Raw genomic sequence first — 61,349 nt, forward strand, 5'->3', positions numbered from 1 at the left:
TGCAGCAGAGGCTGACCCTTCTGTCACAACAGACCCACACATCCGTGTGACCACCTGAAAACCATCTGCTCGCCCACGTTCCGAGGGCGAACTTTACAGACGGTGAATTCTGTCTCAATCAGAAATAAAACAGGGCCGGCGCTGTGGTGCAGCGGGTAAAGCCGCTGCCTGCAGTGCTGGCATCCCATATGGACGCCAGTTCGAGTCCCAGCTGCTCCACTTCTGATCCAGCTTTCTGCTATGGCCTGAGAAAGCAGTGGAAGATGGCCCAAGTGCCTGGGCCCCTGCACCTGCATGGGAGACCCGAAGAAGCTCCTGGCTCCTGGCTTTGGATCGACATGGCTTTGGGTTGGCACAGCTCCAGCCATTGCTGCCAATTGGGGAGTGAACCAGTGGATGAAAGACCTCTCTCTCTGTCTCTCTCTGCCTCTCCTCTCTGTGTGTAACCCTGACTTCCAAATAAATACATAAATCTTTAAAAAAAAAGAAACACATGAGCGGCCAGTGGGGACCAGACAAGAGCCAGAGCTTGGTGCATTGGATGAGCTGGGCCTGCGGCTGCCCACAGGTATGGGAGCAAACCAGCCGCAGGAAACACATGCAGCACCCACAGCCCAACACCCGGAGAGACACAGCCCCGTCCCAGTGTTTGACTGAGGCCTGTGGGGTGGGTGATGACCTCGGCTACAAACCTCGTTAGGAGTGGGCATTGCGGTACACCAGGTTGGGCTGCTGCTTGCGACACCTACGTCCCATATCAGACAGCGATCCAGTCCCGGCCGCTCCACTTCCAATCCAGCGCCTTGCTAGTGCACACTGGGAAGCAGCTGATGATGGCTCAAGTGCTTGGGCTCCTTCCACTCACGTGGGAGAGCGAGATGGAGTTCCTGGCTCCCAACTGCAGGCTGACCAGCCCAGCTGTTGTAGGTACTGGGGAGTGAACCGGTGGATAGAACTCTCTTGGGGTTGACATTGTGGCTCAGCGGGTTAAACTGCCACCCTTGACACTGGCATCCCAGATGAGCACTAGTTCAAGTCCCGGCTGCTCCGTTTCTGGCCCAGTTCCCTGCCAGTGTGCCTGGGAAAGCTGCGGAAGTTGCCCCGAGTCCTTGAGCCCCTGCCACCTGGAACCCAAGCACTTCGGCCAGCACCACAGCGCCCTAGGATCTGTGTCAGCAGGAAGCTGGAGTCAGCAGCCCGAGTCGGGGCAGAGCTGGGCCAACCAGCTCCCATCCCCTTCACCTTTGACTGGTGACCTGCACATAATGTGTACATGTTAGGAAACTGGTGCAGTTGTAGCCAGGTGGCCACATGGCCCAGCTACCTGAGCCAGGCTCCACCCCCATCCTAATGGGATTCGCTGCTCCTGCTTCCCTGCCCACCCTCAGGCAAAGTTTTAAAAGGGCCTGTTCCTGAACATGCGATCTCTCGGTCCTTCTCTCCTGCTCTCTCTCTGTTCCTCTCCCTAGCCTCCTCCTCTGGGCTCTGGGGTCTCTTGCCCCTTCTCTCCTGCTCTCTCTCTGTTCCTCTCTCTAGCCTCCTCCTCTGGGCTCTGGGCTCTCTTGGCCCTTCTCTCCTGCTCTCTCTCAGCTCTGCTCCCTGCTCTCTCTTGGCCCTTCTCTCCTGCTCTCTCTCTGTTCCTCTCCCTAGCCTCCTCCTCTGGGCTCTGGAGTCTCTTGCCCCTTCTCTCCTGCTCTCTCTCTGTTCCTCTCTCTAGCCTCCTCCTCTGGGCTCTGGGCTCTCTTGGCCCTTCTCTCCTGCTCTCTCTCAGCTCTGCTCCCTGCTCTCTCTTGGCCCTTCTCTCCTGCTCTCTCTCTCAGTTCCTCTCTCTGGTCTCTTGACTCTGCTCTCCTCTCTCCTCTTCTCTGCTCTCTCTTCTCTCCTTGCTAGCTCCTCTCTCTGTCTCTCTCTCTTACAGTCTCCCTCCCTTTTTCCTTCACCGCCCCTTCACTCCGGTCTGTAGGGTGTTCCCCAATAAACCCTTTCCCTTACTCCGGTGTCCGGTGTGCTTTGCGACGGCTAACATTAAGATATAACAGTACATGCCCAGGAGTCCATGGGAGAGAACCTCCAAGAAGCTGGGTTGGACCAGGGGCTCACCCAGTGATTTAGCAAAAGAAAGAGGGCTGGCTTCAAGGGATGATGAGCTGGGGACAAGTGACTCGGAAGATAGGGCGTCGCCTTAGCAAAGTTTGTGCAGACTCATCTGTGCCAGCCTTCTGCCTGCGGTGATAAGAGCGGCTCTCCTCTCTGGCATGGGGGACACGGGCACTTTCACCAGGGCACTTCTCGCTCTGCTTCTCGTGGGATAAGCAGACTGCAGAAAACACTTCCTGCCTTTCTGGACCACACATGCCTTCAGCTCAAAATAACCCCTGTGCCAAGGGGTGGCACATCCTGGTTCTCCACAGCTTAAGCTGTGTGTGCATGTGCGCACACACACACACACACACATGCACGCACAGATGTCATATTTCCCCCTGCATGTCATGGGCCAAGCCTGGCAGGTTGACACCTCACTGGCAAACCAGTGATGTCTGTCTGGGCCTCGCCTGAGGGTGGGGCAGGTTGATTTCAGCCACTACCCCAGATTCTTCCCTACCCAAGTAGGCCATGGGCAGTGAGGTGTGGGTGAGGGTGAGGCACCCTCACCCCGCCCTGCCTCCTGGTTCCTACAGAACTTGGGACACAACTCTGTAGCTATAAAACAGGAGACCCCGACCCTCTCCTGGAGCACCTGTGGCCACACCCACAAAGGGTGACCTCAAAGCCGTGTCCAGGGCCAGACCCCAGGGCCTTAGGCAGGTGTGGAAGACTGGGAGGGTTGGAGGGCGGGAAGAGGGAGGAGACCAAGAGGTAGCTATGGCCTGCAGCTCCCAGGTCGCTCACAGCTGAGCTGCCCTCAGTCAGCGCAGGCCTGGACTTGTCTTAGGGGCTATTTATAGCTCCGTGGTTGGCAGCTGCCTGCAGTGCCAGCAGCCGGGTCTCCGCACACCATGACTCAATGCAGCTCAGTCTCGCACGGCATTTACACAGAACAGGCCCTCAGCCAGGTGCCGTACCCACAGCAAATGCTCGCTAAAGGCACTTGTATGTTTCCTAAACATTTTATTGTGTGCAGACACACATGACAGAAATGTACCATCCTGACCAGGTTTAGGTGTCCAATTGCACAGGGTCAGGCTGTGCACCCAGTCAGCCACGGGGCTGTGTGCCCAGTCAGCCACCCACGGGGCTGTGCACCAAGTCTCCATGGCTCCTTTCCTCCCGCCAAATAGAATCACAGTCCCCATTAAACAGTGGCTCCTCGTGTTCCAACCCCCAGCACCTGGCAACTGCTTTTCCACTTTCTTTATGAATCTGACTACTCTAGGTAGACTCATACCACGTCTGCTCTTTTTTAAAAAAAAATATTTTATATATTTATTTGAAAGGCAGAGTTACAGAGAGGAAGAGGCAGAGAGAGAGAGCTCTTCCATTCGCTGGTTCACTCTCCAGATGGCCACAATAGCCAGAGCTGGGCCAGGCCAGGAGCTTCTTCTGGATCTCCCACTTGGGTGCAGGGGCCCAAGGACTTGAGCCATCTTCCACTGTTTTTCCAGGCCACAGCAGAGAGCTGGATCAGAAGTGGAGCAGCTGGGACTTGAACCAGTGCCCATATGGGATGATGGCACTGCAGGCAGCAGCTTTACCTGCTATACCACAGCGCCAGCCCCAACCATGTCTGCTCTTAAAAAAAAAAAATGGATTTGCTGCTTGCACTGTGGCTTAGTGGCAAAGCCACCACCTGCGGCACCAGCATCCCATATGGGTGTCTGGCTGCTCCACTTCTGATCCAGCTCCTGCTGATGCACCTGGGAAAGCAGTGAAGGACGGCCCAAGTGCTTGGGCTCCTGCACCCCGTGGGAGACATGGAGGAAACACCTGACTCCTGGCTTCGGATCTGCCCAGCTCTGGCCATCCTTTCTCTCCCTCTCTGTCATTCTGCCTTTCAAATACATAATTTAAAATAAAAACCAAAAAAAACCTCACTGCTGTTGTCTGTAGATGATGTGAACACAATAGTTTAAAAAAAATTATGATTGATTTGAAAGACAATGTTAGAGAAGGAGAAACAGAGAGAGGTCTTCCACCTGCTGGTTCACTCCCAAATGGCTGCAAAGGCCAGAGGTGGCCAGGCCAAAGCCAGGAGCCAGGAGACTCCTCTGAGTCTCCCACATGAGTGGCAGGAGCCCAAGGACTTGGGCCATCTTCCAGGGCTTTCCGTCTTCCACTGCTTTCCTAGGCACATTAGCAGGGAGCTGGATTGGAAGTGGAGCAGCTGGGACTCGAACTGGTGCCCATATGGGATGCCAGCATCATAGACGGTGTCTTTACCGGCTGTGCCACAGTGCTGGCCCAGTCTGCTTGAGACTGAGTGACTCCAGTCATCAGCGTAACATCTACAGGGCTCGTCTCTGTTGGAGCCTGGGCAGCATTTCCTTTCGTTTTCCAGCTGAATGAGATCCGGCGTGTGGAAGGCCCACCGTGGATGTAACCCTTCTTCCTCAGTGGGCACCGGGGTAGTTCCACGCCTGGGTGTTGTGAGCAGCGCTGCTGTGGACATGGTGCACAGATGTCTCTTTGAGATCTTGCTTTCAAGAGAAAATCACTTCCATAAAGAAGTTTTTAAAAAGATTTATTTTGTTTATTTGAAAGCAGAGTTAGAGAGAGATCTTCCATCTCTCTTTAAAAAAAAAAAGCTCTTAAAAAAATTGATTTGCAGCTCGTGCTGTGGCTGTGGCTTCGTGGGTAAAACCACCACCTGCAGCACCAGCATCCCTGGTGCCTGGCTGCCCCACTTCCAATCCAACGCCCTGCTAATGCACCTGGGAAGGCCGTGGAGGATGGCCCAATGGCCGCAATGGCCAGGGCTGGGCCAGGCCACAGGAAGGGGCCAGGAGCCAGGGGAACTCTCCGGGTGTGTTTTGGGGCACAGCAAGGACCTGTCCTTCCTTCTCCCCCTGTTTTGGATTGAACTGTGTCCTCCCCAAGTCCGCAGGGTGAGGTCCTGGCTCTCTGGAGCGCAGAGAGATTGGGCCTTTCAAGAGGAAGTGAGGTCAGAGGAGGCCCTGCGGGTGGGCCCCAGTGCAAGGCGGATGGCATCCTTGTAAGAAGGGAATCTGGAGCGATCAGGTCTTTTGCAGTGGAGGAGAGGACCTCCCCAGAAACCAGCCCTGGGGTGGGCTCAGCCGCACTTGCAGCCCCGCACCCTGTATCAGGGCCTCAGATGGAGCCTCACCTCCGCTTCTGATCTACCTGCCTGCTAACGCACACCCTGGAAGGCAGCAGATGGTGGCTCAAGTACCGGAGTTCCGGCTACCCACAGTGAGACTCCAGCCGGGTTCCTGGCTCCTGGCTTTGACCTGGTCCAGTCCTGGTTGTTGTGGTCATTTACACCATTCATTGGAGTCAACCAATGGATGGAACATTCCTGTCTCTGTCACTGTGCCTTTCAAATGAATAATCTTAGTGAAAGAAAGCCAGCCTGCTGATCCCGGGAGCTCAGCGCCGCAGCTTCCACCACAGCTCCGGCAAGGAGCTCATTCTCTTGCTTCCTCCCCCAGTTTGCCGGCCCCCCAGGCTCACACTCTGCCCTTGGCCTGTTCTCTGATTTTACAAAGAACACCCTGGACTGGACTCCTCTTGAGATCTGTTTGTTTCAAAGACAAGTTCAGTAACAACAAAGTATCGCCTCTGAGTCTCCTGCCTCCTCCTACACACCTCAGTCTCCGCTTTCCACAGGGGTCCTGACACTTTTCTATCTTATGCCCCACCCTTTCCCAAGGAGCCCCTCCCCCAGCCTGAGCCCACCTTCCAGCTCACCCCTCCCCGCAATGGACCCACTTCAAACCCAGCTTTCTGGGCCATGTCTGCCCCCAAGGATTTTTTTTTTTTTAGATTTATTTATTTGAGTGATAGAGTTACAGTGAGAGGGAGAGACAGAGAGAAAGGTCTTCCATCCACCGGTTCGCTCCCCAAATGACTGCAACAGCTGGAGCTGCGCCAACCTGAAGCCAGGAGCCAGGAGCTTCTTCCAGGTCTCCCACGTGGGTGCAGGGGCCCAAGCGCCTGGGCCATCTTCTACTGCTTTCCCAGGCCATAGCAGAGAGCTGGATTGGAAGGGGAGCAGCTGGGACTAGGATCTGGCGTCCATATGGGATGCCAGTGCTGCAGGTAGAGACTTAACCCACTGCGCCACAGTATGGCAGGGGAGTGGGGGCAGGATCTTCCATCCACTGGTTCACTCCCCAAATGACCACAACAGCCAGGGCTGAGCCACGCCAAAACCAGGAGACAGGAACTCCATCCAGGTTTCCCATGAGGGTGGCAGGAGCCCAAGCACCTGGGCCATTCTCTGCTGCTTTCCCAGGCCATTAGCAGGGACTTGAGTCAGTGCTTCATCATGGGGCTCTCACCAGGGCTGGCATGGCACAGCACACAGACCGGGTGGCATCAAAGACGCAAGCCAGTTTTCTCAGACTCTGGAGACCGGAGGTTGGAGATCAATGGTCGCAGAGCTGGCTTCTTCTGAGGCCTCTCTCCTCAGCTGGTAGATGGCTGTGATCGGCACACAACCCTCTCGCTGTGTGTACACATTTTCCTCTTAGGGCCCACCCATAGGACCCCATTTTGACTTAATTTCCTCTTTAAAAACATCATCTCCAGGGCAGACGCTGTGGCACAGCGGACTGGACCACGGCTTGGGCAGCCTGCGTCCTGTATCCGTGCCTAAGGCTGAGTGCTGCTCCACTTCTGATCAGCTCCCTGCTGATGTGCCCAGGAGGCGGGAGAGACGGCTCAAGGGCTTTGGTCTCCTGGTATCAGCCAGGTCCAGCCCCAGCTGCTGCAGCATTTGGAGGGTGAACCAGCAAATGGGAGATTTTTCTCTCTGTCGCACCTTCTTTCTCTTTCACACTATCTTTCAAGTAAACTAGTTAATTTACAAAAAAATCAACAAACGAAATGACCACGGGGCAGACACTGTGGTACAGTGGGTTAAGATACCATTGCTGCACCCCCAGCCCGCGCTGTGGCACAGTGGGATAAAGCTTCAGCCGGGGGCTGCTGGTGTCCCATATGACCACCGGCTGGAGTCCTAGCTGCTCCACTTCCTATCCAACTCCCTGCTAATGCGCCTGGGAAAGCCCTGTGCCAAGCACCATTCCAGAATCAGGAGGGGAAAGGAGAAGTGGCGGGAGGTAAGCCCCAGTCTAAGTGCACCCTGGGCACACACCTCTCGGCCTGTCAGGTCCCTATCTCATTATACTTCCCCGGCTTGCTTTAGCTTATCTCCACCTCACATGTGAGATTCTTTCCTCACCGAGGGTGGGGGTACTAACGCTGCCAGCCTGCCCGGTCTCTGCCAGGGCTCCGGCCACAGCACCGGCAGCAGGTCCTGGGGCCATCAGGCATGGGCCAGCCTCAGGGCTCCCACACCTGCTGCTTTCTGGGCTGTCTGAGCGCGCTGTTCCCTTGGGCCTCTGTTCCATACCATCTTAGAAAGGCCTTCCTCCACCACCTTAGACTGGATGAATGACTTCACTGACCCCTTCAGCCCATGAGCCTGTGGCCCGTTTAGTCTTTTTTTTATATAAGATTATTTATTTATTTATTGTCTTTATTTGAAAGAGACAGAGAGCGGTCTCCCATCCCCTGGTTCACTCCCCAGAAGCCCTCAACAGCTGGGGTTCAGGGCTGGGCCAGGCTGCGGGGAGGAAGCTGGGAACATGGTCCAGGTACCCCAAGGGAGGCAGGGACTCTCACTTGATCCCAGGGTGCACAGGAGCCGGGAGCTGGAATCCCAAGCAGAGCCCGCAGATACGAGATGCAGGCTTCCCAAGTGACGTCTTTGCCGGTATCTTCAACGCCTGCTCTGGCTTTTTCTTTTTAAAGCAACCCTGTCTTTTCCCCAAATAAGGCTGGGGAATTCTGAAATTGACTCTCCGCACCCACTTCTTGGTTTCCATGGAGATCAGGCTGCCCGCTCCCGCCTCTCCTTCCTGGAAAGTGTGGCAGGGGAGCGCTGGAGCAGGTTCGTTCTAAGAGCTGACGCACACACTGACACGCAGGCGTCGCAGGCTTCCTCTCACGTGGCGGAGCAGCACACACACAGCGCGTGCAGAGTTTGTGAGGAGTTAGATGGGATGAGAGGCAGTGAGGCCAGGTCCCAGCTGCACCGAGAAAGGGGAGTGTCCCTAAGAGTAGACCACAAGCTTGCTTCTCCCTGGAAGCTGTCTTTAGAAAGGCCAAGCGCTGATCCCACCCCTCTGAGGTTCTTGTTTTACCCTGAGAACAGCAAGACAAAATGACCAATCCCACCCTAGGATGGGTTTTTTGTTTTATTGGAGCAGGTGACAGGATTGCAATTCTGGCCCAGTTCTGGATTTTGGCCCCGCCTTCTTATTGATTGTTAGTTATTCCCCTCCCCCAGTGGTGCATCAAAGAGCCCGCACTGGTAAGTTTCTGGGGTATTCCTTCCTCCCTTGGAGCCCCCCTGCCGTCTGCTGCCGCAGGAGGCTTCTCAAATAAATCTTGCTTTACTCGGTAACCTGTGGAAATTCTAGAGATTAGAGCTGAGGTCACCTACATCGTTATGCGTAACCGTTTCATTTGTAAACTTTTTAAAAAAGAGCTTTTATTTGTTTGAAAAGCAGAGTTACAAAGGGAGAGGAGAGAGAGGGAGAGACAGACATTCCATTCACTGGTTCTCTTCCCAAAGGCCGCATCAGGGCTGGATCCAGCAGAAACCAGGAGCCTGGAACTCCACCAGGGCCTCCCACGTGGTTGGCAGGGGCCCTAGTACTTGAGCCAGCATTGCTGCTTTCCCAGGTGCATTAGCAGGGAGCAGGATCAGCAGTGGAGCAGCCAGGACTGGATCCAGGCACTCATATGGCTTAACCCACTGCAGCACAAGACTGGCCCCTCATTTGTAGCTTTCACACCACACACAGACACACGTTATTGGAAATGGCTGATCAGTGTGTTAGGGCTGATGAGAGATTCCTGTCTTCCTGCAAGAAAAAATTCAGACATGGGGTAGAGGAGCGGTGATGAGCACTTACCTGCTAGGCCAGGCAGGTGTCTCAGGCTGGAGTGGTTCTGCAGATAGGCATAGAACACACACACACACACACACACACACACACCCCGCCTCAGTTTCTCTTCTCCCTTCTGGTTCTGGAACTTTGCTGGATGGAGGCTTCCAGGGTGTGAATTTCTGAAATTCCTCCCAGAACTCCAACAGCACAGCCACCCCCCCCCCCCACTCCCTACCTCCTGAGGGGCAGGGCGGGGCAGATTCCCCTAAGCTGCCTCTGGGAAGGGATGGGACCACCTAACAACGTTCAAGACTTTGGATGTGCAAATGTTGGTATGTTTCCCAGGCTGGCTCCCACACAGTTTCTCCCAAAGCTGAGGCTGAAGCCAATACAGGTATTTTCTTTCTTTCTTTCTTTCTTTCTTTCTTTCTTTCTTTCTTTCTTTCTTTCTTTCTTTCTTTCTTTCTTTCTTTCTTTCTTTTTAGATTTACGTATTTGTTTGAAAGGCAGAGTTACAGAGAGGGAAAGACTAAGGCAGAGACAGAGAGAGAAGTCTTTCAACCATTGGTTCACTCCCCAAAAGGCTGCAACAGCCAGGGCCGGGTCAGGCCGAAGCCTGGAGCTTCTTCTGGGTTTCCCTCGCAAGTGTAGGGGCCCAATCACTTGGGCCATCCTCCACTGCTTTCCCAAATGTATTAGCAGGGAGTGGGATTGGAAATGGAGCAGCCGGGATTTGAACCAGCGCCCACGTGGAAAACCCGCTGCACCACAGTTTGTTAACCACAATGTCTTGGCATTACAGAGGACCTCTGTTGGCTCCTCTCTAAAATCTAATCCATCTTTTTCCGGTCCCTAGGTAGCCCCAGCTCACTTTGCTCATTTTCATGCTTCAGGAGACTGATGCGGGAGTTGATCCCCCGCATTCTGTAGCTGGGCCCGAAGTGTGAGACGGCAGCTTCAGCATTCTGTGGTCCCTCCCTGAGCGAGAGCTGCTTGGTCAGCAAAAACCCTGTGCAAGGGAAGTTCTACCTCAAAACCTTCTCTTCTCTTCTTTAAAACCAAAGTTCCCAACACTTTTGGGGGAGGAGTGGGTTGCTTGGAGCCAGGGTTAGGCCCCCACAAATCCAGCTTCATCCTCAAAAAGCTTTCCTTAATTTTAATGAATTTATTTTTAAGACAGAGAGAGAGAGTGCCGGGGTGAGTGCCCATTGGCCGGTTCACTCCCCAAAAGCCTCAATCCCCATCTTCCACTGGTGGCAGAAGATCCCCCTAAACTGCCCCCGATGGCATTGGTACATGCCACCTTGATGGGATTGAATTGGAATCCCCTGGTATGTTTCTAACTCTACCGTTTGAGGTAAGTCAGCTTGAGCATGTCCCATATTGCACATCTCTTCCCTCTCTTATTCCCACTCTTATATTTAACAGCAATCACTTTTCAGTTAAGTTTCAACACTTGAGAATAACTGTGTATTGATTACAGTATTCAACCAAAAGTATTAAGTAGAACAAACAAAAAAAAATACTAAGAGGGATAACGTATTAAGTTGTTCATCAACAGTCAGGGGAAGGGCTGACCAAGTCACCGTTTCTCATAGTGTTCATTTCACTTTAACAGGTTTCCTTTTTGGTGCTCAGTTAGTTGTCACCGATCAGGGAGAACATACGGTATTTGTCCCTTTGGGACTGGCTTATTTCACTCAGCATAATGCTTTCCAAATTCCTGACAGGGATCACTTTTCAGTTAAAATTTAAACACCTAAGAATAATTGTGTGTTAATTACAGAGTTCAACCAATAGTACTAGAACAAAAAAAAATACTAAAATGGATAAAGTATTACATGTACATCAACAGTCAGTGCCCCCGAGAGAGGGCTGGGACTCACCCAAGGTTCTCCAAGCAGGCAAGACTTTGATATGCAAATACTGGTCTACTTCCTAGGTTTGCTTCTGCTTTTTTTTTTTTTTTCATTCAACCACACAAAAAGTTCTCATTAAAAAAAGATTTATTTATTTATTTGAAAGTCAGAGTTGAGAGAGAGAGAGAGAGGTCTTCCATCCTCTGCTTCATTCCCCAAGTAGTTGCAAAGGCCAGCAGCCAGGAGCTGGGAGCCTCCTCCAGGTCTCCCACGTGGGTGGCAGAGCCCTTAGCCTGGAGCTGGAGCAGTGGAGTTGAACCGCATTGGCATTGCAGGTGGTGGTTTCACCTACTATGCCACAGTGCTAGCTGCACAATTCCCATTTTCTTTGACCTCCTAATGTCTACCTTACTAACATAAAGAGAACATTCTCAAACAGCTAACAATTTAATGCATGAAAAGTAAATTTATATACTTAAAATATGTGCTTATTTGAAAAGCAGAGTTACAGAGAAAGGGAGAGATCAAGACAGAGGGACTTTTCCATCCATTAGTCTACTCTCCAGATGCCCCCAAAGGGCAGAACCCAGGAGCCTAGTTCTCCAGGTGGGTCTCCCACGTGGGTGCAGGGGCCCACGTGTGAGGAGTCAGACGGGCTGATAGGCAGTCAGGTTGGTCCCAGTGGAAATGTAGGGTGTAAAATGCTTTCTTTCCCCAAAAGTTATCTTTAGCAAGGTCAGAAGCGCCGGCCCACGCCTTGGGGGCTACCATTCTTATCCAGAGAATAGCAGGGGAGTGGTGACTCCACCCTCCCGAGCCGGCCAGACCAGTGAAAAGATTACAAATCAGGTTTTTTGATGGGTTGTCCCCGCCTTGTACTGATTGACAGTTTTTTTTTTTTTTTTTTTCAAAAATTGCGCTTAAAAGCCCAGTACCACCGGCCCCTCGGGATTTGCAACTCTGGCAATTCCAGCCAGCTGTGGGGTCGTCTCCCTGGACCGGTGAGTACGGAGACTGCTCTCGCTTCTGTTTTTTGGGGAGATTCACTCTCCTCCTTAGCAACTCTCATTTTCTCAAAAACACCATAAACCCTGAAAGCCAGGTAGGAGCGGTTAGTTCGGGGCTGCGCTGTGGCTCAGTGGGCTAAGCTTTCGTCTGTGGCACCAGCATCCCGCATGGGCGCCAGTTTATGTCCGGGCTGCTTCTGGTGGCCGGACCCCGACATCCAGAACGGTTTTGGGCCGGGAAACGCACTTTCCTGCAGGGAGCCAGTCCCCTGCCCTCTGGAGTCCTCGCAAGCTGTAAAGCCGGAGGCTCCCCTCCTTGCTTCTCAGCTCGGGGAATGTTGGTCCAGTCCGACACAGCTTCCTTCCCGGGGGTCGGCCCGCCTGGGAGGAGGCTTGGAGTAACTTTGCAGTTCAGGCCAGGGCTGCTCTCTGGCCTTTTTCAAGGACTCCTTGACTGGACACCTAACGGGCTGTTGGGCTGAAAACTCCTGTGATTCCGTGGAGTCGGTGAGACGGGGCCCAGCGTGGAGCGAGGCTCTGGGCTCCGAGCTCCACACCCTGGTGAGTTCTTCCTTTCACCCCCGACCCTGACAAGACCACCGTCTCTCTAAATGCTTTACGAACCTCGGCGGGTCTTCCTCACCCACCCCCACTTCCTGGCCGCTCCAGCAGGAGCTCCAGCTTGACTAAATCCTGCTTCCTCTCTGCCTCGTCCACACGATAATTCTTTTGTGTGAGACAAAGAGCCAATGTCGTCTCTTCACCCATAACGCTGGTACCGCAGGGTCCCTAAGAAATATTTACCAAGTGAAAAAAATGCATGAATTGTCCTTTTGCGGAATTTTTACCCCAGCAAACCAAAAAATGGAGATGTCTTTTTGTTTAGTTTATTTTTTCCTTATACTGCAAACACTGACTGCGGTTTGGCATGGATGGGAAGCCAAAGCTCGGTAACTGTAACAGCAGGGAACTCTCATTCATGACTCACTATTGAGCACCTGCTATATGGCAGGCGGAAACAGAAAGCAGGTGTACCAAGAGGTAAGATAACTCGCTGAAAAATAGATTGCCAGAAGTGGCAGATAACCAAGGCAAACAGGATGAGCTAACTAACGCTTACAGGCCTTGGTTAGGTGAGTGCTACTCTCTTGGGTTTAGAGGTTAAATACTGGGGCAGAGTCACCTCCCTGGTAGGAGGAAGAGAAGAGAACGTTTGTTAAGTGTTTACAGTGTACCAGGCACCTCACTCAGTCCTCCAGCAACCTGGTAACTTAAAACAGACAGACTCTCCATTTATTTGGGAATGGGATGGACCACGTGTTACGGGTGAAACAGTGGCAGAGAAAGACTACCTCAGTTCTTTGTCTCACATGAAAATTTCCATGTGGACAAGGCAGAGAGAAAAGCAAGATTCAAGTAAGAATCCCACCGAAGCACCCGGGGGAGAGGAGGACTCCGAGAGAGGCTGGTGAAGTGGAGTTTTTAAGCACAATTTTGAGAAAAAGAACAGCAACAATCAGTAGGAAGTCGGGGACGAAATGCTTCAAGAGTCAGGGACTTGTAATCTTATCTGCCCATCTTGGTTGCTCAAGATAAGACAAAAGCTGGAGACTCCGCACTCTTGCTATTCTCATGGTAAAACTGGAAGCCTCCGAGAGTGCACTTTTGTCTTGCTAAGGGCAGCTTTTGAGGGAGAAACATGCATTTTGCATCATCTCTGAGACTTCCCCCTTCCTCTCTAACACTGGGACCAACCAACACCGGGACCCACCCGTCGGATTCCTCACTGGGAACGTTCACCGTGCTAGGTGCACATTCAAGGGGGTTGAGGCAAGGTGGGAGTTTTAGAACAAAGATGAGGATTACGCGGGCTCTTTTGAAGTCATCCTTAGCTACCCTGACCTGGTGCCGGTCAAGGCTGCGGGATTGCTGGCCCGGGCTCCTCCCAGAAGTGCTTTCAGCGTGGTGGCTCTGTGACAGGGCATCCGGTGCTACTGTTACGGGTGTGGAGATGGTGCCTCTGTGAGCAGTTAATGGGTAATAGGCAGTCAGGGTGTCCCTGGGAGAAAGCTGGAATAGCGAGGTGCCTGCTCTCCCCGGAAGGTTATCTTCAGTAGATCAGAGTGTCCCGCTTCCTTAGGAATCTCCAAATTTACAAATTGACCATGAGAATAGCAGCGGAGTGGGGATTTCTCTCCTGCCCTTTGGATGATTTTTTTTTTTATCCTTTTTTAATTTTTTTTTTTAAGCCAGGCAGGATGGAGAGTTAGTTGTACACCAGGTCTTTGAGTTTATCTCCACCTCGTTGATTGACAGTTTGGTCTCCAAGATTGTACTTGAAAACCGGAATGCTATGGGGCCTTTTGGGTTTTTGAATCTCTTGGAGTCCCCCCCCCCCCCCCCCGTGCCGCTCTGGCTGTAGGTCTTCGACTCTGGTCTATGTAAACCTCTGCTGTCCACTTGGAAATTCCGTTTGAGACAACCGAGGTGACAATTTCTCCACTTGGTCACGTGGAAGAATTTCCAAGCAGACAGGGTAGAGAGAAGACCAAGATTTAAGACAAGCCTCCGCCAGGGTGGCCTGGAGGGGCCTCTGAGAGGCACAAGCCGAAGGGGCTGGTGGTCGTGAATTTCCCGTGCAGACTTGGGAACACAGTGCACTGCCCGCCCACGCTGCTCTCCCTTGCTGGAAGCTCCCGAGGAGCAGGGCAGGCACTTCTGACCTTGCTAAAGGTAACTGGGGGAGGCGAGCGCTTTGCACCCTCAGTTTCCACGGGGGCCAGCGTGACAGCCTCTTAACCCATCTGAGTCCTCACACAGGCATTCATGACATCCGCCCCTCCACGCAGTGGCGGCTCCCTTTCGGCTGTCACCGGCCCGAGGTGCGTGGCGGCCGCTCCCGTCATCACTTAGGGGGCGACGAGCCCGCAAGCCCTGGCCGGTGTCCACCCGCGCCCCGCGCCCCCGCCCCGCCGCGCCCCGGCGCACCTGGCCGGCCCCGCCCCGCCGCCCGCCCGCCAATCAGCGGCGCGGGGGCGGGCCGCGCGCGCGCGCTCCGGCCCGCGGCGAGAGCGGCGAGAGCGCTCGGAGACGCGACGCGGGGCCGGCGGCGGCGCCTCAGCCTCCGTCCCCTCCCGGCGCCGCGCCTCGCCGCCTCGGCCTCCCGCAGCCGGACCGGAACTATGTGACCCCGGAAGTTCCGGGGCCACTGCTGTGTGGGATAAACAGTAATGGCGGAGGCTGCGGCTCCCGGAACAACAGCCACACCAGCGGGAGCAGGAGCGGCAGCGGCCTCCCCCGCCCCTCTCCTCACGGGCGCCGCCCCGGGCCCGGGGGCGGGAGGAGGGGGCGGCGGCAGCGACGGCGGCGGCGGCGGCGGCTGGACCAAGCAGGTCACCTGCAGGTGAGGGGGACGTTGCGGGGCCGGGCGACCCCCGGCGGCCCGCTCGCGGCTGCGTCAACCCCCGGCGGGCCGGGCCGCGCGCCCTGGCCGGAGCCGGCGGCCAGCGCCATTCGGGGAGGCGGGGGACTCGGGCCGGGCGCGGCCCTCCGCTCGTGGAACGTCTCCCTGCCGCCGCCGCCGCCCCTCCCGGCTTTTGTGTCCCTGCTTTGGTGCGTGCGTGCGGAGGTTGGCGGTTCCGAGCTTTGTCTTGGGGCGGGGGGCAGGGCGCCGGGGTCGTCCCCTCCGCCCTGGGGCCCTGGGGGTTGGTGGGCTGCCATTGTGACCCTGGTCCCGGCGCGGGGTGGGGGTGGGGTCCTGAAATTCACGCGCCCCGCCCCCGCCGGGGACCCCGGGGGACTGGTCGGGTTTGGGGTTCGGACGGAGATAATAGCGAGGTTGGGGGCGAGTGGCTGGCGGTTACGCATGTGCGCTGGTCGGGTGTTTCGGGGTGCTCGGCAGGGCCTGCCAGCCTTTCTCTGCCTGTGGGAAGGCCGGATTCCACCTGGACGCTGTGCAGAAGTCGCTGCCGTGGTAGGGACGGCGAGGTGGTGATAACGTTTGGACCCTCTGTCTCAGCGTGGTGACGTGAGAGGCGGGCTCCTTTCTTCCTATAAGGGGATGCTGAGCCATCCCAGGTGTCGCCCTGTACATCCTCCTGGGAGCAGGAGCTGTCGCCCTGGGAGGGAGGGAGGGAGGGAGGTTCCTGCTCCGTCTTTGTGTGTGTGCTCTGCAGTGCCGCGTCCCGGGGTGGCCGGTCCGGTCGGCCCGTGACGACGGGAGCTCTCCGCTTTTCTGCCCACCCTACGTTGGCAGCCCCGCACACAGTGCATTGTTACTTTGCTCTCTGCCTGCAGGTGCTGCTCCTTGGTGGTCCCGTTCCCTAGCTCGCACCACTGTCATGAGAAACCTTAGCCCCGTGTGCAGACCCATCGTTCCTCTTCGCTTCCTTTGGGAACTTGGGGTGGGCCCTGGACCAGTGGGGGTTCTTTGGCCAAGACCCAGTGCGATTGCCTGTGATTTTACCTAGGGGCACGATGGGTTCAGCAGCAGCCCGTATGCAGCCTTCCCGCTGTAAAATACTGAATTGATAAGGTCTTACCTAAAATGACTTCAGAATGAACTTGCAAGGTTCCTCTGATCTTCAAAAAGTGGGGTCATGGGGTGGGCATGGTGTGGTGATGGGATGTCTGGAATCAACTCTGCCTCCAGCACCCTGGGAGGCCTCAGGTTCGGAGTCCTAGTCACTCTCCTTGGAGACCTGAGTGGAGTTCTTAGCCCTCGCTTTGGCCTGGCCCTGCCCTGGCTGTTGTGGGCATCTGGGGACTAAAGCAGCAAATGAAAGATAATGTGTCCCTCTTTAGCTGTGCCTTTTCAGGTAAACAAAAATGAATAAAGCATTTAAAAAAACAGTAGCAAAAGCAAGACTGGTCCCCCAAAAAATCCCCCAAACTTACAGATTTGCAGACAAAGGACTGAATTGTGTACCTTTGAGTAAATCACCCTTGAGCACCAGTTATGGGGGAGACAGTCCTACATGTGAGTACATATGAGTACATATTTCCAGCATGTTTGGTAGCCAGAGAGAATTCAAGGTCGCATGTTTGTGTTAAATTGTTGGGAAGCATCTACTTCCTGTTGGTTTCTGTTTTCTCAATGTTACTCTGGCAATGTGTTTTAGTTTGCAGCCCCGGAGAAACCTGACTGCCTTTCCTAGCAACTGTATCATGCTGCCACCAGCAGGCTGCTTGCTTTCATATTTTTTATTAGGAGGATGCTGTGGCAAACTTGTTTGCTTGAGTATGTAGGATTGGAAACAGTTAATAATTTAGGTACAGTTATAATCTGCAAATTGTAAATTTCAGTTTAGGCAATGCTTTATTAGAGCTTTTGTAGTGACAGAAGAGTTCTGGCACTTGAAGTAATACACAGTCAAGCATTTTTTTAAAAAATTTGAAGTGTTTAACATAGCTTAAAAATAAAGAATCTTTCTAGGAATTTTTTTTTTTTTTTGACAGAGTGGACAGTGAGAGAGAGACAGAGAAAGGTCTTCCTTTTCCATTGGTTCACCCCCTCAATGGTTGCTGCGGCCAGCATATGGCGCTGATCAGAAGCCAGGAGCCAGGTGCTTCCTCCTGGTCTCCCATGTGGGTGCAGGGCCCAAGGACCTGGGCCATCTTCCACTGCACTCCTGGGCCACAGCAGAGAGCTGGACTAGAAGAGGTGCAGCCGGGACAGAATCTGGTGCCCTGACTGGGACTGGAACCTGGTGTGCCGGCGCCGCAGGTGGAGGATTAGCCTGTTGAGCTGCGGCGCTGGCCAGGAATTCTTTATTTAAGATTTATTTTATTTATTTGAAAGACAGTTACAGAGAGAGGTAGAGACAGAGAGAGAGGTCTTCCATCCGCTGGTTCACTCCCCGGATAGCTGCAACAGCCGGAGCTGCGTCGATCTGAAGCCAGGAGCCAGGAGCTTCTTCCTGGTCTCCCATGCGGGTGCAGGGCCCAAGCTGGGCCATCTTCTGCTGCTTTCCCAGGCCACAGCAGAGAGCTGGATTGGAAGAGGAGCAGCTGGGACTAGAACCGGTGCCCATATGGGATGCCAGCGTTAACCCGCTGCACCACAGCGCCGGCCCCTCTGGGGGTTCTTTACAAGTGCTGTGGTGTCTAGTGAAATGTATTTGCATGGGAAATGGAGCCATGTACATTGAGGGGGCCTGAGAAGCGTACAGTTGAGAGAGTTGACTCTGCAGGTGCTGTGTTACGATTCACCGTCACCTGGCTGTTTCCTCTCATTTGTGTTACAAGTACCCCAGTACCGCGGGAGCTCAGCACCACAGGAGGAAGGCGTTCTGGTGCAGTGGGCTGGGCACTGTTGATGCTGCATCCCACATCCGAAAGCTGGGTTACCCCAGTCGCTTCCCACTTGTGGTCCAGCTTCCTGCTCTAATAAGCCTGGGAGGCAGCAGATGGTGGCTCAAGTGCTTGGCTCTGCCACCCACAGGAGACCCAGATAGATCTCCTGACGCCTAGTTGGGCCTGGCCTGACACCAGCCGCTGAGCACATCTGGGGAATGAACCAGCAGGTGGAAGAGTCTGTGTCTCCCCTCTGTCACTCTGCTTCCAAATAAAATAAATCCTTCTCAAAGGTAAACCGTGTTTTTTTAATCCACCAGGAATATATAATCTTTGAGAAACAGGATACACACACTTATCAAATTAAACAGCAAAGAAATGTCACAGCAGAGGAAGACATTGAGTCCCACAGCAGAGGTAGAGTTTGGCCTGGGGTGAAGGTGCCTGCCTCCCCTATCCGACAGAGCACCTGAGTTCAGTACCTGCTGCATTCCTGACTGGTTTCCTGCTAATGTGGTGACAGCTCGGGGAGGTGAGCCTGAGCTCCTGGCCCCTGTGGGCGTTTGGGTAGTGAACCAGCGGGTGGAAGCTCACCTTTGTTCACTCTGCCGCTCAAATACGATTAAAAACATCGTTTTAATGCCACATTAGTCGATAAGCTATAATTCTTAGCAATCCCCAGAGAGTGTTATGCTGCCTTGAGGTACTGTGGGGTGGCGTGTGCTTCTCCTGCCCTCACAGCCCACTCCCTGGGGGTTCTTATTCTGACTGCATGGCCATGTTCAGGTTCCTGCAGGTCCGGCAGCTGAGGGGTCTGGGGCCGTATTTGTCTTTACTGCTGGACGGTGTCTGCATGGGGTCAGAACCTCACACTGGAAGGAACTCTACGGTTCAGCCTTTCATCCAAGGCAAGCTCCTCGGGCCGGGACCCTGAGCTGAGTTGGGGTGGATTTTTTGGTAGTAGCACTTAAAAGACAAAAGTACTTATTTCTGTTGGTATTGTTTTGGGAAGGAATTCTTAGAAATTGGTCGCCATTTTTCCTCTTATCTGTTGCACAGTCCTCCTAATCTCTGAGACCTGTACTGATGGTTCAGAAGGAGGCCTTTGGGAAGATCTGCTAACTCTGGGCATCCTCAGTGTGTCACTGAAGGCACAAGGCAGAGACCAGACGACCCCGTGAAACAGCTCGGGCGCGTGCAGGGCGCCACGTGGGGCTGGTCATCTACTGCAGCGGTGTTGCTGGTTCCGTACCTCAGGAGGGTATAGGACGGCGCGGAAGCTGACTGATTGCTCAGTGCTTGCTACTGAGCCGGATCTTCATGCCGCATCCCACACATTCATTCCCTTCGCAAAGGTTATTCCTTTGTTTTCTGGCTACTTAGCGTCTTGACATGATATCTAGGCTCCTGCCCACTTGGTTGCCTGAGTTTTTCCCTTTAAAGATGTACTTACTGATTTGAAAGGCAGAGTTACGGACAGGCAGAGAGAGAGGTCTTCCATCTGCTGGTTCACTCCTGAAATGTCCATAACAGCTGGAGCCGGGACTAACAGGAGCCAGGAGCTTCCTTAGGTGCATTGTCAAAAACATGTTCAAGAAATGGTCTGAGAGGACAGAGAGCTGTGCAAGGAAGGTGGGGACAGTGAAGACATGCAAGTTGGGTCACACACGCACGGCTAGTGAGTGACAAAGCTGTCCGAAGCAGCAGCTTCTGATTTGAACTGTGCTTCTCGCCGCCGCTCAGCCGTGAGTGCTCTCTGCTGATTCAGCCTGCTGCAGTGCTGTGGTAGGCTTGCGTGGAAGCGGTCCAGACAGGTCTCCAGGAAGGTGGCTGAATGTGATGGTGTTGGGAAAGTTAAACCCGGCTCCAGTGCACCCTGCTGTGGATCCTTCAGTGGTGGTTACTGTGCGCAGTGTCACCCCACACACCCCGTGTTCGTTCTTAACTCTTCCTGTCATCACTCCAGGACCTTTGCACATGCTGACCCTCTGCCTGGAATGTTCTTTCCCTTGTTGTAGGTTAGCAGGGGTTTATTTCACCACCCAGTCTCCAGGCAAACTTCAGTTTGTGGGGCCGGCACTGTGGCGCAGTAGGTTAAAGCCCTGGCCTGAAGTGCCAGCATCCCATGTGGGCGCTGGTTCTGGTCCCAGCTGCTCCTCTCTCCCCATCCAGCTCTCTGCTGTGGCCTGGGAAAGCAGTAGAAGATGGCTCAGGTCCTTGGGCCCTGCACTCACGTGGGAGACCCAGAAGAAGCACCTGGCTCCTGGCTTCAGACTGGCGCAGCTCCGGCCTTTGCGGCCATCTGGGGAGTGGACCAAAGTTTCCTTTGTAGCCCCTGTTACAGTTGCAGTTGCACACTTGTTGGTAGGATGATTTTGGCTGCTGTCCTGCCTCCTACTGGACACTCCGGCTCTTTGCAATCAGGAACCATGTCTGGTTCACTCCCTGTCATGTCCTTATTGCCTGCTGCACAGTGTTGGATGGATAGTGAGGGCTCATTTTGCTGAATGATGGATTAGGATGACTTGGGTTGTAAAATTGATTGACATCTCTTGAGGTTTGGCCTCCACTTTCCTTTTTTGTAAGATGGGAGTGTAGGCTTTGTTTAGCATTGTTTTGTATGGGATTAACTCAATCCATAATTTCTCAGATATTTTTATATGAAAATATGCAAAAAGTAGAGCACTGGTCTGTGGTTTGAGCCAGCAAGAACAAACCTGTTGTGCTGCTCTGTCCTAGACCAGCTGGTCTGTGTTGGCTCCTTGTCACTTACCATTTTGATGATAAAGAACAGTTTTCCTCCATGCTGGATGTCAGAAGTAGTGTAGGTGCTGCAAACATGAAGGAAGGGTCACGCTCTGGCTGTTCTGCCGTAAAGGGGGTTGAGTATTTGAAGAAAACAAGGATAGAGATCAGCAACTATGGGATGGTGATTAGTGGAAGACTTTGACCTAATTGAGCACCCTAGAACCTTAAGTGCAGTGAATGAATGAATGGAGAGCCTGGCATGGCAAACCAGGGTTTGAGTACAAATCTGAAGTTTCTGCTCTCTGGGTAGATACTTCATCGAGTCTTAAAACTGTGTCTCTCCGTATCCCTGATCCCTGATCCCTGATCTCACACTGACAGCCCAAACCACCCTGACCATTAAGTGGGTGGGCATCTTTGTGGAATGTGAGAGGTGTGGCTTCGGCTGAGTAACCTGTCTGCAGCTGTGGATACATTCACGGATACTTTGAAGGGGGATTACAATGTGACCATCCATCACAATGTAGTTTTTTTTTTTTTAAGAATGATTTATTTGAAAGTCAGAGTTACACAGAGAGAGAAGGAGAGGCAGAGAGAGTCTTCCATCAGCTGGTTCTCTCCCCAGTTGGCCACAACTGGCCAGAGCTGTGCTGATCTGAAGCCAGGAACTTCCGGGTCTTCCCATGAGGGTGCAGGGGCCCAAGGACTTGGGCCATTTTCTCCTGCTTTCCCAGGTCATAGCAGAGAGCTGGATTGGAAGTAGAGCAGCCAGGTCTTGAACTAGTGCCCATATGGGATGCCGGCACTGCAGGCGGCAGCTTTACTCACTACGCCACAACGTTAGCCCCCACAATGTAGTTATTGACTTGTTCATTTATTTTTTTTTAAGCCTTTTAATCCCTTCATTTATGCAGTCAAGAATTATCTGGTACAAGTTTAACACAAATTTTATTCTTTCCCAAGCCAAACTATCTAACTTTATTAAACGCTTTTCTTAATATAGAGCTCAGACGCTTCGAAAGGGTGCAGGAAGTAGCACTGAGTTAGTTCAGATCTGGTGAGGTTAAGTTCAGCTGAGGGAAGGTGAGTAGGCTCACCATCTGAGGGTGTGACTGTACTGTGTTTCTTGTTAGACTGCCACCCTAGGGAACTTATGTCCTTGACCATTATAAATGCTCCCATCACATGGTCACATTTCACGTCATCTGCTGTTGCACAGAGCATCTCCAAATAGAACCTTTCACATTCAGATGCTTCAAGAGCCCTTAGCTACCTGCGCCTCAGTTTTCTGGAGTGCTCTGTTCGTGGGCAAGTGGAACATGTGATCCACTGCTCTTTGTACATCCCCAGACAGCTGCCACATTTCCACCTCGTTGCTTTGCCTTACTCCGTGCCACCAAGACCTCATCATTCCCTGAGTCCACATGGTTACGCGGAGACATGCAGGTTGTTGGGCCCCAGGTTGGGTCTCAGGATTGGCCTTTCTGTCAGATTCCCCCAGTGGTGCTGATGGTGGGAGCCCACTGACTGTATTCTCATGCTTGGTTTCTGGAAACTGCCAATTGTGCATACACAATCCTTTAAGGCAGCTGGCAAGAGTGATTCCCTTTTTCTTTTACTTTGGCAGCTGGTTTTCCTTATATTTTCCTTGTGGGTTTTCAGGAATTACAATGATTTCTAAGAAACAGGAAGGCACCTTCCTCCTAGGACTGTTAAATGAGGGCCGAGCTCAGTGTTGAGCTGAAGGGGCGTGCCAGTCCATGGGCTGCTCACTTGCAGTCCTGGTGCGTCGTTTGCTGGAGAAGCAGTCTAGTTCTACCTAATCTTGTGTTCATTTCATGTTTGAATCCTGGGGATTGTTTTTGCTCTAAGTCCAGTTTTGTGGTCCTTTGTCTCGCAGGTATTTTCTGCATGGGGTTTGTAAGGAAGGAGATAACTGTCGCTACTCGCATGACCTCTCTGACAGTCCGTATGGTGTAGTGTGCAAGTATTTTCAGCGAGGGTACTGTATTTACGGAGACCGCTGCAGGTAAGAATTTACTTATTTTTTTCAGGGGTGGAGGTTGGGGGAAAAAATCCTTGGAAGAAAATATGCATTGGAAATGTTGATACACTGGTAGAAACCTCTTGGAGGGAGCATATTACATTGTTGAAAAAATGAGTTTGTAGGGCCAGCACCTGCGCAGCAGGTAAAGCCACTGCCTGCTGTGTCTGTGTCCCATATGGGCCTGGGTTCAAGTCCCAGTTGCTCCACTTCTGATCCAGCTCCCTGCCTGGGAAGGCAGCCGAGGATAACCCAATTTCTTGGATCCCTGCACCCTCGTGAGAAACCCAGAAGGAAGCTCTTAGCTCCTGCTTCAGATAGGCCTAGCTCTGGCCATTGAGGCCGTTTGGGGAGTGAGCCAGCAGATGAAGGACCTCTGTTTCTTTTTATACTGCCTTTCAAATAAAAAAATTAAGAAACCCCAGATCTTTAAAAGAAAGAGCTTGTAATATAGTCTTGAATTTAATTCATGCCCAAAGAGCAACTTTTTTTTTTTTTTTTTTTTGACAGGCAGAGTGGACAGTGTGAGAGAGAGAGACAGAGAGAAAGGTCTTCCTTTGCCGTTGGTTCACCCTCCAATGGCCGCTGCGGCCGGCGCACCGCGCTGATCCGATGGCAGGAGCCAGGAGCCAGGTGCTTTTCCTGGTCTCCCATGGGGTGCAGGGCCCAAGCACCTGGGCCATCCTCCACTGCACTCCCTGGCCACAGCAGAGAGCTGGCCTGGAAGAGGGGCAACCGGGACAGAATCCGGCGCCCTGACCGGGCGGAGGATTAGCCTAGTGAGCCATGACGCCGGCCCCAAAGAGCAACTTTTTTAAACTGAGGCCTAGAACAAGGTTAAACTATGTTTGATTAGAGCGTTGACTTTTCGAGGCCAAGGATTAGGTGCATCTTTGACCAAACTGGACAACTGTGAATTAGAGCGAGCTGGATCGTAGACGTTTGGATTGCTAGTTAAGAGGGTTGTCAGGCTGTCTACACTGGGCTCAGGGAACCAGTTGTGAGGTTCAGGGCAGCTTCAGGCATCCCCCTGTGAACCTCAGAGGTAGAGCCAAGAGGGGTTAGTTACTAGGTAATCTCTGCCGTGATTGATTGAATTTGTGCCAGGTAGTGCATTCTGTCTAGAAACTGAATAGAACCGTTCTGTCTTACCAGTTCAGAAAATGTCCAGGTGTGTTGGTTATCTGTTGGTGTTAATAAATGGCTCCCAGATTTAGGAGGCTAAACCAGGGAGCACTGATTACCTCACATGGTTTCTGGGAGTCTTGGGTCTGAGTGGCTTGACCAGGTGGCCGAGGGCTCACGGGGGCTGGAGGGTCACTTTAGGGTGATTCACTCTGGCTGTTGACTGGAGACCTTAGTTACTTGCCACAGGCAAACATCCTGTGAGGGTTCTTTAGCTTTACCCGGAGCCAGCAACTCCAGCAAGGAGCAAGGAGAAGCCATAATGCCTTCTATGACCTAGTCACAGAAGGCACTGTCACTTCTGCTGAATTCCAGACTAAGTCACGAAGTCCAGCCTACATTCGAGAGAGATTAATGGGCTCCACCTTTTAAAGGGAGACGTGTCAAAGAATACACTCCGCACTGGTAAGACTTCGGCAGTGTCAACCAATTTTAGTGAAATTGTCGTAACTCTTGACTTCAAAAGAATATGAAACTATTGATTGGTGCGATGTTAATGATAAGTCATTCTAAGTATGTTTGAAACTTTAGTAAGGATGGAGAGGAAAACCTTTCATGTAAGCTCGGAAATGGGACCCGATACCTGAGTTTAGTAGTGTTTTGTTCTCTGCTAATTCTTTGTTCAATATTACTGTAAAGGGAAGAAAATGACATTCCAAAAAAAAGACCAGCTGTGGGGGCCGGTATTGGCCCCGCTCAGTACGTTAAGCCACCGCCTGAGGTTCCACATGAGCACCCACTTCGGTGCCAGCTGCTCTGCTTCCTGTCTGGGGCCAGCTCCCTGCTGATGCGCCTGGGAAAGCAGCAGCAGATGGCCCACGTGCTTGGGCCCTGCCACCCAGTGAGGGAGACCCAGGTGGAGTTCTGTGCTCCATGCTTCAGCCTGACTCTTGATTGGTGGGCCATTTGGGGAGTGAGTCATAGTATATAAAGTTTTTTAAAATACTAGACATGTCTTCTGTAGTCAATAGTAAAGGGAGAAAAAGCTGTCAGAACTCCATCCCACATTAAATACCCTGGGTTCCAGAGGGTGATCCTACTTTGAGCTGATAGGCTAAAGTGAAAGGGATTAGGGAGAACTGTCTGACTACCTGAAAGCCTGAGAATTGTTTAGGACTGGGAGATAATAGGCGATTATTAAAAAGCTTGATTTAGACTAGCTAAATTAAGTATTCTATTTCTTTTGAAAGGCAGAGTTACAAAGGTAGACAGACAAATGAATAGAGAGATCCATCCTCTGGTTCACTCCCCAAATTGTTTCAATGGCTGGAGCTGGGACAGGCTGAAGCCAGGAGCCAGGAGCTTCTTCCAGGTCTCCCATGTGGGTGCAGGGGCCCAAGCGCTTGAGCCACCCTCCACTGCTTTCCCAGGCACATTAACAGGGAGTTGGATGGGAACCTGAGCACCCAAGGGATGCCAGCACTGCAGGTGACGGTTACAGTGCCAGCCCCAGGAGGAATCTTTCAGAGGGGCTTGCTCCAGGACTGCTTGTTTGGCCTAGCAAGTAACAGGCATCCTCTGTCAGGGCTGAGTCCTGGCTCTGCTCCCCGTTCCAGCTTCCTGCTGATGTGCACCCTAGGAGTAGTTGGGTCCCTGCCACCCACATGGGAGACCTGGAGTAAGCTCCCAGCCCAGGAATTGGAGAGTAAACCAGCTGATGAGAGCCCTCTTTGTATATCTCTCTCAAAAAAAAAAATACAACCATAGACTTTGGGCTTAAGCCTACTTCTCTTACTTTGTAAGGATCCTTTTATGCAACTTGTCCAATGTCCAGGGAATAATTTAACAGCTCATAGAGGGAGGAGATAGTTAATAATGAAAGGTGACATCATAGTTGCACTGTTCAGAAGTGCTACTGCATCAGTATTTGGTCATGGTGGTGCTGTTATCTTGTGAGACCAGCCCTTTGCCCCACCTCTAGGAGTTCTGGCCAGTGGAACTCCCAGTCTTTGTTTCTGGACACCTCAGGGTAAAGGGGTGATACTGCCATGGTTGACTTGTTTGCTTTGGAGATTTGACCGAGATCTACAGAAGGACTCCAGAAATAAAAATGATTGAAGGCAAGTATTGGCCCATTGACGCAATGGCGCTAGTGCATTGTGAGCAAGCCAGAGGGAAATCTTTTTTCTTCTTTTTTTTTTTTTTAAGATTTTATTTATTTGAAAGGCAGAGTTACAGAGAGGCAGAGGCAGAGATTTTCCATCTACTGGTTCACTACCCCAATGGCCGTGATTGGTGGAGCTGGGCTGATCTGAAGCCAGGAGCTTATTCCAGGTCTCCCATGCAGGTCATCTTCTGCCTTCCCAGGCCACAGCAGAGAGCTGAATAGGAAGTGGAGCAGCTGGGTCTCGAACCGGCACCATGTGGTTTTACCTGCTATGCCGCATCATTGGCCTCATCTCCTGTTTCTTACATAGCAGTTTATACTATCAAGTTATTTTTTTTGAAGCTTTATTTATTTATTTGAAAGGTAGTGTGAAAGAGACAGATCTTCCATTTGCCAATTCACCTCTCAAATTTCTGCATCAGCTGGATCTGGGCCAGGCTGAAGCCAGGTTCCCAGGAGCCAGGAACTCGGTCCAGATCTCCCTCGTGGTGGGGTCCTAGCACCTCACCTTCTGCCTCCATCCAGGGTGCCCATTAGCAGGCAGCTGCAGCTGGGAGCAGAGGCAGGGATTCCAATCAAGGCAGTCCCGGGGGGACCCAGGCATTACAAGCAGCCACTGCTGTACCAAATGCCTGCCCTTATTATTTTATTTGAAAGGCAGTTAGAGATCCTCAATCCGCTGGCTCACTCCCCAGATGGCCTCAACAGCCAGGGCTGGGCCAGGCTGAAGCCAGAGCCAGGAGGTTCTCCGGGTCTCCCACATGGGTGCAGGGGCCCGAGAGTGGGGACGTTCTCCGCTGCTTTCCCGAATCAGCAGCAGGGTGCGGAGTCAGAAGTGAGGCAGCTGGGGCTCAGGTTAGCGCCCTTGTAGGGTGCTGGCGCTGCAGGTGGGCTTAGCAGCTTGTACCACAGCACTGACTCGTGTGTACAGAAATATATTGCATATTTATTCATTTATTTGAAAGGTAGAATTAGAGAGACGTTTCCCTCTGCTGGTTTGCTCCTCACATGGCTGCAGTAGCTGGAGCCTGGAACTCCATCCAGGCCTCCCACATGGGTGTAGAGGCCCAGGCACTTGGTCCATCTTGTGCTGCCTTCCCAGGTGCATTAGCAGGGTGCTGGATTGGAAGTGAGCAGCTGGGACTCTCAAAAGGCATTAATAGGGGTTGCTGGTGTCAGCGGCTGTGGCTTACCCTGTTTTGCCACAATGCCAGCCCCTGGTAGGTGTTGATTCCTTGATTTTACTGTAGAGCCAAAATGGACTCCTTCAAAACTTTGCAGTATTTTCAGTTTAATAATTAGAGAACCTGGAACATTCGAGTCCTGTCTGGTAAGTAATGTTTTGAATCATTAACCCTGCAGTTGGTTAAGTGGATAAGCAAAGGAAAAGAGAAAGGGCACTAAAATGGGTGTTATCTATGGGTTAGACACCTTATGAATCCTATCATTTAAGCTGTGTTAAGGTGGCGCTGGCATTTTTAGATCAATTCTGTCTTCATTCTAAAGCCCAGGTTTTCCTAATTTAAAGGCTGTGAAAATAACATTTTCTGGAATTCTTGTTCAAACCAGGGGCTGGGTTATCTGAAAAGTGAGGCTCTTGGGGTCCTTGCAGCTCTAACTTCTAGGGTGGTGCCATACAGCAGAACTTTATGAAATAATGGAAATACTCTTTTGTCTTAAGGTCAAGGTTAAGTACACGTCGTAGGCATCTGGTATAGAGATGTGGCTTCCTGCTGGTGCAGACCCTGGAAGGCAGAGATGACCCAAGTGATTGGGTGCCTGGGAGGGACCTGGGTGGTGGTCCTGGCCCTGGGCTTTGGTCCAGCCAGATTTGGGGGAGTGAACAAGGAAGATGGGAGCTCTCTGGCTGGCTGTCCTTTTTTTATTTTTATTTTTAAAGATTTATTTATTTGGAAGTCAGAGTTACACAGAGAGAGGAGAGGCAGAGAAAGAGAGGTCTTCCATCCGCTGGTGCACTCCCAAATTGGCCACAACGGCCAAAGCTGTGCCGGTACGGAGTCAGGAGCTTCTTACTGGTCTGTCATGTGGGTGCAGGGGCCCAGGACTTGGGCCATCTTCTGCTTTCCTAGGCCATAGCAGAGAGCTGGATTGGCAGTGGAGCAGCTGGGACTCAAACCTGCACCCATATAGGATGCCAGCACTTCAGGCCAGGGCATTAACCTGGTGCGCCACAGTGCCAGGTCACTGGCTGTCTGTCTTTATATAATTACACACCCATGGCTAAGAGAACAGAATTTTAAATTTTAAGTAAGTATAAAATAGCCAGGTGTGGCCAGTTGTTGCAGCATCGGGCAGAGTAGCTTTAGTCACACTATGGGAACTTCAGTCCACATCTCTCTCGCGCACTCAACATTTATTTAATCAAGAGGCAGAGAGTCTTCCATCTGCTGATTCACTCCCCTAATGGCCACAACAGCTGGAACTGGACCAGATCTGGAGCTGGGAGCCTTGGAGCCTCTTCCAGGTCTCTCATGCAGGCACAGTTGCTTTCCTAGGCCCTAATGGTGAGCTGGATCGGAAGTGGAGCAGCTGGGACTCAAACTAGCGCCCATATGGGATGCAGACACTGAAGGGAGCGGCTTTACCGGCTGCATCACAGCGCCCGCTGGCCCCCACATCTTCTCTGGAAAGGTTACGCTCTTCGGTTCTGTTGATGACAGGAACAGTAGGTTCCTGGTAGTTTCTTCCCCTTCAGCTCTCCTGATTTCACTGTGCAAAGCAGAATTGCCTTGGTTTTGCGGCTGATAGCATGACCCTTGGGATCTTACTGTGGGGCCAGGTAGGTTATTTGTGTAAGAGAAGCAAAAAGGATGTTTAAGATTTATAGTCATACTAAAGGTCAGCTCTGCAGCAGGCTGAAGGACAGACGTCGTTGCCTTTACTACTTTTCCCTATAAAACACAGGCACCTGGGACAGAGGACCCGTGAGTTGCTTGCTTCCTTGTAAGATCAGCTAGGTGCGTACTAGTACTCCCAGTTAACGCACAGTTGACGGTTACTGTGTGCGTGAGTGACTGTGCCTGAGCGAAGCAGCATGACCTGCTGAGAGAGTGTGAGGTTTTCTCAGGCAGCAAGTTTCTTCTGGAGGAAGCAGAAGGCTTTTTTCTTTATTTGGAGATGCAGTTAATGATTTACAGAGGAGAAGGAGGGGAGTTAATGTAAGTTCTCATGGAAGGAGCCAGAGAGGGAGACAGCAGACAGACATCCCATCCACTGGGTCACTACCCCAGCTTCCCAAGTGGGGCCGCGGGATGCGGCTTCCGAGTGGTGGCCTAGGCAGTGCCGAGCCCCTCCCGTTTGTTGAATCAGTTTGGCTGCACAGCCTTTCTAGCGGTGTTACTTCAGGAATTCCCGGGTGCCCGAGTAGAACTTGAAGAGTAGTACGTTCACAGCAGGGGTGCTGGCCACGGGCTGTTTTGTCAGGGAGCATTTATTGTAACCTGCGGGTGTACATGCCTTTAAGCCAGTGGTAGAGTTGTCGCTGTGACATTTCTGTATTTAACTCTGATTCCTAGTTCAAGGCTGTGCTACTCAGGTGTAGTCTCTGGACCCAGTAGTATCAGCATCACATGGGGTCCTGCAGATAGGCAGGGCTGTAGGCTGCACTCTGCGTTTGCAGGTTTAGATTTCTGCCAGGGACTGTCCCCATGGTGACTGCCTCCTTCTCCTGTTTCCGAGGTATGAGCACAGCAAGCCATTGGAACCGGAAGACACTACCGCTGCAGAGCTAACCGCCAAAGCTTCCCTTGCGGCTTCGTCCAGTCTCCCTTCAGCAGCTGCACCACGTGCTGCAATGAACGCAGGCGAAGCGGAGTCAAGTGGACACTTGGCAGCGCTGGGAGCAGGTTCAGAGGACTGGGCCAATGCCATCGAGTTTGTTCCTGGGCAGCCCTACTGTGGCCGTAGTAAGTATTCTGAGAATAAATAAACTTCAGTTACACAGGAAATACATAAAGAAGCTGATTTTGGAAAAATCAGCCTTAGAGGATTCGTTTCTTTCAAGAATGAAGAGATCAGTTCGCTGGGCTGTTTGGAGTTGGGTTGAAGCTCTGTGTGTTTCTCTGCAGTTAGGTTCCCGGTTCCCTTGTAGTTGGTATCTGGTGTCCTTATCCACCTGGGCCTCCTCGCCTCTTGCACATTTGCAGCTTCCTCCTCCTGCACTGAAGCACCCCCGCAGGGCTCAGGGACCCCGGCCGAACCCGAGAAGGAGCAGACCGCCGCGGAAACCAAGAAGCAGCTCTGCCCCTACGCTGCGGTGGGCGAGTGCCGCTACGGGGAGAACTGTGTGTATCTCCACGGGGATTCCTGCGACATGTGTGGGCTGCAGGTCCTGCACCCGGTGGACACCGCACAGCGCTCTCAGCACATAAAAGTAAGTGCCTGTGTCATTCCAGAAGTGAGCGCTTCCTGGGTTTGCAGAGTCCCAGACTCTTAGTGCCGCTCTAGTTTCAGGTTCAGGAAAGAAGCCCCATGCCCGTTAGCAGCCGCCGCCCCCCCCACCCCCCAAGCTCCAGGCAGCAACTGGTCTGTGTGGACCGGGAGCAGCAGGCTTTTGGGACTGTGATTTTGCACACTGTTTCCAGTCCAAGCTTCTCCATGGGCATGCCTGTTGTTCCACGTACCTTCCGGCTGTTGCGGATGAGAGTGCTGTGAACGTTCGTGTGTGAGTTCGTTTCTGTTGAGCCTGCAGCTGGGAATTGAATTGCAGGCGTATGTGGCTGCCGTGCTCCCGACAGGAGCTGCCTTTCAGGTTCCTAACTGCACTGCACCAGGCTTCACTGAGCACGTGCAGGGGGTTGTTGAGTTTAATCATCTCCGTCTCCGCTTACTGAGTGAGGCATCGAAGGCACGGGGTGAGCACCCCTCACCACAGCTAGTTGTGGGTGGAGGCAGACGGGTGAGGCCCTGCAACCCAGCTGTGTTGGCAGCAGTGGTGCCTGCCTCTGCGGCCCTAGTAGCAGGTGGTGATGTGGGTTCTGGGTGGCTTCTGCTGCTTTTCTATACTACTGTTTCTTGCAGAGTAAAGAAGTGTGATAGCCACAGGAACACTTGTACGTGAGTGTCCTTGTGGGTGTTACTTAGACACGTCCCAAGTGTCAGCAGCTCTGACGCAGGCCATCTGATGAGTGGGTACAGAGACTGGCCTTCACATGACGGAGTCCTAGCAGTAAAGAAACAGTACTGATACTGCATCCCCACAGCACGCTGTAAACAGAGCTGTGTCTTTCTGGCAAGTTGGGTTGCCCAAGTCTGGGTTTCTGAGGTGACCAGAATATTGATAGGGACGTTAGTGATGCACGACTGCACGCTCTGAAAACTGACCGTATGTTTTAAATGGGTGAGTTGTGTCGTGTGCGGATTGTCTCAGTAAAGCTGTCATTGGACACAGCCGTGTAATTGTCACTGATGACGTGGGAGTCTGCACCTGGACTTGCTGACAGGCCGTAACCCCAAGTACGTTCTCTGGCGTGAAAAGCCGTCTGCCGCGGGTGTGGCAGGGGTGTGGGCTTGGGGAAGAGAAGGCTCTGAGGCCGCGTCCTCGTGGCTTGATTTTCTGCTCTTGTAAAGCCCCGTGACGTCCTGCACCCGGCCTCGGCTGTGAGCAAGGCTCACCTTGCGTGTGACCGTGCAGCGGCAGTGCCAGTGCCTGACGCCGCTCTGGTCTCTCTGCTCCCTGCAGTCCTGCATCGAGGCCCATGAGAAGGACATGGAGCTGTCATTCGCGGTGCAGCGCAGCAAGGACATGGTGTGTGGCATCTGCATGGAGGTGGTCTACGAGAAAGCCAACCCCAGCGAGCGCCGCTTTGGGATCCTCTCCAACTGCAGCCACACCTACTGTCTCAAGTGCATTCGCAAGTGGAGGAGTGCTAAGCAGTTTGAGAGCAAGATCATAAAGTGAGACTCCTCCCCAGTCTTTCTGTTGTGGGGAAGAATTTAGTATCTTGTGCCAACTCCAACCAGACGGACCGCATTTAAGTGCATGCATTTTATCTTGAGACTGGGGCAGTCAAGTAATTGGGATTTCTTCTTTGTATTTCAGCTGGCTTCTAGCTTAGTTGGTCTTCGTTAATTTGAATGAGGAAACCCTGTGTGTCAGTCAGTAGAATCTTCGTGCTTTTCCTGAGGAGATTGTGTCTAGTGGATTAGCCAGCGTAGGCTCAGTGAAAACACCTGGCTCTGAATGTATGCTTCTTGACGTTTTACATCTCCACTTTGCTATTCCATCCATTAAGCTAGCCGACACTCCTCCATCCTTTAAAGATTGTTCTCATAACTGAACAAAAACGACATAATCCAAACAGAGCAAAGTTACAAGAAATAAATCTATTCAAACGAAAGAAAAAGGAGTCTGTGTGAAATGTCTTTCTGTCTTCACTGGCTAGCCGTGGAGGTGCATTTATGAAAGAGTTGTGCCAGTGGGGACCCCCTGCAGGGAGCCCAGTGCCTCTCAGGCCACACCAGGGTGTGGGCCCTGAGGGGTTTGCACTGCAGCCTGTTCATTGTTCCCCAGGTCCTGCCCAGAATGCCGCATCACATCTAACTTTGTCATTCCAAGTGAGTACTGGGTGGAGGAGAAAGAAGAGAAGCAGAAACTCATTCAGAAATACAAGGAGGCCATGAGGTATGAGCGCCGCAGCCGAGAGCTGGGCGGCGCCCGGCTACCGCGCTGGAAGGAACGGTGCTGCGTTCCTACTCCTACCTCCTTCTTGCCCTTGCTTTCCCTTCCCAGTACGGTTTGTTTTGTTACCCTGATAACACCCAGTGTGCACCTTGGTGTGGCGCGTGCCGAGGAACCGTGTGTGCCGATAGCTGAAGCCCCGAGAGTGGGGTGCTGCCTCACCCTCAGTCCATGCCATCGTTGTTCTGTTAATTCTCCTGTGTTGGCTTTCTAGAAGAGTTTGTCTCTGCTGGATCTGCGGTACTAGAGCTGGTAACAGCCTAGACTGGGAACCGAGCGCCTGTCTCTAGTTAGCGCTTCGTGCATTAGCGCACACGGCTGTGGGGAGGGCTGTGAGCAGGCCTACGGTTCTATCCCTAGCTGTTTAAAGAAGCCCCGGATGATAGTCACATGCAGACCTGAAGTCCACCGTGAATAAGGGTTGCGATATTTTCCTTTCCAGCAACAAGGCGTGCAGGTATTTTGATGAAGGACGTGGGAGCTGCCCATTTGGAGGGAACTGTTTTTACAAGCATGCGTACCCTGATGGCCGTAGAGAGGAGCCACAGAGGCAGAAAGTGGGAACATCAAGCAGATACCGGGTAACTGTCACTGTTTTTCTAGAGGGGAAATACCACGATGTCCGTTGAGTCCCGCACGTGTTGGGGTCGGGGCAGGAGAAGATGGACGCTCAGGTCTGGGAGTGAGACCAGAGCACTAAAGGAGGAGACGGACCCCAGAGAACCGGGAGGGTTAGGAGCGGAGGCAAGCGGTGCGGAAGCTCTAGCCTAAACCCGAGGGGAGGAGTTGGTAAAGTGGAAACCCCAAGTCAGAAGTCTGATGCGCCGTGCCCTCTGGTGTGCTGGACGTGTTTGCCTTTAACAGCACAATAGAAGACTGGACAGTGCCATCCCTATCACGGCCTTGTTTCTTACAGGCCCAACGAAGGAACCACTTCTGGGAGCTCATTGAGGAAAGAGAGAACAGCAGCCCCTTTGACAACGACGAGGAGGTTGTCACCTTTGAGCTGGGCGAGATGTTGCTTATGCTTTTGGCCGCAGGCGGGGACGACGAGCTGACAGACTCTGAAGATGAGTGGGACTTGTTTCATGATGAGCTGGAAGATTTTTACGACTTGGATCTATAGCGGCTCTGTGTGGCGTGGGAACTGTGCCCCAGCTGGTGTGGCAGTGTGTGTTGCTCTCCTAGGCAGGCCTTTCAACTCCAGGTGCTGTCGTGATCATTCTTCCCAGGGCCTGTCTTCCTCCACCCCTTACCTTTCCCCAAGGAGTGTGTTGTTTTCTGTTTCAAAAAGTTACAAAAATAAATCTTAAAGTTAGTTTTTTTTTTTTTTTTTGGTAACATGAATTTATCAAACAGGTAGCATAGGTTTGTTGCGTCATCTGTTCTCAACCAGATTGTGTTTATGGTCTTTCTGCACTCTTTGAGGACTCCCAGGTTCAAACAAAAGCACTGGCTCTTCTTTGGGGGTGACGGGTGAAGGGACCTGAGCTGGCGGGGCGCAGGAGGCGGACCCGGGTCCTGGTGAAATCTGCACATGTTTTTATCTGTTCTTTTCCCTGCCGTCTCCACCACGTGCACTTGGTCTGTGGTTTGTCTCCTGTTGAATTGCACACAAGTAATACTACTGAGTAACCCGGACCAGGCGCGAGTGTGCTGGAGGCGTTTGTGATTCCACTGTTCAGCGTGATAGGAAGGTTGTTGAAGAACCGCGTCTGAGAGTGGGAGTGACTCCAGGGGCTGATAGACTTGGGGAGGGAGTGAGTGAGTGTATGTGTGTGAGTGTGTGTGTGTGTGTGTGTGTGAGAGAGAGAGAGAGAGAAGCTTGTCGTCCCTGCATAGGTGCAGTATTCTTAGCCTTGGTTTAGTGGTTTCAGGTAGACCCTGCAGGACGCAGCGGTTCTGTGGGTAGTGGTTAATTAGTGTAGCAGTGCTAGCTCGCTCTGTCTGCGTAACTAGAAATGGGGTTAGCCATAGAGGTGAGAACCACCTGGGGATCCTGTATGTTAACACAAACTGGGTCTTGGAAACACAGTTGTATTTAATGTTTATGACCTAGCCTTTTCAGTCCAGGCACTTTTTGGAAAAATCTTTGTCCTCATTTGAGGAGTTTTGTTGTTGGGTTTCGTGTTTGTTTTTGTGGGTATTTGCCTCATTCCACCCCTGAGCTTTGCAAGTAGACAGATGTGATTCAAATCTATGTCCTGAGGTGTTTCTTGTAGTGGAGTAACTGGTTTGCAGTCAGAAGTCCTACTTTTCCACTGGGGCGGGGTGGGTGGTCATCCACGAGACAAACTCAAGTTCATTTGCTAGAATTCCCCATGGGCCATTTTACCTTTGCATTTTGTTGCTCTGTTTCCTGAATCCTGAAAATACTTGGAGATGTTCCTGCCTTGTCCATCCACTGCTTTGATTCCTTGGATCCCACCCATTCTTTCACTTTAAGAAAAAAACAGTAATTGTTGCAGAGGTCTCTGTATTTTGCAGCTGCCCTTTTGTAAGAAGCACTTTTCCCAAATAAAACAATAAAAAAATGAGCTGGCTTTCTGTTTTGTGTACTGGATAAGGTTCATTTTGTGGACTCTGATCCGGCAGCCCAAGTGGTCCAGCTTGGGGCGGAGGGTATAGTTTCACTGAGGAGGCAGCCAACCTGCTGAGGAAAGTTGAAAAGGGGACTCTAACTGGTGGGATCCTCAAAGCCATCACAGAATTTGCAGGAAGCTCAGGCTGCCACCACCCTTTTCACACCTTCCTGACAATCAGGTGGGTAACATACTTGGGTTTTGATGGTATTTTTCTTGATAATTGTTTTGTAAATGAAACAGGAACCCTCTGCCACTCCCATGGTGACCTTTTTGTGGCACTTTGCTTCCCGTATTTATTTCCTGAAGTTCCCACGTCCAGAAATGGTATGTTGATATGCTTATTATGGTCACTGAGTAGTCCGTGAGCTTCTAGAAGGGTCTGCTGGAGGCAGTGCTGGGGAGCTCCACAGGGATGCTGAGCACCTGGGGAGACAGGTGGGAGAGGGGCAGGGAGGTTGGAGTAGAAGCAGATGAGTGAGGGGAGAGGGGAGTGGGCGAGTCCAGGCGCTGGAGCGGAGGTTCTGTTGGGAGCAGCAGAAGCTTCCGTGGTGCCGGCCTGTCCTTGCAGGAAAGGTTGCGGGCAGACTTTGATAGGCAAGACTTCCCACTTGTGCAATACAGCAGTTGCAGCCTCTTTCCTGCCACTGTGCACAGTAAGTGGTGTTCACATCGCTGAGTGTGGACACGTTCTTACAAAGCAGCTTAGATGAACGTGCGTGCTGCCGGCATCGGGCAGTGTTCACGGCAGTATTTGGCTGTCATTGGTGCTGTTGTGCTGTCTTTGCTGTTAGACTGGGTTGAGAAAGGGGGCTGTCCCATCAGATGCTGCACTGGGAGAACACAGCTGACCATGATGGGCGTGGAGCTGCAGGGAGGAACAGGATGGGGGCAAAAAGCCTCAGACGGCAGACCCTTCTGTTGCCACGATATAAAGGCCTGGTCTGCCTGAACTGAACTGTCAGGTTAAGAGAAAAATTGAAATGACTTGCAATATTCAAAAAACCAGTTAATTAAATCATTTTGGGTGCCCAGATTAAAGAGATCAACTGAATAACGATGAACACCCATAACTAACCTTCAAGCACTTGGAGACGACGCCCCAGGGCATGTGTTTAAAAAGCCCCCACTGCTCACCAGCACTAAACTGGTTTACTCCACCAGGTCTAGCCACAGAGGACCTGGACAAGTGCAAGTGGTTCTGGTTCAAGCCCAGCGCTTTTAAATGAAAGCCTGTTGCCCTCTGCAGTGGCTCCCGGGTTTGCACCTGCTCCACCCTTCGCCCGACAGTGAGCAGGATCTGAAGTGTCAGCTTTCCCTAAAGAGGGCTTCTTGGCTTCTGCTTAGGCAGACGCGGATGCACCGCTCTTGCTTGTGTTGAAGCTGAGACGGTGGATAAGGTGTTCAATGAAATGCCCACAGATGTGGAGTCCCTGCTGCGTGTAGGCGCCGTACAGGCCTGGGGGTGCTGCAGGTGTGCTGGGCGGCAGAAACTGGCCACTGCCAAGACCTCTCTGGTGTAGCTGGCTGTGATTGCTTGCCACATGCCTTCTCTACCCCTCTTCTCAGGTTCCCAGAGCTGGTGGGAGCCAAGGGTCAAATCGGCAGAGCAACAACATTGGGGGGACCCCCAGCCCCAAATCAGATCTTAGCTGCACAAGAAGTAAATCAAGAAGTTTTCTGTTTTGCTTTCAGTGTAGGCCCAGCATGGACTATCCTCAGCTAACTTTTTCATGAAATTAAAGATATTTGTGATTAATTGTAATCAGTATAATCTGATTCAGGGGAGGTCTGGCCTAGTTTCTGTGGTCAAAGAAAGCTAATTTAAAAAAAGGTTTTGTTTTGTTTTTTTTTTTTTTTTTGGACAGGCAGAGTGGACAGTGAGAGAGAGAGACAGAGAGAGAAAGGTCTTCCTTTTGCCGTTGGATCACCTTCCAATGGCCGCCGCTGCAGCCGGCGCACCGTGCTGATCCGATGGCAGGAGCCAGGATCCAGGTGCTTTTTTTCCTGGTCTCCCATGGGGTGCAGGGCCCAAGCACCTGGGCCATCCTCCACTGCACTCCCTGGCCACAGCAGAGAGCTGGCCTGGAAGAGGGGCAACCGGGACAGAATCCGGCGCCCCAACCGGGACTAGAACCCGGTGTGCCGGCGCCGCAAGGTGGAGGATTAGCCTATTGAGCCACGGCGCCGGCTGGTTTTGGTTTTTTAAAATTTTGTTAAAAAGATTAGTGACTGAGGGAGACAGGTCTCTCCTGGTTCACTCCCCATATGGCTGCAATGGCTGGAGGGTGGGGGGCCAGGCGGAAGCTAGGAGCCTGGAACTTGATCCAGAGTGATAAGGGCCCGAGCACTGGGGTCGCCCTCTGCTGCTCCCACATGTGCTTTAGCAGGGAGCTGGATCAGAGGCGGGGCAGCAGGACTTGAACCAGACCTCCAGTATCCCACGTGGTGCTTTAACCCACTGTACCACAACGCTGGCTCTCTCAGCTCATGTGGGCTGAGATCCGATGGGCCCAAAGGCTCTCTCTGAGGCCAGCAAGGCAGATGGCACAGCTGCCCTGGGCACCACCATCCGTGATGCCTGCTGGAGCCGTCTTCCCAAGTCTGGTGTAACTTTATTCCTATTAGAAAAGCACACTCAGGCCGGCGCCGCGGCTCACTAGGCCGGGTTCTAGTCCCAGTCGGGGCGCCGGATTCTGTCCCGGTTGCCCCTCTTCCAGGCCAGCTCTCTGCTGTGGCCCGGGAGTGCAGTGGAGGATGGCCCAAGTACTTGGGCCCTGCACCCCATGGGAGACCAGGAGAAGCACCTGGCTCCTGGCTTTGGATCAGCGCGGTGTGCCGGCCGCAGCGCGCCGGCCGCAGCGGGGGCCATTGGGGGGTGAACCAACGGCAAAAGGAAGACCTTTCTCTCTGTCTCTCTCTCACTGTCCACTCTGCCTGTCAAAAGAAAAAGAAAATAAAAGCACATTCGTGCAAGCCAGGAACATTCTAGCGGTGTCCTGGATTGCCCAAATGTGTCGGACATTCTCAGACTGTCCCTAAGTAAACTGGGACACACCCAGCTGCCAGGACCTGTGGCCTCTGGCCTGAGGCTTCTCAGAATGTCGTGCAGGTGAGCAGCTGGCTGCCAGGCCCGAGCCACGGGGACTGGGGTGGAGGCTCGTGCGGCCAAGGTTGCCGCCGGTGTCCCTGCACCACGGGGAAAGCATCCACAGGCCAAGGTTGCCGCCGGGTGTCCCTGCACCACGGGGAAAGCACCCACAGGGCGTGTGTGCATTGTGGCTCTTTGGTTGCTTGGTTGGTGGTTTTGTAAATTTCCTTTTAAAACTTGGTTTCTTAAGCCAAAATCTGTAAGAGCAAATCCCACAGGGCAAACACATGTAAGTTGAGGTTTGATTCAAGTTTTGAAATTTCCAACTAAAATGAGTATATGGAAGTACAAACTTTTTTTTTTTCCTCTAAAGATTTATTTATATATTTGAAAGAGTTGGAGAGTGAGCTTTGATCTGCTGGTTCACTCTCCAGGTGGCCACAACATCTGGAGCTGGGCTGATCCGAAGCCAGGGGCCAGGAGCTTCCTTGGGGTCCCACACAGCTGCAGGGGCCCAAGCACTTCGGCCATTTTCACTGCGTTCCCAGGCGTATCAGCAGGGAGTTAGATCAAAGTGGAGCAGTTGGGACTCGAACTGGTTGCCAGATGGGATGCTGGTGCTGCAGGTGGCAGCTTCACCCGCTACACCACAGCGCCGGCTCCTGAAGTGCGGACTGTTCAGGAGTAAGGGGGTACATAAAGGATAACAGGAGCACAGTAGTTTTAGTTTGATAGTGCCCACTAATCAGTAGTCAGGCAAGTTAGTGGCAGTTATCCATCAGGCATGCAACTTGAAAGTCCAGACCTTCTGTAAATTAGATTCTTGAAAAATTGTAGTATTAAAAACTATTCCAACACCCATACTTGTTAGCATGGGCGTGGTTTAATACCAGCATCAAACAGCTCGTCCTAAGGTGTACGTATACACACTCAGCCTATTGTTCCCCTTCTATTTTTTTTTTTTTTTTTAAGATTTATTTACTTGAAAGGCTGCATGGCTGGAGCTGTGCCAATCTGAAGCCAGGAACCAGCCAGGAGTTTCTTCTGGGTCTCCCATGTGGGTGCAGGGGCCCAAGGACTTGAGCCATCTTCTGCCATAGCAGAGAGCTCTGCATAAAGTCCCAGATAGTCAGGAAGTGGAGCAGACAGGACTGGAACTGGAGTCCCATAAGGGACTTCAGTCGGCAGCTTTACCCGCTATGCCACAGCACCAGCCCCTCCCCTTCTTTTTTTACTTTTATTTTTTTAACAGATTGGACAGTGAGAGAGACAGAAAGGTCTTCCTTTTCCATTGGTTCACCCCTCAGTGGCCACTGCAGCCAGTGTGCTGCAGCCGGTGCACCGCACTGATCCCGAAGCCAGGAGCCAGGTGCTTCTCCTGGTCTCCCATGCAGGTGCAGGGCCCAAGGACTTGGGCCATCCTCCACTGCACTCTCAGGCCAGAGGGCTGGACTGGAAGAGGAGCAACCAGGACAGAACCGGCGCCCTGAGCGGGACTAGAACCCCAGGGTGCCGGCGCCACAGGTGGAGGATTAGCCTATTGAGCCATGGTGCTGGCCCCTCCCTTCTATTTTAAAAAGTTTCTGACTTACAGAAAGTTTGCAAGAATAATATATTAGGGGGCCAGCACTGTGGCACAGCCCATTAAAGCCCCTGCCTGCCGCGCCTGCATCCCCTATGGGGCACTGATTCAAGTCCTGGCTGCTCCACTTCCCATCCAGCTCCCTGCTAATGTGCCTGGGAAAGCAGCGGAAGATGGTCCAAATCTTTGGGCCCCAGCACCCACATGGGGTACCAGGAAGAAGCCTCTGGCTTCAGATCGGCTCAGCTCCAGCTGTTGTGGCCATGTGGGGAGTGAACCAACAGATGGAAGACCTTTCTCTGTATCTCTCTCTCTTTCTGTAACTCTTTAAAATAAATAAAAATAAATATAAAATAATACACTTCTGGAAGCATCATTTGTTTCATTTTACTACATTTTGCTCTTTGATTTGTACCTTTGTCTCCTCATCATCTATTTGAGAGTAGTGGTGGACATGACAGTTTATGCCCACATATTTCAGGTGAAACATTTTCTCCTATGTAGCCACGATGCAGCTATCGGAATTTAACATTGACAAGTTGGTATTTATCTAGAGATCTAAAGTACAGCAACATGAGGTAGCAGAATTGTGCATGTTTGAGTTTTGTGCTAAAAGAGTAGATTTTAGCTGCTTTTGCCGTAAAAACAATGAGTAGTCTGGGGTGGGCATTGTGGTGTAGTGGATTAAGCTACACAAGGACCTGGGCCTTTGCTACCCACATGTGAGTCTCGGGATGCCAGCGTGCCAAGTGGTGGCTAATCCCGCCATGCCACAGTGATGGCCCATCCCGGAGGCAGTTTGTCCATTTTAACCATTTCTAAGAGGATACTGCAGTTGTTAATGGAGGCGGGTGGGATAGAGGTTCTTGTCTTCACACAAGAAAGAATTCAGGCACGGACAGAGTAGTGGTCAGCAAGGCTTACTGGAGTAGGGCCTCCGTCAGCCACTCCGACTGGGGTAAGCAAGGCCACAGTTTCCTGGAGACAAGGCAGGCGGGCACCTCGGGAGAGACTCGCAGTCTGTGTTCACGCTGTGGCCTATGGGGGAATAGGGTCCAGGTCTTCCTGCCGCTTCCCCTTCCTGTCCTCCTCCTGGACAAAGGGTTTGCTGGGTGTGAAATAGGGGAGGGCTCCTCCCAAGGTTTTATTGCCCAATGTTAATCAGACTGGGTACCCCCCTGGTGCAGCAGAGAGGGTTTGTGTAAAGTTCTGGGCAGCTTCCTAGGTGTGCTTCTGAAGTGTTTCAAGCAAGGACCCTGTCACAGGGCACAGGCTGGTTTCTAACCTTCCTAACGCGGTGCTGGACCACTGTCACCATGGTACGGTTCTTAACTGTAGAATTCCAGAGAGATCTTCCACTGCTGTGCACTTCCCAGATGGCCACAGTAGCCAGGGCTGGGCTGGCATCCTGGGACTCCTTCCAGGTCTCCCACTTGGGCAGCCCAAGTGTTTGGGCATCTTCCACTGCTTTCTCAGGTGCATTAGCAGGGAACTGGATTGGAAGTGGAGCAGCCAGGACTCGAACTGGTGCCCATATGGAATGCTGGAGTCACAGGCAGCAGCCTTACCTGCTATGCCAGAACGTGGGCCCCATATTTAATTTATGTTAAAATCGTGCTTTAATTTAAAAATAACCCATATTTGGAATTAGAAAGAATCCTGTCTCAGCAGGCAATTATTACACAAAACCTGGCTGGAAACTGTGGATGTCTAGTTTCTGTGCTTCAGAAAACATGGGGTTTGGGATTTCTTCAAATATTATACATTTTATTTATTTTTTACAAGACTTATTTATTTGATAGAGTTAGAGGGAGAGACAGAAAGAGAGCTCCCACCCCCCGTTCACTCCCCACGTGGCTACAAAGGCCAGGGCTGGGCCAGGCTGGAGCCAGGAGCCGGGAGCTCCATCGGGTCTCTCGCATGGGTGGCAGGGGCTGAAGCGCTTGCCCATCCCCTGCTGCCTCCCTTGGTGCACGTTAGAGGGAGCTTTACTGAAAGTGGAACAGAGCTGAAACGCCGGCACTCCGGCGTGGGACGCGGGTCTCAGGTGGTGTCCTGACCCATGCCCATGCCTGTAAGGAGTTCTGTTTCTACACTGGGTGACGGGGCCAGCGTTGCAGCACAGTAGCTCGAGCCTCCGCCTGCAGTGGCGGCATCGCAGGTGGGTGCCGGTGTGAGACCCTGCTGCTTGACTGCCAACGTGCCTGGGAATGCGGTGGAAGATGGCCCATCCATGTGGGAGACCCGGATGGAGTTCCTGGCTCCCGGCTTTGGCATGGCCCAGTCCTGGGCCATTGTGGCCATCTGGGGAATGACCCAGTGGATGGAAGACCTCTCTTTCTCTCTAACTCTGCCTTTCAAATAAATAAATAAATAAACCTTTGAAATGAGTAAATAGACAAATTATAAATAACACCTACCTCAAAAGAAACTTGCCAGGATTCACGGAGTGAGTATGAAGTGCGTGTTTGCCAGCACTGTCACCCTCGCAATGCTGTCGCAATTGCTACTAGGGAACCTTATCAGCAGCAGAGTGGGGACAAGACCCAGGAACAATGCGACAGTAACTAAGAGTTTTCTCCCACACAAGAGTGCATTTGACACCCGAAGACCAATTAAAGTGAGTTGTTTTATAGTTGTTTTAGCCTCCCAAATTTTGGAACTTAGTTCATGCAGCTCACTTGGGACAAATGCTCCAATGTCAGTGGTGTGAGAAAAGTGCCAGAATTTACTGAACACAGCTCACCCGGTCAGAGTCTGTCAGTGGTGGTTTGGCCCCCGGCCAGGAGACATGGAGGCCAGTTCCAGAAACGCCTGCCATCTCCGCGCGGTGGGCCGGCCGTCAGCACGCTCCAGCCCACGGCAGCCGCTGCCATCGGGCGGGGGCTTCGTGGCTCTTCCAGGGACGTGGGAGGCTTTCTGCTGTGGCACCAGAATTCCAGCAGAAGCCCAGGCTGTGTTCAGGTGACCTGGTTCTCACACGTTGGCAGGACAATTTCAATTGCAGATAATCCCCCTCCTCCCAGTACATAATCCTCGAAACTGTTGAGGTCTTCAGGGTCATGGTTGAGACTGAGAGGCAGAGAAATAAAGATTGGTGTGAGTCTTCAGTATTTTTTTTAAAAGATTTATTTATTTGAAAGAGTTACAGAGAGAGAGACACAGAGAGAGGTCTTCCATCCGATGGTTCACTCCCCAGATGGATGCAACGGCTGGAGCTGCGCCGATCCAAAGCCAGGAGCCAGGACCTTCTTCCAGGTCTCCCACATGGGTGCAGGGGCCCAAGGACTTGGGCCATCTTCCACTGCTATCCCAGGCCACAGCAGAGAGCTGGATTGGAAGTGGAGCAGCCGGGTCTCCAACTGGCGCCTGTATGGGATGCCGGCGCTTCAAGCCAGGGAGTTAACCCGCTGCACCACAGCGCCAGCCTCTTCTGTATTCTTTTCTCAAGTTTTTGTGTTCCTTATTTTAAGTTGTGTATTTTATTTTTAAAAAATTAAAAATGTATTTGAGAAAGAGAGAGGTCTTCCGTTCACCGGTTCATTCTGAAGTTGGCAGCAAGGAGTTCCAGCTGGGTCCCCACGGGGGTTGGCAGCAGCCCAAACACTTGAGCTGCTGCCTCCCAGGGTGTAGCAGCAAGGAGCCGGAGTGAGCAGAGGAGCCGGGACTTGAACCAAGCACGCGGTGGAGATGTGGCGTCTCCAACGGCACCTTCACTGCCACCAGGTGCCCCCCTTGAGTATTCTACTTTTTAAAGATTTATTTATTGAGGCGAGTATTGTGTTTATTTGAAAGGTAGAGGTACAGAGATCTTCCATCTGCTGGTTCACCCCCTAAATGGCTGCCACATGGGAATTGCATCCAGGTCTCCCAAGCACTCAGGCCATTCATTCGCAGGCGGCTGATCGGAAGTGGAGCGGCCAGGGCTTGAAGCATTGCTCGTATGGATCTGCTTAACCTGCCGCACCACAGCGCAGGCCGCCTGCCTGTGATTCTTTAAACAGGCGAGTCGCTGGGGCTGGGGTGGGAGAGGGGCCTGTGGGTTTCAACTGTCCGCTCTCAGAGGCCAAGGGCCTTGCTCTCCTGTCCCCTTGGGGGCGACAGGCTTTCCTGCAGGAGCAAATAACCTGGATGCTCCCAGCCCCAAGACAGCCAGCGCAGCACCTAACCTTCGGAGTTTTAGTCACGGTTTCATTTGTAGCCCCTACAGATTGCTTTTTGCTTTCTTCTCTATGGAATCACAACCATTTACAGATATCTCGTCCTGTGTTTTCAGATATTTAAAGTAAGAGGATTTCAGGTTACCCGATCTGCAGAATTACCCCTGAAGTCTTGTCACTTGGGGGGCACGCTAACTTGGGCCATCTGTTTAACTTCACTCCTTCCTCTGTGGCTTTCTCCTGTGATGGCCTCGAAGAAGAAGAGGAGGTGCTTAGCTCAGTAGGTGCTCCGAGACGAAACATCGGCACCTCTGGAGTTGGCTGCCAGGATTCGCCGAGGCGCGTCGGCTAATAAATGCGGAAGAGCCTGGGACCAGGGCAGCGGCAGCTCATTGGCCCTGAAGAGACGGATGCGGACAGATGCCAGCAGTGGCTGCGGAGCCGGGGGGTGGGGGGTGGGTGGGGTGGGCGGAAGCACCTTCAGCCCGAGACTGCGTCTCATTGCCAAGCACGGATGTCCTTTGTCCTTGTTCTTTTTTTGAAGTATTAATTGTGTCTTCTACCTGCGTGCGTTGCCCGAGGGATGCTCAGTGGTCAGCAGTGCTGCCGTCACCACGTACCCCAGGGCTGGAGCTGCCAGGACCTGTGCTGCTCACTGGGTACGGGGTGGGCCCATGCAGGCACACCTCAGGCCTCTGGGCTGGTGACACGCTAGGGCGGTTGCTGTCCCAGGTGGAGAGAGTTTGGTGGAGAGAGGCCCCGTGGGCGAGGCTGAAGGAACGCACAGCACTGCAGTGCGGATCTAACTTGTCTCAGAAGCCAGCTCTGGAGCTGGCCTCGAAGAGCTTTCTCTGCCTGTGTGAGTGAGCAGGAGGCGAGGTCCCTGCCCACCGGGGCGGAACCTGCAGGAAATGAGGTCAGCAGCAGGTGTCCGGGTGTTCGGCCTGGTGCTTAAGGTGCCTGTGACGAGGGGCCGGCGCTGGGGCTCGGTGCGCTAAGCTCTGCCTGGGGTGCTGGCATCCCGTGAGTGCTGGCTTGAGTCCCGGTGGCTCCACTTCCCACCTAGCTCCCTGCTGATGTGTCCAGGGATGCAGCAGAGGATGGCCCGAGTGCTTGGGCCTCTACCACCCACATGGGAGACCCATTTGGAGTTCGAGGCTTCTGGCTTGGACCTGGCCATTGAGGCCATCTGGGGAGTGAATGGAGGTGCTCTGTCTCCCTCTGTTTCCCTCTCTCTAACTCTGCCTTTCGGATAAATAAACCTTTTTAAAAAGATGCCTGTGCCCCACACTGGGGTTCCTAGGTCTGATGCCTGGCCCTGGCTCCCGATTCCGGCTTCTCGCCGTGGTGGTCCCTGGGAGGCAGCCCTGATGGCACTAGTGATTGGGTTCCTGGTTTCACGGGAGACCTAGATTGCATTCCTGCTCCTGGCTCCCCCTCCAGCTCTCAAGGGCATTTTGGGAGTGAACCAGTGGATTGGAGCTGTCTCTCTCTCTCGCTCTCATTTCGTCAAATGGAACTGCTGCTTGCCTAGAGGACCTGCTGAGGTGGTTAGTGTCAGGTGCGGGGCTCTGCCATCCCAAAGCCAGTCCTAGAACTGTCTGTTCTACCCTGTGCCATTCGACACCCGTCCCCTATTACCCGTCTCCAGGACCCAGTGTGAGGGACACCGGGGCAATGTCCTGCCCGCAGCGGACAGCTGTCCGAGTGGGCGACCTCAGAGGCCCGTCCGACGCCTTTCTCTCCAGTGCGCCGAGTCCTGTGGAATCCCAGCGTCAGTGCTACAAGTCTGCAGGTGCTGGTGTTGGTTCCCACCAGATACAAATGCCACAGGATCAGATCTGGGGAGGGAACCAGCGGATGCGAGACCTCTCTCTCCCTCTGCTTCTGCCTCTTTGTCTTTAAAATAAAAATAAATAAATAAATGTTAAAGAGGTTTGTCCACTGAAAACTATAAACTGTGACTGAAAAACACCTAAAGAAGACATAAATCAATGGAAAGACATCCCATAGCCGTGGACTGGAAGATGTAATACTGTTAAGATGTCAAGAATACCCAGTGAGCTACAGATTTAATGCAGTCATAATCAAGATTTTTTTTTTTTCAGAAATAGAAAAACCCTAAAAATCATTGTTGCTGGAAGATCAAAGAAACCTGACCAGCAGGAGCAGTCACAGAGGGAGAGCATGAAGCTGACGGACTCACACATACTTACTTCCTTTTTTTAAACATTTATTTATTTACTTGAAGAGTTACAGAGAAGCAGAGAGAGAGAGAGAGAGAGGGGGGAGAGAGAGAGGATCTTCCATCTGCTGGCTTGCTCCCCAAATGGCCACAATGGCTGGGGCTGGGCCAGGCCAAAGCCAGGAGTCAGGAGCCACTTCTGGGTCTCCCGTGTGGGTGCAGGGCCCAAACACTAAGGCCATCTTCTGCTGCTTCCCCAGGTGCATAGCAGGGAGCCGGATCGGAAGTGGAGCAGCCGGGTCTCGGGTCTCGATCAGTGCCCATATGGGACGCTGGTGTTGCAGGAAGTGGGGAATGGGGGTGTGTGGGGGTGGGGGGACTATTATTGGCTGTGCCACGATGCAGGCTCCTGGCCTGGGATCTCCCATTGCTGGGGGTGGAGAGGCAGGAAAGCAGCTCGCTGATCCCAGAGGCTGGGGTCCCAGCTGCTTCCCCTAACCACAGAGGGGAACCTGGCAGGCCATTCACTAGGCTGGGGCCTGGTCCTGACCATGTGTCCTGGGATTGGCTGCTCTGGTTTTTGGGAACAGAGCTAGCTGACAAGCACCGGAGACTCAGCTGCACGGCAAGGAGTCCCTAAAAGGGACCTTGAATCAGAAAGTGAAAGCGCTCCCCTGCAGGTGTTGTAGCTCGGGATGGACCCTCGGGGCCCGGGGGCTCCCGAGGCACCAGGACTTGTGTACGGAGCACAGAGGGGAGACTGGAGAGTGGATTCCTCTCTGACCCGCAGGAGGGCTGGGGTGGTGGCGCCTGGTGCCCCCTCACTGTCGTGGTCTGGGCCTTGAGACGCCCGCCCAAGCAGCAGGGCGGCAGCAGGGGAGAGTAGGGACTGAGCGCCCCCTGTTGCGGGACAGGACCCCTGGGAGGGCTCGCCCACCCCCAGGAGGCCTGGCGTGACCGCTGACGGACAGAGAGCTCAGTGGCTGACTGGTGCCACGCTCCCAGGAGTCCCCGCTGCCAGTGAGCATCGTCCACCCCCGCGAGCCGCCCGGGGCAGTAGTCTGGGGTCACCCCGGCCCCAGGGCCACATCGGGGAAGCCCAGTAAGGGCCTCATAATCGTTCATGAGGCAGCCATGTACTTCAAGTGAGTAATGTTCCAGAAGGCGTCTGCAGGGCCCCCACATCCCAGCCCAGCCAGGACCGGGGGCATCCAAGTCCACCCCTCAGAGGTCCCTGGTGTTCGCGTCAGCAGGCTTTGCTCCCGCCGCTGAAGCCCTGAGGTGGGGACATCGGGCCCGCGGTGACGGCATTGGGGTTCCCACTGCCAGCGTCCCCAGCCCTCCTGCCCAGGCTTCGTCAAACTGCTCCAGACACCCCCCAGCGCGGCTGCTCTGCAAGTGAGAAGCAGAATCCAGCTGAGAGCAGTGGAGGAGCCAGGAGACAGAGCAGGGAGAGGGGAGGGCCAGCCCCACCCTCCCGCCCCTGCCCGGCGCCCGGGTTCCAGCAGTGTCCCCTTTGGTTAGACTTGGCGCCTGTGGCCTGGGCTGGCAGTTCAGGCAAAAGTGCTGCTCGTCCAGGAAGGAGCGATCAGGAGACAAGAAGGAGGCTCTGGGCTCCTGGGCTCCAGAGACGGCCTGGCATGGGTTCAGCAGGTGCAGTGGGTCTTTTCACTGGGCCTCTGTGCCACGAGAACCGGGCTGGAGTCCAGGGGCAGGCTGTTCAGGGCGCTCTCCCCATACAGGTGCAGGCTGTTGCGGGCAATCAGCTCCTTGGCCATCAGCACGAAGACCTCGTCTATGTTCCTGGACTCCTTGGCAGACGTCTCCAGCACGGCGAGGAGGCCGTGTTTCTCGGCCAGCGTGCAGGCCTCCTCAAACAGCACGTGCCGCTCTTCCCACCTGTCCGACTTGTTTCCTGCAGGGGACAGACAAGCATGCGCCACTGAGCACCTGCACTCGTTCTCCTGGAAATCGACTTTGAAGAGAACCTTCCTCGTTCATCGGTTAGCCCGCACGCAGGCACTCAAGTGGTAACCGAGGGTGGAAATGCCAACACGGATGCTCGGAATGGGTCTCTGCGGCCTGTCCTGCAGGGACTTAAAGAACAGCTAGGACTAGGCCAGAGGACGGTGTGTACCGGGGGACATGTGGAGCCCTGTCTCTCCCGCCGTGCCTCTCGAAGTCTTCCCTCATCCTTGCAGCCTAGCTCTTTCCACACCACAAAGTGCTGGGTGCTGTGAGCCGAGCCTGGGCTCCCCGAGCGGGAGATCAGGATTTGCTGGACTGACGGTACGCAATGAAAGTGTTTCCTTTTAGTTTTTTGTTTATTAAAGATTTATTTATTTATTTGGGACTAGAGTTACAGAGGCAGAGGAAGAGAGAGATCTCCTATCCACTGGTTCACTCCCCAAGTGGCCACAAGGGTCGGAGCTTGGCACATCCGGAGCCAGGAGCCAAGAGCTTCTTCCCGGTCTCCCATGCTGGTACAAGGGCCCAAGGACTTGGGCCATCTTCTACTGCTTTCCCAGGCCATAGCAGAGAGCTGGATCAGAAGTGGAGCAGCCAGGTCTCGAACCGGTGCCCATATGGGATGCCAGCACTGCAGGCAGCAGCTTTTACCACTATGCCACAGCACTGGTCCCTTCTTTTAGATTTTAAAAAGTATTGACTTTCATTTTCTTTGAAGGAGAGAGAGATCGACCCTCCATCTGATGATTCACTCCCCAGATGGCCACAATAGCCAGGGCAGGGCCAGGCTGAAGCCAGGAGCCTGGAACTCAATCTGGGTGTCCCAAATTCTTGAGCCGTCACTGCTGCCTCACAGGGTTCTCATTAGCACCAAGCTGGAGCCAGCGGCAGAGCCAGGACACTGACCCAGGCAGCGTGCCCATCAGCGTCTTCACCCAGGAGCTGCCTCAGCTCATGCGCGTCCTGATGTAGCAGGTGCTGGCTGAAGCAGCTGGGTTCCTGCCACCCCTGTGAGGGACCCACATGGAGCTCCGGCTCCTGGCTTCTCTCTCGCCCAACCCTGGCTGCTGCAGGCCACTGGGGGAGGAACCAGCAGGTGGAAGTTTGGAAGAGCTCTCTTCACATGTCTCTATCTCTGTTTCTTTGCCTTTCAAATAATAAATAAACAAAGAAATGCTAACTGGAGCCTAAAATTGTGGTGCAGCAGCATAAGCTGCACTCGGGAGCCCTGCGCTGGAGTGCCTGGGATTGAGTCCTGCCTCTGCTTCTGAAGCAGCTTCCTGCTAACGCACCTGGGAGACAGCAGATAATGGCCCAGGCACTTGGGTTCCTGCCACCCACGTGGGAGACCCAGATGGAGTTCCTGGCTCCTGCTTGGTTCCCGCACTAGCTCTTGTGGGTGTCCGGGGGAGTGAATCAGTGGATGAAAAATCTCTCTCTGTTTCTTTAAATAAAACTTTAAAATAAAAAACTTTAAAAAGCCCATCACTAACACAAGGGAGGCATACCTTGTAGTGTGTTCTTGCAAAGGAACATTGCACAAATCATGTAAAAGAATAAGGGGTGGGGCCGGCGCCGCGGCTCACTAGGCTAATCCTCCGCCTAGCGGCGCCGGCACACCAGGTTCTAGTCCCGGTCGGGGCGCCGGATTCTGTCCCGGTTGCCCCTCTTCCAGGCCAGCCCTCTGCTGTGGCCAGGGAGTGCAGTGGAGGATGGCCCAGGTGCTTGGGCCCTGCACCCCATGGGAGACCAGGATAAGCACCTGGCTCCTGGCTCCTGCCATCGGATCAGCGCGGTGCGCCGGCCGCAGCGCGCCGGCCGCGGCGGCCATTGGAGGGTGAACCAACGGCAAAGGAAGACCTTTCTCTCTGTCTCTCTCTCTCACTGTCCACTCTGCCTATAAAAAAAAAAAAAAAAAAAAAAAAAAAAAAAAAAAAAAAAGAATAAGGGGTGGTAGGCCGGCGCCGTGGCTCAACAGGCTAATCCTCCGCCTAGCGGCGCTGGCACACCAGGTTCTAGTCCCGGTCGGGGCGCCGGATTCTGTCCCGGTTGCCCCTCTTCCAGGCCAGCTCTCTGCTGTGGCCCGGGAGTGCAGTGGAGGATGGCCCAAGTGCTTGGGCCCTGCACCCCATGAGAGACCAGGAGAAGTACCTGGCTCCTGCCTTCAGATCAGCGCAACGGCAAAGGAAGACCTTTCTCTTTCTCTCTGTCTCTCTCTCACTGTCCACTCTGCCTGTCAAAAAAAAAAAAAAAAAAAAAAAGAATAAGGGTGGCACTGCTTGGGACAGCTGCGTCCTACAACAGAGTGCCTGGGTTGAGTCCTGCCTCTGCTTCTAGTCCAGCTTCCTGATACTGTGCCTGGAAGGCAGCAGATGTTGGCTTTAGTACTTGGGAGACCTGGATGGAGTTCCTGGATCTGGGATTTGGCCCAGCCCAGCACTGGCTACTGCAGGCATTTGGGAGAATGACCCACCAGGTGGAAGCTGGCTCGCTCACTCTCTCTGTCTCTCTCTCACTGTGCACATCACTCTACCTTGCAAATGGATTTTTAAAAAGGTAAGAATTATAGCTACCTGCAACAATATGGAAAAAACTCCGAAACTTAACACTGAGGGAAAGCAGCTTAGACAGAAGACATTTTCTGATTCCATTTATAGAAAGTTCAGCAGCAACAGCAAAACAGAACTTCACCGTCTGGGGACGGGGGTTAGGAGGTGAAAGGGTCAAGAAAAGTAGGGCTGTGGTAACCACGAAGGTCATGCTGTGCTGGCCTGCAGGGGAGGGAGGCTGGGGAGCGGGGCTGGCGCCAACACTGTTCTCATTCCTGACCCAGATGCTGTTGGCTTAGGTGTTTCTCCTTAGGATACATCACCATGCACGTTTCTGTGTGTTCATCTGTCCCAGTGAAAGTAGAAGATTGAAAAGTACTTCCCCAGTCACCGTCAGCAGCCTGCCCAGAGACAAAGCTGGGCTTGGGTCATAATCATTCTCTAAGAAGTGTAAGTCCAAGAGTGTTTTCAGCGGGCATTACCACGCTGAACCCCTGGAAACTGTAATCGCTAAGGGGTCTTTGCAGATGTGACGGAGCTAAGGATCCCGACGTGCGGAGATTGCCCTGGATTAGCTGGGTGGGTGCCACAGTCTCACGCCTCCTTCCAAGAGGGAGGAGGAGGGAGTGTCACTCCCCACCCCCAGGAGGCAGAGGCTGCATGGTGCAGCCACAGCAGTGAGAAGGGCAAGGGACAGAGTCTCTCCAAGAGCCTGCCGGTGCTGCTGCGTCCGGGGCCCCACAGGAGTCCGGGCACAGCCTGCTGGTGCTGCGTCCGGGGCCCCACAGGAGTCCGGGCGCAGCCTGCCAGTGCTGTGTCCGTCCGGGGCCCCACAGGAGTCCGGGCGCAGCCTTCCGATGGTGAGAGCACACTCCTGGTATCCTAAGTCCCCTGGCTTGCGACAGCAGCCTCAGGACATGCGCCCCTTCAACAGGACTCTGCAAGTCCACAGGCAGTGAGGCCCAAGCTCAGGGCCAAGCTCAGCTTCTAGAAGGGAGGTAGGAGGACTGCTTGGTGGAGGAGATGTGTGCGGGGAGCAGGCACCTGCGGAGCCAGGAGTCGGACCTGTTGTCTGCATCCCTCGCTGACTGCACATTCCCATTTTTATGCCGTGCTCCTGGTGCCTGTCCCGTCTGCCACACCCGGATCGGACCGGCAGTGCTGACCGTCCATTGCTCCACCCCTCACCAGCCGGTGCCTGCACCCTGCAGCATGAGCCCGGCACTTGGAGGGAGGGAAAGAAACAGAAGGTCTGCTCAGTGCCCTTTGCTGGCTCCCACATCCAGATACGCAGAAGGCTGTTACCAGTTCTCATTACAACACTGAGGATCGGGTGAGTGGCACACGCAGAGCTGTATGATACCTCCTGGCAATCCCAACTCCATAAAACTCCGAAATCCCTAAGTTCTTTGGTCATTCATTTGACAGGAACATCTGTCCTAAACTGACCGTTTAAAGTTTTTAATTCAGGGGCCAGTGCTGTGGTGTAGCAGGCTAAGCTTCTGCCTGTGGCACTGGCATCCTATACAGGTGCTGGTTCAAGTCCCTGCTGCTCCACTTTCAATCCGGCTCTTTGCTATGGTCTGGAAAAGCAGTAGAAGATGGCCCAAGTCCTTGGGCTCCTGCACCCATGTGGGAGACCTGGAAGAAGCACCTGGCCCCTGGCTTTGGATCAGTGCAGCTCTGGCTGTTGGGTCATTTGGGGAGTGAGTGAATCAGTCGATGGAAGATCTCTTTCTCTCTCTCTCTAACTCTGCCTTTCAAACAAATAAATCTTTTATTTTTTTAAAGATTTATCTTATTTATTTGAAAGACAGAGAGGTAGAGACAGAGCAAGAGAGAGGGAGAGAGGTCTTCATCTGCTGGTTCACTCCCCAAATGGCTGAAGCTGATCTGGTCCAAAGCCCGGAGTTAGGAGCTTCTTCCAGGTCTCCCAGGTGGATACAGGAGCCCAAGGACTTGAGCCATCTTCCACTGCTTTCCCAGGCCATTAGCAGGGAGCTGGATCAGAAGTGCAGCATCCGGGACTCGAACCGGTGCCTTATGGGATGCTGGTGTTGCAGGCCAGGGCTTTAACCCCCTGCTCCACAGCACTGCCCACAAATAAGTCTTTTTTTTTTTTTTTTTTTAAAGCTATTTGGGGGCCAATGCTGTGGCATAGTGGTGAAGCTGCTGCCTATAGTGCTGGCATTCCATGTGGGCGCTGGTTCGAGTCCCGGCTGCTCCACTTTTAGTCCAGCTCTCTGCTTTGGCCTGGGTGGTGGTGGGGGGAAGCAGTGGAAGATGGCCCAAGTCCTTGGGCCCCTGCACCCACATGGGAGACCTGGAAGAAGCTCCTGGCTTTAGATTGCCACAGCTCCAGCCATTGCAGCCAATTGGGGAGTGAACCAGCAGATGGAAGACCTTTCTGTGTCTTTCTGCCTCTGCCTCTCTGTAGCTCTGCCTTTCAAATGAATGGGTAGATCTTTAGAAGAAAAACAAAAGCTATTTGGCTATAGAGTGTTGGCTCAAACCCTGCTGTACCTTCATAGAATGCATCTTTCTGAAATCTGACAAATCCTGAACACTGAATATTTGGCCCTGGGGGTGCTGTTGCGAGATCACAGACCTGTAATATAAAGGGAATTGAAGTGGAAGGTTCAGTTGAAATCCTAAGGGGATAAACATTGGATGCCAAAGAGAGTTAGGAGACAGAACTCCCAGCACAAGCTACAAAAGGGAGTTGGCTCCTAAACCCCTCACTCTGATGCAGGGTGTGAGTTAGGAGGTCAGAACAGAACGGGTGAGGGAAGGATAAGCCGGCCCTCCTGGGAAGACCCTGCCAGCAGTGACCGGGAGTCTGTGCATTCTCCCGGGGGGGGGGGGGTGGCACGGGGGCCCCAGGGGACCACCAAGGACTCTGCACAGGAGCTGGGCTTCCTGCCGATGGCTGGACAACAGCAGCACCAGGCAAGGCTCTCTGAGCTCTGTGCCGACTGGAGTCAGCCGTGTGGTGAGGGCGTGGTGCTGCAGGTGCACGCCTGAGACAGAAAGAGCCACGAGTGTGAAGAGCTGTGGAGACAGCACCAGGAAACGGGACTGCAGGAACAGGACTTTAACCTTCCTGGGTTCCGGGCAGCAGGCCCCCACGCAGAGAGAACTGCCGTGACGGCCCCCAGGACCCACGCGGGGAACGGCTCCAGATCGCCTCCGAGCCGAAAGCTGCAGCCCAAGGAGAGCCCTGGTGATCCCGCCCCATCTGTTTCCCCACAGTAGGTGTCCCGCGGAGCTGGCTGGGGAGAGGCTCTGGGGAGGAGCCACCTCCTGTGTCCCCTGGGGACACATGTGACCTGGATGGGAGGGGAGAGCCATGCTTCATTCCTGTCTGCAAGCCTCCTCTGCCCGTCTCCTTCTGACCCCAGAGGCCCCGGATGCCCCTGCCTGTCCACCTGGGCCCCGCTGTGTACCCTGCAGAGTGCACTCAGCTTCAGAGGAAGCATCATGTTCACTTTATTGAGTTTTTTTTAATCTACATATTTATTTGAAAGGCAGAGTGACAGAGAGAGAGAGAGATCCTCCAGGCACTGGTTTACTCCCCAAATCACAATGGCCAGGCCTCGGCCGGGAGCCTGGAACTCCACCCAGGTCTCCCACCTGGGTGCGGGACCCTCTCCTGCCAGCAGGGAGGTGGTTTGGAAGTGGAGCAGCCGGGATGCCGGCTTCACAGCGGTGGTTTCCTCCACTGCATCAGTCCCTCCCCAAGGACCTAACCGGGGTCGGTAGTCATTCACGGGTGTAACCAGGCACCGCCCTCTGAATGGCTCCCTGGGGACTTGGGGCCACCACAGACTCCAGCCATGCTCTCTGCGGTCTACACACGTGGTCGGCTGGGGTGTTCTTCACCCAGCCGTGTGAGTGTATCCTCTCTCCCCCACTGAGAATTTCTACTTGAAATCCATACTGCTGACACGTTGATGTCACCCCATTCTCACCCTCGGGGGGGGCCCAGTGTGAATTTCTGGGCAAGGTGCTTTCTGGGGTCTCATCTAGCATCCACTGCCTTGGAAATGCAAGCCACGCTGGGCACCAGCAGAGGTGACCTGTGACCGGCCCTCTACATTTCCCACATTTCCCTCTGATGCTCCAAACTCTTGTCTGTTTCCCCATCTTTTCCTGCAAGTCCCCCACCTTATGCCTTAACAATGGAGCTACTTGGAGCTCAGCCCTGATGCAGTGTTTTGAAGGCAGTGTATCAGGTCCTAGTCTCCCAGCCTCCCTGCCCTTAGCTTATGTTTCCTTGCCCTGTGGCTAATCCTCTGCCTGCGGTGCCGGCACCCCTGGTTCTAGTCCTGGTCGGGGCACCGGATTCTGTCCCGGTCACTCCTCTTCCTATCCAGCTCTCTGCTGTGGCCCGGAAGTGCAGTGGAGGATGGCCCAGGTCCTTGGGCCCTGCACCCGCATGGGAGACCAGGAAGAGGCACCTGGCTCCTGGCTTCGGATCAGTGTGTTGCGATGGCCGCAGTGCGCCAGCCGCAGCAGCCATTGAGGGGTAAACCAATGGAAAAGGAAGACCTTTCTCTCTGTCTCTCTCTCTCACTGTCCACTCTGCCTGTCCAAAAAAAAAAAAAAAAAAAAAAATCCTTTCTAAAATCAACTCACCGAATGAATGAAGGGAGTAGTGCGGCTGGCACTACAAGGTCATTTATCCCTATAGATAATCTCTTGATGTTTAGCCTTTTTTTTTTTTTTTTTTTTTTTGACAGGCAGAGTGGACAGTGAGAGAGAGAGACAGAGAGAAAGGTCTTCCTTTGCCGTTGGTTCACCCTCCAATGGCCGCTGCGGCCGGCGTGCTGCGGCCGGCGCACCGCGCTGATCCGATGGCAGGAGCCAGGAGCCAGGTGCTTTTCCTGGTCTCTCAGGGGGTGCAGGGCCCAAGCACCTGGGCCATCCTCCACTGCACTCCCTGGCCACAGCAGAGAGCTGGCCTGGAAGAGGGGCAACCGGGACAGAATCCGGCGCCCCGACCGGGACTAGAACCCGGTGTGCCGGCGCCGCAAGGCAGAGGATTAGCCTAGTGAGCCGCGGCGCCAGCCCTTTTTTTTTTTTTTTTTTTAATTTAAGATTAATTCACCAGGTAGGGAGATAGAGAGGAGAGAGAGTGGAGGTGGGGCGAGACCTCTCAGCCACAGATGCACTCCCCAAATGGGCGCAGTGACCAGGGCGGGGCCAGGCTGAAGCCAGGAGCCTGGAGCTCCAGCTGGGGCTCCCTCGTGGGCTGTCCTCTGCTGCCTTCCCAGGCACAGCAGCCCGCATGCAGACTGGTGCTCTGATCTGGGACGCTGGATGCAGGAGGCAGCGTGGCTCACCGCCACAGCACTGGCGCCTAGTGCTGTCTTGAGGAGTTTCTTTTCTCGGAACCCCAGTCCCTGCGCGAGAAGTACCTATCACCTGAGGAATTGCAATCAACTCCGCCATCGTAAACATCTCCAAATGAACCCGATTGCTGACCAATCAGAGTAGGGCCATGGGCACAGCAGACCAACCAGGGACCTGCACAGGAGCTGAACACACACCTCTCAGCCCCAACTTCTGTCTGCAGGAACCATCACCCCAACCCCCAGAGGAGCCCGAGAATCAAGCAGTAGCCGCCCAGCTCCTGTCTCTGCGCTTTGCAGCAAACCTCATCTCTTGCATCACCCTACGTCAGCGACTGGCTTCTCGTGCCTCAGGCAGGTGGACTCAGGTTTTGGGAGCGCTACAACATAATTCTATATATTTTTAGGTTCCTGCTTCCTTAAGACAGCCACTTAACTGTGGTAGCCCCATGCTGGCCTGACTCCCACTGCCTTCCATGGGAATTGGCTGTGCCGGCATTTCTGCAGACCAGCCAACTGCTCCTACGCCATACAGCTTTCTGGAGGGCCTGGGGGGCAGGCAGATGGGAATCACATTCCCGCGGCCTCCTTGCTGGACGGCAGGAAAGCCCTTCTCTTCCCGGGAGACTGGCAGCTCAGAGCGTGATGAGGAGCCGCCACAGTGCACCTGCTTCCTGGCCAAGGGAAATGAAATGCTTCGGAAACGCCCTACCGATCAGCATGATGACCAGGTTAGCCGCTCCGTACTTTTCTATCTCGTGGATCCAGTGAGGGACCGACTCGAAGGTGGCCCGCCGCGTGAGGTCGTAGGCGATGATGGCCGCGTGCGCGCTGCGGTAGTAGCTCTGTGTGATGGTGCGGAAGCGCTCCTGGCCGGCCGTGTCCCACACCTGCATCTGAGAGGGACAGGGGGTACCGCGTCAGGAGTTCCCATGCCGGTGGAGTCTTAAAGCTATAGTTCTCTGGGACTCCCTTCCACGCGGCCAGATTCAGGAGGTCTGGGGCGGGGGGCTCCCTGGATGTGCTTTTAGGTTTGTGACCTGCCACCTAAGGGACACTTCCCTCAGAGACAGGGACCCATTTTTTCCCTGGAGTCTTGTGTTCTTTTGACCTGTGAGCTCAATGAAAGGCCCGTGGGGCTGCTCACGCCTGAGGGCGTCCTCACAGTAGCATCTGCCAAATGAGTGCCCCAGCAGGGCGCCAGTTTACATGTCCGCTAACGCTGCCGAGGCACCAATACCCTCCTCCTCTCACGCTGTCTATTCCTTTTCATTGTGCATTTATTTTATTTGCTCAGAGGCAGAGAGAGAGAGAGATCTGTCGTTTGGTTCACTTCCCAGGTACCTGCGGGAGGCAGACACCAGGCACCCTGAAACACCCGTGAGTCTGTGGGTGTTAGGAACCCAGGCTCTTCAGTCGGCAGGGCGCCTCCCAGGACCAGAGCTGCGGCTCCAACCCGGGCTGTCTGACGTGGGACCAACAGCTTGCCCTGAGATGTATTTTTAGGGGAAAGATTGCAAACGTACACAAAACGAGAGAGGTCAGAGAAATGAATCCTCATATACCTGGATTCAATACTCGGCAAGACTTCCCAACTTCTGGCTCGACCAGCCCATTCGGTTGATTTCTTTGAGGTATTATTTTAAAGCAAATTCCAACCTTCAGGCCATTTCATTTGACTTACATCAACACACATCCCTATGAAAATGGACGTTTTCTTATGTAACCATAATGCCACTGTCACTGCTGATGAACTTTTCAGAGCTCCTTGGCATCGTCTAGTAACCAGACCATATTTGAAATCTCCCATCTATCCCCAAAGTGCCGTTGTACATTTGTATTGCATCTGAATTGCAAACTAGACCCACTTGTTACATTTTCTTTCTTTTTTTTTTTTGACAGGCAGAGTGGACAGTGAGAGAGAGAGACAGAGAGAAAGGTCTTCCTTTGCCGTTGGTTCACCCTCCAATGGCCGCCGCGGCCGGCGCGCTGCGGCCGGCGCACCGCGCTGATCCGATGGCAGGAGCCAGGAGCCAGGTGCTTTTCCTGGTCTCTCAGGGGGTGCAGGGCCCAAGCACCTGGGCCATCCTCCACTGCACTCCCTGGCCACAGCAGAGAGCTGGCCTGGAAGAGGGGCAACCGGGACAGAATCCGGCGCCCCGACCGGGACTAGAACCCGGTGTGCCGGCGCCGCTAGGTGGAGGATTAGCCTAGTGAGCCGCGGCGCCGGCTTAATTTAAACTTTTAAAATTGAGAGCAAGAATGGGTATTTACAGAAACCTGTGGGCTGGTTCTTAGAAACTCTGTGACATCACAGCTTTTCCAGTATATAACTGGCCTGCTTTTTGTATTTGGTTGTTGATCGCCTGCTGGGTTGTCACCAGGGATCTTGTCACATTAGGTCAGTGCCATATTTGCAAATACAGGCGCCCTCCCGTGTCTGTGGGAGCTTGGCTCCAAGACCTCCGTGGAAACCAGTCTGAGGCGTTTGCTTACATAAATGCTCAAGGCCCTCATGGAAAATGGTGCAGTAGTTGCATGGAATCTACACATCCTCCCACATTCTTCACATCATCTCTAGCTTACGTATAATACCTAACAGCATAAATACTACCCGACACATCGACTCTGCTGCTTCAGGAAAAATGGCAGGAAAACAAAACCTGCCCATACTCAGTACAGGTGCAATTTTTCCCTGAATATCTTCTATTTTTGATAGAAAATAGAGCGGGGAACCCACAGATAGGGCCGGCCAACCGGGTCTATGTGCGGTTTGCCATTCTTCTCTGGCTTTATTGTTAGTAGTTATTTTTTGAGACATTTTGACCTTTAGATGGATTTAGTAATGTTTCCCTTTGGGGGTGTGTGTCTCACTGAAAACACTGACTCCCCGGCTCCCCAGTGGTGAGCGTGGGTTCGGTGCTGGGCACTCTGGCCAGCCGAGGGGTGCCCGGCCCGCGCCTGCTGACCTTCACTCTCTTGCCGTCCACCTCAAGGGAGCGCACGGTGAAGTCCACCCCGATGGTGTTCTGCCGCGACTCCGTGTAGACCCCGGATTTGAAGTGCTGCACCACGCACGTCTTCCCCACGTTCGAGTCCCCGATGAGAATGATCTTGAACAAGTAGTCGAAGTCCTCCTCAGCTGTCCTGGCTGAGCCGGAGAGCTGCATGGCGCTCGCACCTGGAATAGACCTGGAGCCGAAGAAGGGCGTCAGCACCCACCAGGCGCGGGAGACGCGGGAGGGTCAGGGCTAACACAGGGGGTGGTCTCCAGGGGTGGGGAAGCACTGGAGGGGTTCCCTCAGAACAGGTGGCACTGCCAGTCTCGGGTGGGTCCAGGAGGCAGCCAGCAGTGGGCGGCCAGGCCCGTGTGGATGCCCCACCCCTTCATCGGCCCCTGTTTCATTTGCTTTTCTAAAGTCGCAGAGCAGGGCATCGCACACAGGGAAATCCACACCGAGACGCAATCTGCAGGTGGGAAAGGGGCGAGGTGGGACCCCGGGCCTCTGCGGCAGACCAGGGTCACGGTCAGACCACATGCAGACTTTTGCAGGGGCTGGAGCTGAAACCCGAGGTCCGTGGCCCTCTCCCTCCCCTAAGTCCCCAGGGTGTCCACTCAGCCTGCAGGCGGCCCGTCGGGACCGAGCCCCCGCATCCTGCCTCCGGGGTCACCTGCTGCGGGCCGGTCCGGCTCCCTCACCTCCGCGGGCGAGCAGGCGGCGACCCTTTCTCTCCCGGTTTTCCTCCTCAGCCCTCGGCGCCCCTTCTTCCTCTTGCCTCGCGGCGCGGTGGGAACTGTAGTTCGGGCCCGGCGGCAGGAGAAAGTGAAAGGAAAGGCAGCTCGATCCCTCCCACCTGCCCGGAGCGGAGGCGCGGGGGACGCCGCCCCAGGCGAGGCGCACCAGGCGGGCGCAGCGGAGGCCCGCGGGGAGACGGGCAGCCGCCGGAGCCGCCTCTGCGCGCTCGGCTGCCCGCGTGGCCCTCGTGTGCCTGAGCTGTCCCGACATCACCTTAGAGGAGGTTGCACACCCGGATCTTCAGCAATGGCTTGGGGCTGTGGGTTCCTCTTTTTGAGGAGTGGCCAGGAGACAGGTGATCCCAGGAGCGGGCACCACAATCCTAAAGGAACTTTGAAGTCTTCGGGGGAGAAAAGGTCGAAAAAAACTCTCTCCCTCCCGCTTAGGGTTTCGCTGAAGACTAACCTCACTCGAGGAACACCCAGGGTTCCGCGGTCCCTGGTGCCGGCCGTGGGCGCATGGCCGCGGTGACTTCTGCCCGGGGCGCCCCGAGCGTGGACCACCTCTCCGTGTGCATCAGGGGGACTGGGACTGGATTTTCTCCACGAGGGGACCTGCAGCGTGGAAGCAGCGAGGCAGCGAGGCGGCACTGCCGGCGGCTTGCCTGATAAAGTATTTCAGTGTATAGTGCTTTCGCACTGCGGGCTGGGACCTAGGCACCAGTCACAGAACCGGTGTCAGTGGGTGGCAACCAGTGTTCTGTTTTTTATAGAAGAGGTCAGGGAAAAGTTCAGAATGTGCCTGTGTAGTCGGAGTGAGTATTGTTTTGGAAAAGGTTCGAGTGGTTTGTAAGAGGCGTGTGTGCGGGGGTGACGTAAAATGGGTTTACCACTTGGGTTGGGGTCCAAAAGTGTGAAACGCAGGACAACTGTCCACGAAGATTGTTCCTGTGACTCCTTCAGGTTGCATTTAAAATGTGGCTTATTGTGCCCCAAGTTCCATTTACATATCAGTGTTCTAACTCAGCGCTGGCGGATGGAACTAGAAAACAAGGCATTGACAACAGCTGCTGCTACAGTCGGTGCCTTGGAATAGAATGTAGGTCACGTGCCGCCGC

The 61,349-nt window shown here is 53.5% G+C and overlaps 2 protein-coding genes across 11 annotated transcripts; one reads left to right on the forward strand and one right to left on the reverse strand.

Moving 5' to 3' along the window:
• Positions 1-11,809: 11,809 nt before the first annotated feature.
• Positions 11,810-35,561, forward strand: MKRN1 (makorin ring finger protein 1). 6 transcript variants are annotated; one of them, XM_089328702.1, is made up of 8 exons: positions 11,810-11,940; positions 22,889-23,017; positions 30,024-30,250; positions 30,491-30,717; positions 32,026-32,240; positions 32,857-32,967; positions 33,467-33,605; positions 33,941-35,561. In XM_089328702.1, the coding sequence occupies exons 3-8, from the start codon at positions 30,139-30,141 to the stop codon at positions 34,148-34,150; spliced, it is 1,014 nt and encodes a 337-aa protein (XP_089184828.1). In that variant the 5' UTR covers positions 11,810-11,940; positions 22,889-23,017; positions 30,024-30,138; the 3' UTR covers positions 34,151-35,561. The 6 variants fall into 6 exon arrangements, 5 of the variants coding, with proteins under 5 accessions (XP_089184828.1, XP_051691064.3, XP_089184830.1 ...); XM_051835104.3 differs by lacking the exon at positions 11,810-11,940 and adding an exon at positions 15,016-15,349; XM_089328704.1 differs by lacking the exon at positions 11,810-11,940 and adding an exon at positions 15,016-15,349 and having other exon boundaries at positions 32,857-32,900.
• An 11,094-nt stretch (positions 35,562-46,655) lies between these two features.
• Positions 46,656-60,614, reverse strand: RAB19 (RAB19, member RAS oncogene family). Of its 5 annotated transcripts, none has more exons than XM_017338805.4 (4): positions 60,196-60,332; positions 59,465-59,687; positions 57,208-57,391; positions 46,656-48,539 (listed from the first exon to the last, which is right to left on the reverse strand). In XM_017338805.4, exons 2-4 carry the CDS (start codon positions 59,663-59,665, stop codon positions 48,271-48,273), a joined length of 654 nt encoding a protein of 217 aa, XP_017194294.1. In that variant the 5' UTR covers positions 59,666-59,687; positions 60,196-60,332; the 3' UTR covers positions 46,656-48,270. The 5 variants fall into 5 exon arrangements, with proteins under 5 accessions (XP_017194294.1, XP_017194293.3, XP_017194291.3 ...); XM_017338804.4 differs by having other exon boundaries at positions 48,135-48,539; positions 57,208-57,385; positions 60,168-60,614; XM_017338802.4 differs by having other exon boundaries at positions 48,135-48,539; positions 60,168-60,602.
• Between the last annotated feature and the right edge of the window lie 735 nt (positions 60,615-61,349).

Source organism: Oryctolagus cuniculus, chromosome 3 (assembly GCF_051225735.1).
Source record: "Oryctolagus cuniculus isolate XC-2025 breed Fujian yellow rabbit chromosome 3, ASM5122573v1, whole genome shotgun sequence".
NCBI lineage: Eukaryota > Metazoa > Chordata > Mammalia > Lagomorpha > Leporidae > Oryctolagus > Oryctolagus cuniculus.

Coding starts and splice junctions, on each gene's coding strand:
- MKRN1 (XM_051835104.3), top strand. CDS start 15,177: ATGGCGGAGGCTGCGGCTCCCGGAACAACAGCCACACCAGCGGGAGCA. Junction 32,241..32,856: donor TTTGAGAGCAAGATCATAAA/GTGAGACTCCTC, acceptor ATTGTTCCCCAG/GTCCTGCCCAGAATGCCGCA. Junction 32,968..33,466: donor AAATACAAGGAGGCCATGAG/GTATGAGCGCCG, acceptor TTTCCTTTCCAG/CAACAAGGCGTGCAGGTATT.
- RAB19 (XM_017338802.4), bottom strand. CDS start 60,502: ATGTCGGGACAGCTCAGGCACACGAGGGCCACGCGGGCAGCCGAGCGC. Junction 59,688..60,167: donor GCCGGACCGGCCCGCAGCAG/GTGACCCCGGAG, acceptor CTTCGGCTCCAG/GTCTATTCCAGGTGCGAGCG. Junction 48,540..57,207: donor CCTGGTCATCATGCTGATCG/GTAGGGCGTTTC, acceptor TGTCCCCTGCAG/GAAACAAGTCGGACAGGTGG.